Raw genomic sequence first — 72,089 nt, 5'->3', positions numbered from 1 at the left:
CTTTGTTGCATCATATCATTTGCCTGAGGGGTCCTGCTATCACCAAATACCAAGTTCATGAAGCTAGGAGCTTCATAACCATATAGTGCCATGAATGGTGACATCCAGATGGACATGTGATAGGAGTTGTAGTAATACTCTCCCAAGTGAAGCCACCTCACCCATGTATTATGTTGCTCCGAGACATAGTTTCTTAGATATCCTTCCAACCACTTATTCACTATCTCAGTCTGCCCATCAGTTTGTGGGTGATAACTGGTGCTTGGAGTGAGCACAGTACCACATAATTTGAAAATCTCCTGCTAGAAAGCACTTAGAAACTTGTTGTCCCTATCTCTCACAATGTTCTTCGGTAACCCATGTAATCTGAACACCTCTCGAAAGAACACTTCAGCAACTTGAGCTATTGTAAAAGAACTGGTGATGGCAAAGAAACGAGCGAACTTTGTGATTCTGTCCACCACCACATAGATGTTGTCCTTCCCTTGAGCTCGTGGCAACCCAGTGATGAAGTCCATGGAAATACTTTCCCATTTGTTACCGAGAATAGGCAAGGGTTGTAACAAACCAGCTAGCAGAGTGTGCTCGACTTTGTTTCTCTGACATGTGTCACACTCCTTAATGTACTTCAAGACATCATTTTTAAGTCCTTTCCAAGAGAAACTCTCTCGGATCTGCCTATATGTTTTGAAGTAACTTTGGTGACCAGCGAGGGGGATATCCTGAAATGTCTTCATTATCTTCTCCTTAAGCTTAGATTCAGCCACAATGAAGACTCTTCCTTTGTATAGTATCAACCCCTCAACCAATTTGTACCTTTCATCATGAAAAGTACCTTCTATAATGCTGGTCACAAACTGATTTTTGGCATAATCAGCTAGCAACAACTCTCTCCAATCAGCAGTAAGCTCGCATAGTGAGCTCAAATGGGGCCTTCTGGATAAGGCATCAACCACAACATTGTTCTTCCCCTTAACATACTCAATATCAAAATCGTAAGTCTGCAGCTTGCTCACCCACTTCTGCTATCTTTCATTCAAATCTTTCTGATGCATGAAGTGTTTAAGACTATTATGATCAGTCTTAACAATGAATTTACTCCCCACAAGATATTGCCTGAACTTCGCAAGGGCATACATTATGGCAAGCATTCCTTGTCATAAATTGAATACAGCCTTTCAGGTCCTCTCAACTTCCTGCTCTCGAAGACTATAGGATGCTTATCCTACACGAGGACTGCACCAACACCTTCTCCAAATGCATCACACTGCAATTCAAAAGGTTTGGTGAAATCAAGCAAAGCCAGAACAGGGCAGGAACTCATGATCCCCTTAAACCGCTCAAGCATTGTTTGTGCCTTTTAGGACCATTCAAAAGCTCCTTTCTTCATAAGATATGTGAGGGGGGTAGCCAACTGAGAATATCCCTTCACAAACCTCCAATAAAACCCTCACAAACCCAAAAATCCCTTCAAATGTGTTATGTTTTCAGGGGGAGGCCAATCAATTATGGCTCTAATCTTTTTAGGGTCTACCTTCTCACCACTTGCTCTAATAATAGGACCAAGGTAGAGCAACTCTTCCATTCCAAATTCACATTTGGACACCTTGGCAAACAAGGATTCAAATTCTAGTATGCTTAGCACCTAGTCCAAGTGTTGTAAATGCTCCTTCCAAGATTTGTTGAATATGAGTATGTCATCAAACAATATCAAAACAAACTTCCTTAGTTGTTCTTGGAAGATTTTGTTCATACACGATTGAAAAGTAGTGGGTGCATTAGTTAAGCCAAAGGGCATGACTAGGAACTCAAAATGCCCAAAGTGGCATCTAAAAGCGGTCTTCTCCACATCTAAAGCTCTCATTCTAATCTGATGATACCCCGACCTGAGGTGAATCTTAGAGAATAACATTGCACCATGTAGCTAATCAATGAGCTTATCAATCCTCGAGATAGGATACCGATTCTTGATAGTTTTCTAATTCAAGGCTCTGTAATCCACGCACATGTGCATGGTCTCATCCTTCTTTCTCACCAAAACAACAGTCGAAGCAAAGGGGCTTTTGCCAGGCCGTATGTAACCCAAGTCAAGCAATTCCTGGATTGATTTCTCAATTTCATCCTTCTGCTTTTTAGGATACCGGTGAGTAGTCATAACTGGCTTAGCTCCTTCTTCAAGCTGAATGATGTGCTCGACACCTCTCTCAGGAGGTCTACTAGGAGGTGGGTTTTCAAACACCTTACTTCTCTTAGTTATCAAGGCTTGAATGTCTTCAGGATAATTCCGATTTTCTTTTTGTGGTTCTGAGGGCAATGACCATGACCTTACTTCTATCTGTGATCATTGCTTGAATGTCTGTGGAATAGCTGCCCTTGTCTACCAATAGATTTGAAGGCATTATCAAACACTCTATTGCCCACTCCACATGATTATGGCGGATCAACCTTTCCATTCTTTTCAAAGATACAACTTTAAGTCCACCATGCGACATTCCTCTCAACGCTACCTTCTTTCCTTCAGACATGAATTTCAGCTCAATGGTTTGCAAGTTCAGTGTGATCTCACCAAGAGATCTCATCCATTGAATTCTGAGGACTGCATCATTAGTCCCACCAATGCTAACCACGAAGAAATTATCTCTGATTTCATGATCTCCCAACTTCAAAGACATGTTGGAAATCATCCGGTTGCAGGGTATAGTGGATCCAACCGCTACCATAACTTTGAAGCCCTCAACTTCCTCTGCCACTAGTCTCCTCTTAGCAACAATCCTTTCATCAATGAAGTTGTGTGTCACTCCTGTATCAATGAGAGCAATGACACGATGCTCTCCAATCACACCCCGAACTCTAAAGGACTCATTTTTGTGAATGCTCGAGAGTTGAGCAACCACTCCTCTATCTTCTAACCCAAATTCAGGCCCTTCAGGAGCCTCTTCATACTCGTTGTCCTCAACTTCAGTTTGTTGTTCTGAAATTTCAGAATCTGATCCATTCGTTGAATAGCACTCCTTCTGATGCAAATTTCCCTTTCCATGGCACTTATGTCCTGGGGCCCAAGGTTATTTGCAAGAATAACAAAGATTCTTCCTCCGGAGCTCTTGACGGAGCTCATCATCCATACACGGAGCAAACCTCTTGGTCTGATTTGTGAACTTCTTCTTATCCTTTTTGAAAGGAAAAGGCTTGGACTGAATTTTATTCCTTGGGGCAGCCAACTCCATGCTTCGAGATTTCTTAATAGCTTCTACCAAGGTGGGCGGATCAAATGCTTTAACCCAACCTTTCAAAGGTTCCTCAAGTCCTTCAGTGAAAAGGACAACTAACTGCTTCTCAGAGATGCTACGTACCATAACTGACAGATTTTGGAATTTAGTTACGTAAGTGTCCAATGAACCTTGTTGCTTGAGTTGTGCAAGTTTTCTAAATTTCACCTCTGGATCCTTGGTGTCAAATCTCTCAATCAACTTGTTGGTGAAATCAGCATAGGTGGTGATCAAGTTATGACCAAGGGTGACCAACCCATGGTACCACCATTCGTGGGCCACTCCATCCAAGTGCAAGGTAGCAAACTTGATGGCATCTTCTTCCATAATAGGCCTCAAGGACAAGTAATTGTCCAACTTCTGCACCCATGCTCTAGTTGTGCTCTTAGCACTTCCATCAAAGTGTGCTAAGGTCACTCTTCCAAGAGCTTGCTGATAATCTCTTAGGGCAGCAAACTTATAGTCATTCCTCCTTCCTCTCTTCATTTTCTGATTCATAAATTGATCCAGAGTTAGGATATCTCAGATCTCACCAGGGAGAGAAGCATACTCCATGTAGTTGTTTCTTATTTCATCAGTTGTAGGTATCTCTGTTTCAGCTTGATGTACTTCTCTTGGCAGAAATACAGGTTGTAAAGGTCTTGGGGTTGAACCTCCGTTGTTGCTCCCATTGTTACTCTCATTTCCATTGCCTATCAGAGCATTAGAAGTGTTGGCTTCCGGTCCATTGTTGGGTTGGTTAGGGGTCCCAACAATATTTTGGTTAAATTTGGCCAGCAGTGGAGACATCATGTCCATCATGGCATTGAATTGTCTCTCAGCCTTCTTATCAGGTGCCTCATTTTGTTCTGTAGTCTTGTTTGTCATTGAATCCACTGAGTTTGAAGAATCTAAATCCTTCCCCATGTTCCTCAGTACTTCTGAAAATGTGTCCTCTTCCGGCACTATCAGAATCTAAAATTGTTACCTCTTCTGTTCTCGGTTGTAGTATCTGACGTCTCTGCCACTCGTGGAGACTTCTGAACCCACTGAAACTCACAGGCAGGTAGGAAAACCAACTCTAATACCATTGTAGTATCCCAGTTATTTTTTTTGTTTTTTAAGCTAATAATAATCATCCACAAACAGATAACCCGTTAAGGTTAGAAAGCATAAACTGAAACTTGCTGAAAAAAGCAACCCTTCCACTTTCCCGATCACCAAGTGCCCAATATGGGAAGGTGAGAGCATATGGTGAAGAGGGGATCATTAGATCTCAAATCTGTTGAAAGAAGAAGTGGAATACAATACTGGGTGGCAAGCCAGCCCCTTTCGCTTATCCAGCAAGAAAACAAGAGACTTGGCGGTGAACTGGCCAAGAGGAACACACAAAGGCACAAATCACTCGACCACGATATTTCAGCGAGAGGACTGAAATTACAAAACAATCTCAACTCAACCGCGTATGCAGCGAGAGGACCATTACAATCATGCATCACTCGACCACTTATGCAGCAAGAGGACTGAATTACAATTTACTTGAAAATAGGCGGCAAGCCAGCCTCTTCCACTTTTTAGCGGGGTGAGAGTTACAAGCCAGAATTTGTTAGTATTACTACTACTTAACCTTACAATAATCAAGATAGTGTGAGAAGAGAGTAATGTTGAACATCCAAATAATAAGCATAAAATTTCTGCTAAAATCAAAATCTGCAGGTTGGAATTGCAAAACTAGCAGCCTATGGATTCACTAAAACGCTCATAACTCTCTCAATACTCACCCAATGCACCCAAAATCAGTTCTAAACTAATTCTATATCAGCTACAATGAAAACAAAACCAAAGGAAGCCATCAAAACACCCATATTTATTTTTGCACGCTTCCCAATGCATTCACTAAACCCCACGCCTAACCTAGGAATTTTGATTTCCATTATTAAATTCCACACACCAAATAAGATGCTAAAAAATTACAAGATGCATTGCCAGTGGTAGGAAGGAAGGATAAGCTAGTACCCAGGATGATGGAATCGCCTGCCCAAGAGGTATGAGCAAAATACACTTTCAGTAGCTTCGCGACCAGCAACCCAAAAACACTCCAATCTCACACGAAACACTCCACAATCTGCAACTCACTCACCAACAGCACTGGAAATACATAGACACAAGTAGGTACTATCTTGCAAGTACGAAATTGAGACTTAGCTGGGAAGCCACACTTCGAAGCTCAAATTTTTCAATCGCCAATTCGGCAGCATAACGATGCAAATTCATAAGATGCCACAAAATGGAGCCCAAGGCTCTTATTTATAACTTCAAAATCCCCAAAACCAAATGCAAATGCTCACAAATTCACCCAAATTCAACTTTTCCATTTGCATTTCCTTTACCCAAGGATGGCACCATACTTATACAAAGAATCATGCCAAGTAAGTCAAGGGCCACGACTTGACTTAGCAAACATGTGTGGTGAATAAAATAATATCTCCATTATAAATCTAGCGTCCCTTTCTAGACATAAAATTCGCCTAGCACTTAGGAGATATTATGTGCCATTTCCAAAGCCAATAAATCAGTAGTAAAAATAATCAAATTAATTAAATATTAAACCTTAGGATAAGGAAATAATATTTAAGTATATCACTTATGACTCCAATACTGATTATTGTCGAAACTAGGATGAAGGTGAGCAAGGAAGACCACCGAACTGCTGCAAGATCAGGACCCTGTCCACTGCCAAAAATAGAAATATGTCATTCTGCCACTTACTAAAAATAGTAAGTCGTGAACTACTGCTCCAAAAAGAAGGATCTTCGCACCCAGTGATAGAGCATGGAGAGCTCAATAGGACAGTATCACCAAAATAGCCAGCCCCTGACTTACTAAAATAGTAAGTTCTCGCCTCATCAAAGATTGAAACCCTATGTCTGCATTCCACATAGCCTACGGGTCTCAGGAATAGGCCACTGGACCACTGAAAGTACATCAATGAGAAGGGGACGTTACAGAAGGCTTATTGTTATATTGTAATTATTTTGTTGTTGAGAATATATTGGTATTGGTGCTTTAGAGGATAGATTTTTTTGAGGAGTTTATCTAGCATAAATCAGTGTTTCTCTTGTATGGTTATATTCATTATTTTATTCTTGTTACTCATTTAGTGTTGTTAGCGTGTAGGAATGTACTAGAATTTGTATTGATCAAACAACTTGTGGCATATCCCGTAGAAGGATTAATGATGGAAATTGGTTCATATTTCCTTTCAAATCTTTTTAGTTGGTATATTATTTATTTGAATGTATTATCTACATCGACAATTAAGAGTTAGAATTCACAATTTCTTTGACCCACCCAAATGATGCATTTATTTTAGTAAGCTCTCTTTTATTTTTTATGCTCACTTATTTTCTTCATGCCATTCTTTTGTAAAATAAAGAATTTATAATCATGTGATAAAATTAGTGTTTGAGTAGTACTAATGAAGTCAATAAAGAGTAGCCCCATATGGTGCTCAAAAGTAACATTATGGATATATTACTAACATCCCATTTAACATCCCATTGAAAAAAAAATTAGGTGTCTCTCATTATTCAACATCACCTTAAATAGTCAAGACAATGAGGGGAGTGTGGACCATTTTCAAATTTATTGGGACTCAATACTACTATTGTCTCACACAATACCACTAAGGCCATCCATGATAAAGTCTTGATATTGTCCAATACATCTTTGTAGGAGTTATAAATGCTTGCAACCATATTGAACCTACTACCTTCGATGATGGCATATGCACATTGTTAATGAAATAGTGTTTTAAAAGACTCCCCATGTACATGACTCCTCTACTTTAACACCCATCCTCACTACCCTAAAAGATACACCATCCTAAACATTCGTCCTTTACTTGCATTGCATCCAAAATAAACATAATTCGTCCTTTACTTGCATTGCATCCAAAATAAATAATTATATTTATAGACATTTTCTTATCAAAATAGAGGCATTTAGATTGGCCATCTCATGACTTGGTCCCTCACGCTTATTTTATTTTTTTACTTCAATATGATTTACATCATAGAATTTCTTAATATCTAAGTTGTCTTTTAATTCTTTCACATGAATAAGTGAGACCCACCTATGTAGACAACTTTGATTGAGGATATATATCAAAAGCCACACTAATTACAAAAAATGCCATAACCCCTCATATCTTCCAAAGAAGCACCACATACCATTCGTTAACTCCCTCGATGTTAAAGGGGTGATTTATGTTGAGATACCTGCAACCAAGCTATTACCTCCTCTCATCACACTCAAGCAGCTTGTCATAGAAAAGAAGCTAATAATCACCAGAAATTGTGTAACGAGGAGATCAATCGCATATTTTGTTCTGGATGGGTAGAAAGAAAGTATGAATGTATGTGCATGCACAGTTATCGGACAAGATAAAACATAATTCATCCGATGAATTGAGTGAAAAAACTGCGTTAAAGCAGAAAGTGTGTTTTCATCACTGCATATGGTAAGGAGCTCATCAGTTGCTTTTTTTTCATATTTTCATTCATCATTACGAACTATAGACTTCTGTATCTGTTTTTATTTTGTAAATACGGATACATGACTTATATAAAACTAATATAATTGTTTTTGGTAGACATGGAGGTTTTTTTTCGGAAGCATAAGTAAGGTACATTAATTACTTGATAGAGTAGTTAAATGAGAATGTCATGATTATAGGTTATTCATAATGTGGTTTTATAGAAAAGGTTTTAGAAGAAAATGTAGATGGTAAAGTAAGGTTTTAGAAGCATAAGTAAGGTACATGAATTATTTGATAGATTAGTTAAATGAGATAATATCATATGACTATACATTATTCATAATGTGGATTTATTGAAAAGGTTTTAGAAGCTTTTAAGCAAATGCAAAATTTAAGGTTTTAGAAGCATAGATAAGTACATGAACTAATTGAGAGAATACTTAAATGAGATATCATCTCATGAAATACGATGATTATAGGTTATTCATAATTTGGTTTTAATGAAAAGGTTTTAGAAGCATTTAAGCAAATGGAGATGGCTATGTAAGGTTTTATTGAAAAGGGTTTAGAAGCTTTTAAGCATCCTCCTTATACGAACTAAAATGAAAATTCTAAAACAATGTTTGGACAACACAAAATAAAGGATACAGTTGTCCAAGAAGCTATTGTATGCAACATGTGCAGCATACACAAAGCACATAAATTCATCAAGGAGACATGCAGCAATATATTTTGTAATGATAGAAAAACTACATAATTGAAAACCCCATAACAACAATCAGTAATCTACTTTCAATGGGTGTTGTTGAGATTTTTTAGGAATATTCTGAAATTGGTGGTCACATAAATTTATCTTGAAACCCCAAAGACCTTACCCTAATAGTTGTTCTCCTTGTTTCCTTTCTATCACATAGTAAGCATTACAATGTACATGTATTCTATAGTGATAACATATGAAACCTCACGAATGGTGAAACATAGAAGCTACATATGTTTCTACCTAAAATAACATCCATATTTGTAGAACAAATGTATTCAATGAACCATGAATTCCAAAATGGAAGAGAGAAAGTATCGTAGGAGGTTGTGTTCAGACTAGCAATTTGCCTTCTGAAAGCCTACCATGCCATGCAATGAGGGTAAAAGCTACGCCTCTTCCCTACTTGAAGGAGATGCAAATCAAAGTTTTGAAAACAAAAGGAATTTATCCTAAAAACATACTAAATACCTAACATTTTCAATATCAACAAACATATGCCAAAATATTACGTGACCATTTTTTTAGCTAGGAGGATAGATTTTTGTTAATAATTAATCCTTGGCACTCTGATTTCAACCCTTCTACTAAAATGTTTAACAAGATTTTGATTTGGGTTCGGCTCCCTAATCTCCCCCTCCATTTATAGAATGACTCTCTTTTAGAGGAAGTGGGTGAAGCCCTTAGAGATTTTTTGATGGTGAATGATGATTCCTATGATATTTTTCACTCCACCTTTGCCTGCATATTGGTTGATTTGGATGTTTCAAAAGGGTTGTCTGCTGAAATTTTACTTATATCTTCTAAGAGTTCTTGGGTCCAATCTTTGGACTATGAAGGGATTCCCTTCAGATCTAGAAGATGTTTTAAAATTGGTCACGCGGTTGCGCATTGTGGTTTTGAGAAAAAGGCTATGACGACCACTTGGTGGAAAGGAGCTTCTCCTTAGCATTATATGATTGAGAAGAAATCTGAACAACCTAAGAGTTTTTCTAAGGTGGTTGCTTTGGAATCTCAAGATCTTGGGGCATCCTCTCTGGATGTCACAAATGGTGGGGTTGTTGCTGCTACAACCCCTAATGTGAGAGTGAATGGGTCTCGGGATGCTAATTCTGGTGATAATGCTCCGGCAATTAATTCTAGTGGCCTTTCTGATAAGGCCATGCCTTCAGGGAGGAAAACAGATGATTTTCCTGCGACTGTGGTTGCTAGCTTTCATTCACAAGAAAATGGGGCGTTGGTTTGGCATGACATGGCAGTGCATGTGGAAGAGGGTTAGATATTTGTTAAGGGCAAGAAAGTAAAGTTCTCTAAGCCTTCTTTTGACATGACTCTCTGCTCCCACAAGAGTAGCTCTAAATGAAAATCTCGATGGTTCTTGTTTGGAGGCTGGTCTTAGGCTGGCTGCAAGTTGTTCTTTTTGTAGCCTTGTTTTAAGGTGGTTGGTTGCAAGTTGTTCTTTTTGCAATCTTTTTTCCTTGATTGTTTGTGCTTTCATGTTCCTTATGTTTGGACAACTTTCTGTTTGCGGGTTCCATATTCTTTCAAAATCTAATTGTATAGGGGTTTAGATCCCCTCAAAACCTTTTTTTTGCTTTAATAAAAAACAAACATATACCAAAATATAAGATATAAGAGTTTCAAGTCAAACATGTATTAGTATTATATGCATAAACTAGCAATAGTCTCAACTTATTTTAAAAACTACTATTTACCAAATTCCCAAGTGTTCGACATTAACGCAATTTTGATGTAACCTCCAAAGAAAATTCTAAAGAAAGCGAAGCTTCACCATTCTTGTGTGAAGCTCCTCTTGCATCAAAGAACGACGTTTAATAAAAGCTTCCATCTCAATGACTTGTTCTAGCCACTTGTTATCAAGTTCTTTCATTTCTAAGTTAGGCAATGGTGGCAAAGCCCTTGATTTGGAATAAGAAACTCTTTGCATCATCTCATCGATAGAGAATTGAGAATTGTCAAATACACTATTGTTGGAAGAACCTTGTTCTACTTCCCTTCCTCAAGTTGCCACTTTTTGTTTTGTTGGGAGCAGATTTGTGTGTGTCTTCGAAGTTACAGAGTTAGATATGAATAATTTTATCTAACAATAGGCATCCTCTTGACAGCGAATAGATGTAGGAGCTCATCATGCTTCTCACCTTGAAGATCGAGGTGATATCATAGCTTTTCACATGCACCACTTAGCATTTTTATTGCTTAAACATTTTACACAAAGACATGATTAATGATATATTTTTTATGAGTTTGTCCATGGTTATGAAAATTCAATAGGAGAAAGGTCTTTATTAAAAACCTCAACAAAAATCATGCTGATGTAGTATCATATTTGGTGATGTAGTCTTGAAACCTTAGTTATGAGAAAGGAACTTGTCAAGTAAACTGCTATAAAAAAATTGGGAATGATTTAACATTTTCACATAAGATTTTGGGTAGTGTGAAATTAAGGTGCTCAACTATTGAATCATCTCCCCTACAGTAAGAATTTTCCTTTACATAAGAATTGTTATTCTTGGATCCAATCAAAAATAGTGTTATTGTTAATCTTCAATCATTCTCAAGTTACAAGAATTCAATATACATGTTTATCAACCAACAAGCTGCTTTAAATGAAATAAAACAATTGTCTTGGATAAATGAAACTTGTGAGCGGTAATAAACAGCAACGTCCAAAACTAGTTGCTCAATTATGTTTCTGAAGTGCTTTGAATTCAACAATCTGAAAATATGTTCTTTTGAAATTGCATAATATCCTTTCATATTTCATATATCTTAACGCAACCATAGTGGCTATGGCAACTTAGTTAAATTATGAAAATAACCCGTTTGCCCTTTTTGTGTTTTTTATTAATAAAGCGGCAAGAGCAAGATTGCTAACCCTTAATACTGTGAAATTTTGCCAAGATCTAGAGGCAATGGAAAGCACAAATAAGAGAGAACAAAATATATGATAGGAATAAACTGTATTCTATCAAGAAAATATTGATCAACTGGATCATCAATCAATTGTTACATACAATGATATGAGCCTTCTTATATAGGCAAGGCTATATGAATATGTGAGCACACAAACATGACATGTGGCTCAATAAGAAACAAGGGTGGGTAGGAAATAGGTGTGGTAGGTAGGAAAAACAAAATATTCCACATGAGGTGAATCACCCACCGAAGGTGCAATTATCACTCCACAATAAGTGGATATGATAAAGTAGTAACAAGATCAACACCATAGAAAGTGGAAATTCTCCTACACACACTATCCCAATGAGGCACAAACACCCAAGTGTCTCATACCTAAACTACTATGAAATTCATTTCCTAAGTAAACATAAGTAAGGTGTAATAATATCCAAGATGAATAATTATTTACACAACACCCCCCCTTAAGTGCAACTTAGGAGAATGCACTTAAGTCTACAATGCGACTAAGCAATGCAAGATGGGTCCCAACTACGAGGCCATGTTAGGTACCCATGTACAAATGCAAATGCATGCAAACCAATGCAATGAAATCTCTCACAAAGCGGGGAAAGAGAGAAAAACCCAATGGGAAAAAACCCTCCCCCAAAAGAGAGATGAAAGCTATACAAAAGAACTCTCATAGAAGTATGTGAGGAACAAAACCCCATGTGAGGAAAAAGGCCTCCCATATGAGAGAAGAAGAGAAGCTAGGAAGCCCCCCCTCAATGTAGAATCTGCACCAATGATAGAAGCTCGATGATATATGAAGAAACTGTTCCACGAACGTCGAACAACATTCCTCACCTTAGGAAGAAACAAAACCAAAGGTGTATCCATGAAATCTCCCCAATCATGAAGGGAAGATGTATGAAAAAAAACTCATGATGAATGAAGTCTCTGAAAACTGCTCAAGTGTCCCCATGTCGATGCTGAAAGATACCCCTTCCAAAGGTGGTGAACTGCTCCACACTGTTGAAAAAAACACTCCAAGATCTAGTGGGGATGGATGTAGAACATGTCCCAAAGACTCACATGTCTCCTCTAAACATAAAGAGACCTCCTCCAACTGTTGTACATAAGTATCCACAATCATGTCAACCTCGAAAGAATGATCATGTAGAGAATGAACAAAAGGGTCAGAGTGTTCCCTCACAACAATCAAAGAAGGATCATCTTCATCAAAGAGAAGATGAATATCATCAATGATGTCTCCCAAATCTGCAATGTAGGATTCCACAAGCAAATCTGCAATGTCTGTCAAGTAATCATCCCATGAAACTGAAGTTGGAAGACATGGAATATCCTGTTGCACTGAATCAAAAGAAGGAAAATTGTCGCACTATCTGCATCATCGTGTGCAATAGGTGATGTGATATCAATAGGAGGAGATGAAACACAAGGCTCAAGAACGGGGTCACATATGAGAATCCCCAAGTTCAAGTACCCAAAGTTCTCAAAATCTGAATCATCACAAGAAGTGTGATCATGTGTAGAATCATCATATGTGAAATTATCATCATCAACAAAATCTGAAAACGAATATAACCGAGATGCATGATCAACCACCCCAATCACAATGATAGCTCTAGTCTCGAAGTCTCTAATGAAAACTGACTCAGACATGAACTCCACAATTCTCTTAGTTGCGCCATGTGTGATTTGATAGATGTAAAAGAGATTGTTTGTCAAATGGGGTACACACAACACATCATTGAAGGAGTTATCCCCAATGGCAATTGATCTTTTATCAATCACATCCATGTATGTATGATTGCCCATCAAAATCTGCGGCATGGTGCAAGGCTCAAATGTAGAGAACATAGATTGCGAAGATGCCATATGATGAGAAGCCCCTAAATCTAGAAGTCATCTCCCTGAATCATAACTTGTAGTAGCACAAAGAGATTTTCCTTTTCTTGTCCCAAAAAGAGTGAGTCTTCCCACTTGTTGAAGCCATGAATGCTTGCCCTTTCCCTTTTGAATGTGAAGAAGTGGAAGCTGATGGATCATCCTTCTTGTAGGCATTAGGCAAATCAATGTTATGCTTTTTGAGGATATGTGTGAGCTCATCAATCTTCTTAGAATGGCAACGACGCTCCTCATGACCAAACTTTTTACAATATGCACAAGTAGGTCTCTCCCTCTTTGGTGAATTGTCCCTCTTGGAAGAAGATGAATCTCCTTGTTGTGGAGAAGGTGATGCTTTGTTCTTAGGCTTTGATTGTCATTTCTTGTTGTTTCAGTTGTCCTTTCCTTGATTTCTTTTGTTCTTTTGATTTGCCACTAATGCTTGACACTTAGAAGCCTTAAGAATGTCCATGCTTATCAATTTAATTTGTTCCATCATCAACATTTCAACGAAAGCATCAAATGTAGGCATCGTGTAGCTTGAACCCATTGTCATCCTATGGGTTTGGAAACTAAAAACAAATGTTGCATATTCTTGTAGAAGTTTGCCCATCAAATTGAAGATCGAGTATCTTTCTTATCAATGTCACAACCCTTGAGTTGTGCCCTCAACTCTTTTGTCTTAGTGACATAATTTTGTATGTTATCAAAGCTCTTGGGATATAACATAGTGAGATCACTATCAATCTGATATCCCTTGATCTCATCAACTTGACCATACAAGTCTTGAAACTTTTGTCAAGCATCCTTGATTAGAGTACATTTCTCAATATGAAACATGAGATCCTTTGATACATGCTTTCTTAAGGTATCAATTAATCATTTCTCAATATGAAAAATGAAATCCTTTGATACATACTTTCTTAAGGTATCAATTGTCATGACATTTTTAGTGAGCCATTCCAAGTGACCAACAGGAGCAACAATAGTTCCATCAATATAATAAGTTAGTCATTTTTCCATAAATTTACTCCATGCATAAATTTTTCAAGTAGCATACTTATGAAGAGTTAAGAGAGGAAACTTAGGAGAATCCATAGCAACAAAATAAAAAGAACACGAGCACAAAAGCACCAATGAAATCTCAGTTAAATTTGATATACATGTTTACCAACCGGCACTAGCACTGCTCAAATAAATGAAACCTGTGAGCAGCAATAGACAATAACCAAAACCGTATGCTCAATCATATAATCTCTAAATTGCTTTCAATTAAAAAATCCAAAACAATGTTCTTGTTGCAGATGGCATAATACACTTTCATAAAGATTAATGCAACCATGGGCACTAAATTATTTGATACCATGGCAACTTGGTTAAGTTGTGAGCATAACCCATTTACCTTTGTTGTTATTTATCTAGATATACGTTGGCATGTCTATATTAAATCTTAATAAGACCATGTACACGTTTGGTTTTAGACTCCTTTCTTGCGATCCTTTTGCCTATCAATTAAAATAACTAACTGAAGAAGACTAAAGAATGTTACTTTGTATGCTCAAGGGATTAACGTCAATTCGAAATTTAATAAATCTCTAATGTCTTCTCTTATCATTCAAACATATAATATGCATGCTGTTTTAAATTGTGGCACTAAATTAAAATAGATTCTACAATATTGCCAATTAAGACGATGGCTGCACAAACTTGTCTTGAAACAAAATTAGATCTTTTTCTTTTAGAAACAACTGCGTCCACTTTTCCCAGATTTTATATAATAAACGACTTAAAATTTTAATATTTTTCTTATATTAAAAAATCAGAGCACTGAATATTTTTGGTGTATTGAATAGAAATACTATACATCGTTATAAAAAAATAAAAAAGAAGTGTGCACAACGCTCCTAATATATCCACAAGCAACCATATGTAAATAAGGGCCAATCATAAACACATAGTTAAACTACATGAATATTAACTTAAACATGTTCCCATAATACCTCACAAACTCGTAACAAAAATGTTTTTTCCTCACTATCTCCATTTGGCGAAAAGTTAAAAATAAATAAATAGAAAATCAAATTCAAATAAGCCATAAATTATTCATAGATAAAGACTTATCAGAATTAAATGCTAATTGCTTCTCCGACACTACTCTCATAAAAGAGATCAAACAAAGCATTAAGCTATCTAAATTGGATAAAAATACAAGGCAGCTTGGTCAGCTGGTTCTCTTTGAACATTGCCTCATTCAATGCCGGTGCACACCCTCACTTCAAAGCTACCAAAAATTTTAGTAGCTAGCAACTAAATATTGGTATTTTCCATGTCATACATCAAACAAGAAATTTGTATGTGACCACTTCAGCACTGCAATGTATGACATTTTTTCCAAATGCTGCTACATTATGCCTCAATTCAGCTAACCTTTTCGAGAAGATTTGAAAATGACAACCTCTTGCTTCATCCAGGCACAAAATCTCACGATCCTGCAATTAATAATGATCAAATGTGTAGGATGTTTTAAAAACAAAAGAAGGCATACCAAACATAAGGTTAATAATTGAGTCCACATAATGGCAGAATACACTACCTGCAGCCTTAGGTTTCCACATAAAATCCTGCATTCTTGGCACACCTGACTGCTACAGAAAAAAATAAACAAATGTAAGTAGGTATTAATTTAGCAAAAAAAAGCAGTTGAGCAATAATGAGATAAGTACCCAAAGCAAGAATTAATTTGGCAGAAACAAGCAGTTGAGCAATAACGAGATAAGTACCCAACGCAAGGCACAACTACATAATCACGCTATACTATTCAACAAACTATATATTATATAATCTACCGCAAGAAAATCATAAAACAATACAAACCTGTTGCACTTGATGGCGGGATGCATCAAGATTAGCATTGACTCCTTGTAGACCATAGCCAATGTTCTGCATATAACAAATAGGTTCATGTTAGTCATTAAAATAAAACTACTAACATAAATCTCTATATTGAAAATTGCAATCAATTAAAATTATATATTTAAAAAAATCGCATTTGATTGTTTAATTTCTCACATATATTTAATCAAGGTCGGTCCCATACAGAATACAAACTAAGACAAAACCTTGATTTGCTTGCCGAAAGTTTGATGTTTCTCTTTGCAAGTCTTAAATAGAAGTATTTCAAAATTTGTTTTGATTGCCACAACGTCAAATTCAAAAGCAATAACAAAGGAAGCCCAAGCTCAAGTAGTATGCAACTGTCCAGAATAAAAAACAGTGGCTAGAAAAACTTCATGGATAGAATAAATGTGTAGTGGAAAAGCTTGTTGGCTGGAGAAGCACATAGTATTTGTCTACATTTAAGTTTTTTTCCTTAAATGCATTTAAATCACTGGTAGGAAACAGTAAATTTATAAAGGAAGAATTCTAAACTAGAGGTACAGAACAGTCACTGATAAAGAGACCTCCAAAAAGTTTTTATTTTTTGCAGGACAAAGCCTTGGGTGCACAAACCCCAGCTGAGCCTCTTGTGGACAAAAATAACAAAATCGGAAAATCCGGAAATTCGGAAGCTTCTTCACATCCTAGCAAAGAGCTCAAAAGAAATGAACAAACTCTTGACCAGAGTCAAAACATGCAGCTTTGTGAAGCTCCCTGAAAAGGAGAATATAGCCCCTTTCTACTCTTCACAAGGTGCTGCTTATCTTTGGATTTATCAATGCCAGTAAAAGGTCCAGTCTCTCGTTGTGAGGAATCTGCCTTTCCAAAAGATCCTAGAGGATTCAAATTTCAATCAACACAAAGGATTCACAATTGCAAGATCAAGGGCAAATGCTTGCCATATGAAAGAAACGGGGATAATTCTGTTATCAGAAATGTAGCCCATCCAATACCCATATTCTAACTATATGAAGGATGATTCAGATAATTGTTCTGTTTTACCATGTGCTCTAATATTCCTCACCGTATTAAAAATTTTAAAATCAATTCCAAATGCACACAAAAGCCTGAAAACCATACAGATAAAATCTGAAGTTGTTTCTTTTGCATAAATGATAACTTGATTTCGTAGATGACTTTCACTATTTTACATAATCTCAAAAGCAGATAGAAACAAAAAAAAACATTACCTGAACTGGTCGTTGTGCAAGCATTGAAGATCCAGAATACTGTAAAAGAAATGTATTTCTGTGAGAATCCATATCATAAAAAATACACACCCACGACTTATTCACAAACTAGGGAACTAACCGGTGTTGTCAATGTCGGTTGCTGAAGTTGTGCTTGTTGCTGCTGCTGCTGCTGCTGCTGCTGAGTCTGGTGTTGCAGCTGCTGTACTTGATTGATTGATTGAGGTTGCACCTGAGGTTGAGCTTGCACCTGGGTCTGTGATTGTTGAGGCACTGGCTGTGGCTGCTGCTGTTGCTGTTGTTTCTCAAATACTGCATATTCCTCAGGTTTCTCCCACTGGCATCCATGGTGTAGTCAGCTTATAAGTAAAACTTTTCTGAAAGCAATCAAAATATATAAATTGTTTAAAACAAATTACAATTTGTCTTACCTTGCTCTCTCCAGTTACACTGTTGTAATAATACTTGTAACCCTCTGGAGAAGTATGTTCTGTCCAGTTACAAGTTGCAGGAGCAGAATTTGGAGCACTCACAGTAGCCACGGCAGAGGTAGCCATTAGTGCTGATGATGCTAGCGGAGCACTGACAATTGCAGTAGTAACTGCCGTCTGAGATTGATTAGGAAGCACCCATGAAGGCTGCTGTGAAGATAAATGGTGTTTTAGCAATCAAAGTCACTATGTTCATATTGCTACACATCCACATTTTTTAATAACATGAATGTTAAGGCAAAAATCTATATACTACTCAACAAAACCTAATATAAGATGCTACCGTTAACAAACACAATACAACGCTAACCTCTTGTTGCACAGAATGAGCTGAAGCCACCTGATAATAGGTCTGCATTAAAAGAGAATGAAACACAATTGTCCAGTTACTATAACAGTTGACTAAATCACTTCACATAAAACGAACAGCTTATACATGTTTACTTAATACATATAAAAATAAGTTTCCTCAAGTCATAATCCTTCGGTTAGGCTTCTGCTCATACCTGTTGCTTTTGTGCTTGTATAGGTTGCTGTTGTTGCTGGGATTGTGCCACAGGTTGCATTATATGCATCTGATGCTGTTGTTGTAAATAAGGATATTGCTGAGAAGGAAAACCAGACTGAGTAGAATGGCCTTGCTGTTGCAAGGATATAGGCAGATTCTGTTGCTGGGACTGTGGCTGTGGTTGTTGCTGTTGCTGTGGCTGTGTCTGAGTCTGCAGCTGTGGCTGTGTCTGCATCTGTTGTTGCTGTGCCTGTAGTTGAAGCTGTGGCTGTGACTGTTGATGTGCCTGTAGTTGAAGCTGTGGTTGTGTCTGTGGCATCTGCTGCTGCTGAAGAGCAGCTATTGGCAAATGTTGTTGCTGTTGTAAACTAGAAGGAAGCTGCTGCAGTGCAGGAGCTATATGTGGCTGCACCTGAGGCTGGGAGACAGGTAGCTGAGAATATAATGGCAATGACTGTTGTGACGATGGCAACTGACCAAGAGAAGGATGTTGCACATTTGGCTGAGATGATTGAGAATGTTGTCCAAACTGTTGCAGAGACTGCGGTGATTGTTGCACTTGAGAGTAAGACTGTGGAGGTGGTTGTTGTTGGTGCTGCATAGAATGTGGCAACTGCTGCTGTAATTGAGGGGCTTTCTGCAGTGGTGTTGGTTGTTGCCCATAAGCCTGAATTTGCTGCTGAGCAAGAGGTTGATTGAAACTCTGAGAAAAATAATCATAATTTTTTAGATACGCAGGCTCTGAGAATGCAATTAGCATGTTTGTGCACATTCATGTCAAACAATAGACTTCATAGAAGTAGTAATCATTGAATGTAATCTTAGAGATTTGTTAAGTCTGGAACACACATACCTGATGCTGAGAGGGTGGAGTTCCAATTCCAGAAACCATTGCAGAACCATTAATAGGGCCACCAGGGCCAGCAATTGTTCCACCCTGCGAGTTTTCATGAGGGCATAATAGCTATTCAATACAAAAACAAAATCTTGGTTCCTCACTGATTTGAGCAGAATAATGCCACTTCATGCTAGTGACACAGACAAGAACCCAAATAAGGAACACAAAGGTTTACCATTGCTGAAGCAGCCCCAGCCGCACTTCCCCTAGGAGTCAGTGGGCTTCCATAGGAACGGGTTCCAACATGTGATGATGTTCCCATATTAGGTGTAACCATAGGCCGCCAATTTGTAGGAGGACCGCGCCCTCCCATGTGCCCTCCTGAACCAGAACTAGGCCTAAAATATACAGCAAGGTAAATATCATACAAAAGAGACACAAATTAGATATTTGAACATGTATTAAAATTACATGCTCAAAAATAGATAACACCTACCTGACCCCCAGCTGTCCCTGTGGTCGAGAACTAAATCCAGGGCCTCCATAAGCAGGTCTGCAAATATCAGAGAAGAAAAAAATTGAAAGATAATTCATTTAAAACTTTGAAGCCCAATCTTCGACATGCAAAAGAAACTTAAAAAATATGGCAAGGCAAAACCTCATATCAGCTGTTTTGGGTCTTTTAGGATCAGCAAAACGTACAGTCAAAGGCTGATCACAACCCTGCAATCATGCAAAAAGCTCATTTGACGGACATGGAATATGAAAACCTCGACTGTATTGAAATACTGCTCAAATATTGATGATTGTACCAGTAGCATCACACTAACAATGTGTTTGAGACTCATTTGGACTCTCAATAATACACACCTTCATGGTAAATTTCCCACTCAATCCATTCATGGCTTCCGTAGCCATTTCCCTAGAAGGATATTTAACAAAAGCACATCCTGAAAGCATGACATTGAGAGTGGATATGTCATGGAAGCATAGTAAATGGATAGCAATATAGCAAAAGCTCAAATATAATACTATTAATGTCAAAATATAAACCTCTGCTCTGCTTTTGTTCATCTCTCATAATATAGACATCATCAACACGCCCATATGGAGCAAAAATCTGTCATGCATAAGGGCAATCTTCAGAACTTGTTCTATTGCTTAGTGATGATATTATCAAATACAGTCCATTTCTAATAGACCTGACAGGTAGCATTTGGAGATCATATGAAAAAAAGAGATTCTAACGTTTAACTAAGAACATGTATCCCATTCAGTATCTACAGGCAATATGCTGACTTCAAGAATACAAAAGAATGTATTAGGATCTCTATATTCATCTTGATAGAGCAACACACCATTCATAGTCCACCGAAAGCAATCAATCGGACTGAATACAAAATACTACTGTATTATCCAAGCCATGCCTAAACATTTACAAACTAAACAATTAAGCAAAACATTTTATAGTTCAGGACCACTTGCAACTTTAGGAAGTGCAAGGGATGTGCTGATAGGAAACTCAAGGGAGTGTTAAGAAGATTAAGAGGCATTGAAGGTATGTATCGAAGTATAGGATATACAGATTGATATAAAAAGGAATGAGATCTCTCCCCATCTCCTTATTCCCCCAGTCTCTTCATTCATGCACAGGAACAAAATTCCCCAAGAAACCAAGGTCACATGCCTTATTGATTGGGAGTGTCTTATGCAAATAGGGACCACTCGTGAGTGAGCTCCCTATCAAGAATTGCATTTCTTCTAATGAAAATTATATATTCTAAAAGTACAAACAGAACATTGCAGATTGAGGTGAGAATGGAATCAAAGACTTGCTTGCAGCAATAAATATCATAGGTTAACAAAAGGGACTTTTATTCAAAGTTCGAATCAGTTTAAAAGGTAATAACTAAGTTACCGATTCGGGTACAGGTACAGATACAGGTCAATAAAAAAACACCAAATAACAGTATCAGATCAGATCGTGCTGTTTCGTAATTCTTTGGTCAGATCCATAGCAGATCCGGGTGCCAGGCCGGAACCGGGACGAACCCAACTCGAACCAGAATCCGGCTTGTACCCATACCCGATTCTGCTCTTCCCTGCACGAACCCAGTAACTCATGGTAATAATAGTATATCTATCATGATTCATATTTATAATGAATTGATTTTGGATGAATCAGATATGACAATATAAAATCTAATTTGACAGCTTATCTCATTTTCTAGAACCATAAACCATGGTAGCAAAATTCTTTTGGGGAAAAAGAAGCAAACCAAAAGTAAAATATTTTTTGGAAAATCAGGACTTAAACAGGAAAAAAATATTAGGAGGCACACAAATTTGTTGTTTTTTAAAAGTTAAAGGCATTTAGATAGCATAAAGACAGACAGCAAATCAAATTGAGAGTTTAGCCCATCAAGCGCAAATATTGGAAAATGGCATTTCTTGCCAGCTATCACTTAACTCACATTCAGCAGTATAATGACTTTAGCTTGCCAACTTTGTCTGTGGCAGTCCTTGTATATTAAATAAGTTGCCCAATGTATGATAGAAGATAATCCTTGATTGTGGCTTTGATTGTGAAGATGCAGAGATTTGCAACAAGGGATATCTGTTTGTAGATTTTGTGATCATGATTCATCATTGGTTTATTTCTTGATTAGACTTATAAGTTGGATGGGAGTTTGGGGAGAACACCCAAACGGGGAGGGGCACTGCCCCTCACATCTTCCCTATTGCAATATAGGGTGGGATCGGGAGGTGGGGCCCCGCCACCAAAGCCCAAATTAACACTTTCAAACCAATAGACCTTCATGATGCACACCAATTTCATATTTTTTTGTAAATCCTAGATGGGCGCATGTCATAAACCAAACAAGCATTGAAAGGTTGTAAGTTTTTTGTTTTAAAAGTAACTAAAATGTCCCTAGGGATATCTGGTCATCCCCTAGCCATTCCCTGCAATTTTTTTGGCATCCTAATGATCTTTCCTATATTTTGACAGAAAAGGGGACATTTCCGACCCATCCCTGAAACATCCTCTATAGGGGACAGTGTCATTTGGGCAAGGGACACATCCCCAGGGAGCACTAAATAAAACATTAGAATCTTGATATCTGAACTTCAATCTCAAAAATTCTTTGAGCAATATTTAAACTTAAATTTTAACTATTAAATTTTAAAATTTTAATTTTGCCCAATATATAAGTTAATGGTTGTCATCATCATCCACCACTAAGACTCCTGTATGTATTAATACATGAAAGTAATTAGACAACATTATGTTCGACAAATGTGTGCCTCTGCATACCCTATGGCATGTCATTTTCCTGTAACTCTACCCATGAAATTTCTTGAAACCCTAGGCAAGCTATGGCAATGTCATTTTCCTGATAAAATTTCATGAATGTGCCTCTGCATACCCTATGGCATGTCATTTTCCTGTAACTCTACCCATGAAATTTCTTGAAACCCTAGGCAAGCTATGGCAATGTCATTTTCCTGATAAAATTTCATGAATCCCTACCCATGTTGCACTAGCAATTGGAATCCTTGCCCATCGTGGGCTTAAAAGTGTATAAATTGCATGAGTAAATCATGCAGGTAAAACAAACAATGTTTCCTCAGTATTTTCTACATTTTAGTGCATTTACACACCAAAAACTCGTTAAAAATCACAGGTCAATCATTTTGCTAAAAATCACAATTTATTGCAGGGGGGAATCTGCAAACCTACAAATTTCTGATTTCTGTGATTGATCACGATTTTTACTCCTATGCTATAAACTTTCAGTATTAGTTGTTAGGTTTTTTTTTCGGAAGCATATATACACAAATCACAAGAATGCTATTTTAAAGAGAGATTTACAATAGTGAACAATTAACGAAAGCAAAAACAAATCAATGATTATCAATATTCAGGTGGTCGTGTTTGAGATGACTACGGCCTGCAACATCTAGTACTTGGTATATTTAAAAGGGTAGAGAATGAACAACCAATGGAGCAATCGAGTGTGAGGGATAAGTGAAGGGCTTAGCAACCAAGGTTATAGCATTAAGTCAGTTATAACAATTCTTGAGTAGTCTTTGGAGTTGATAAGATTGAGATATAGAAGGGAATCCTCTATATAGCGCTTCAAATCAATGAATTAACATCTTTCAGCTTCTTGTTAAAGCAAACCCCATTGGTCAATCTTTTGCCTATGTTAGTAGAAAACAGGCCCTACCCTAGTGGTGTTAGAATAATGTAAAATATAGCAGTAAAATTAAAAAATAGAACCTTTAATTTAGTTAAACACCAAACACACCCTTATTCACACATCTTTTTGAAACCGTGTGTTATCCACTCTCTTAACATTATGCTACAAAATATTTGCACTAAAATTGATTGGATCAAACAAGTGTGTACTGGGGCTGAAAAGATCCAAGTGTTCATCACCAGCCACCATATATCACAAGGCATATTTAAAACATTCTCAAAATTAAAGTTGTTAAGCTAAATAACATTTATTTTAATAAATATGTTTCACTTCAATAATTTTTCTGAACTACAAAAGTTTATGTTTTCTTCTTTAAAAATATTTTTTCTTAACTTTTTAATTTTTTTAATTTTGATTTCAAAAAGGTAGCTGAGACCTGTTTTGCCTCCAACACAATTGTCTTAGAAGACTTATGAAGGTTTGGGAGGCACTTTCTAACATGCTCATCAGCCAAAATTGGTCCATATGGAGGCAATCCAGCACTACAAGAGCAGCAAATATTGCGCAGATGATCTTAGATGGCATTGCATGGAACCATATTGAATATCTACTCAGTTTCACCAAACCCATTTCAGTATAATATATTATATTGACATGGATAGGCCTTGATTGGGAGAGATTCATGATGGCATCAACTCAATAATTAAAAACATAACCATCATAATTGAAAAAGAGCCTAAAGAAACTTTATTCAATCAGCTACACAAAATTATCAGAGGGATGGAACAGAACAATCATCCCCCTACATCTTCTTGCTTTTGCATTGAGTCCAATATATTATAGTGTTGAGATCCTTTTATGCCAACAAGGATTATCCTATATAGAGATTTTGACGTCGGCCAAATTGGCAAAGGTGCAAGATAGCACTTCATAGACTCTTCATTGATCCTAACTTGTGGGATGTAGTTAGGATTGAGTAAATGAATTTTGTACACTCCAATGACTTTAGTATTGATATTCGTCACAAGTTGAAGGTCGATGCTCACAATTGGTGGTACTTCCATTGTCAATCATTCACACACCTCTTGTGATCAAAATTTCATCACAAGTTTTATAAAAGAATTCTTTCATATTTTAATTTTCATTTATAATTTAAATTTTTAAATGCTTATAACTCTTTAACTCTATAATTTTGTCTTAATGGTTTCTAATTCATCAACATCTAAAAGGAATTGGAGCAAATACTCCTCCATTCGCTCTATAAAGAGCAATCAACTACACCCAAGAAAGGCAAAGGACTTAATGTATGTGCATTCCAACTTATGTCTCCTTTCACACAAAAAGTGGTTACAAGGAAGTGGGATATCAAGCCAAAGCATACCAACGTGGATGCTTTCACTTCCCACTTTATTGCACTTGATGTTGAAGACAAGCCAGCTACCAAGCATGAGAATGCTAGCGCAAGTGTCAAGCACCATTTGTGGTTCTTCTAATATATTAGTACTTACAGCATCTAATGTGATGCTTTATTTGTGATAGCTGATTGTTGACACTTGACATAATTTTTTTAAAATTCAATATATATCATGGCATTTGAGTTTGACTAATTGACATTATAGTGTTTTAATTTTTATGGTGGTTTTGTTATTATATAATATTATGTGGTATTATGAAGTTAATTACTACTGCAAACAAATATATGTTTCTTTTTTTGTATGTTGTTGTATGGACAAATCCAACCCAAAAACAATTTGTGACCAAACTCACAAAACTGAACCCAAACCAGTACCAAGACCAATAACTTATCCCATCAATGTATTGTTATGTGAGATGTCAGTACAATCTTGTTGTAGCTATAATTATCCCCACAATGTTCGCGATGCCAATGCCAAAATACCAAATTCAAGGTTTTACAATTATCTTGTAATGAATTGACTTGTATTGATTGTTTTCCTACTTCTCTTACTCATTACAAGAATTAGCAATCTTGCCCAAATCCAGGAACTACAATTTTGGGCCTTTCCCTCTGTCTTACATGAACCTTAATAGACTACATCACTTTTAACCTCTTAGCATAGTCTGATGTCAACCCATGAATTTCAGTCTTGCCTCATTTCTCTTCATCTCTCTTACATGGTATATACTAAATCACATCCAACATCTTAACTCAGACTTGCACCAATACATGAAGTGTAGACTTGAGCTTTTTTATACACCTTTCCTACTTATTAGTGTGGAGCTTCATGCAATATTTCTGTTGCCATTACAGAAAGTTCCAGAGACAAAAGCAATGAGTGGCAATGCCAGGAATGTCCTCTACAATACCATAAAGACTAAAACACTAATGTACTAGTATTGGGAAGTCATGGAAATAGACGTATTAAGAGAGATATTATTGCAACAGCTTTCTGGATTTACTGTTCATCCTACATAATCGCCGTCCTTTACTGTGTCAATTGTTTATCAGCTCTATAAGAAATTTGAGATTTCATAAGTATCGTGAATTTGATTAATGCCTTGAATCTTTTTACTTTATGGTAATGTGAATGAAAATTGTGTTCACTGTGCAGAATACCCTGTTATTGGAGCAAAGAACCAGCAAAGCAGAGCTCAGTGATAATTCCTTTCTGAATTTACCTTAAATTATTAAGTCATGCTCCAGCTTATGCTGATGAAATTGGGGGTTTGTAAGTTCTCCCATAGCTCCACACATTTTGTTTTCTCCAGCTTCTGCATTTGTACAATTTGTTACCTAAACTAGACTAAATAGGTTCATTATGACATGAGAACTTGATTTTTCAGTTTTCAATGTTCATCTCTATCTTGAAAATCATCCTATCGTTAGAAGAGAGCTTCCCTTAATTTTAGATTTTTTAAGAATTCAAAAGCAATATTCTCTACAAAAACACCTTTTTTTGAGGAATTTAAATGCAATATTCTCTACCAAAACACATATTACACCTGAAATTCAAAATTCAATCAAATGGATAATAAACACCATTCCTCTCGAACTTAAAAGCTAGCAAAAAGTGATTCCTTCTTCAAAAACAGTTGATCAACTAGCATACCATTCTGTAGTAGAAGGAACAGTATAAAGGTGCAACTACCGGATCCCGCAATAAATAACAATAAGTCTAACAATACCACAAACAATTACCAGAGAAACAATGAAGAAGTAAGTTCATACAGATTGAAAACCATAACCAATGAAAAATAAGATATTCATTATAGTAAACATCATGGCATAAGTACTCCAAGCTCGTCCAAGAATGCAAAGCCATGCTAGAAAAGTTCTCAGCCATAAAACCATGACCTCCGTTCTGACGACAAAGCAGTGGAAGTCAGTGTGCAGTCAAAACCCATATATTACAGCACAAGAGAGGAGCAAATGAAGATGTGAAGCTCTCAAAAAGAAGGGGCAAAGCACACCAAAGCACAGGTAGAGCACTTAGCTCTGCAGGCAAGAAGAGGAAGGCAATGGAAGAGAGTTTCAGGCTGTGATCAGGGGTTTTCCTAGATGACCATGACCAGCAAACACTAACAGTGGTTTTCAGAGACAACGAGTATGAGGAAGAGAAACTTCTGCTGCGCAATAATTGAATTTAAAGTTTGTTTATCAAAAGTCAGGTAGGTGAGAGAGGCAGCAGGATTTATGCCAGTGGATTTCCCCAATTAATATTCGGTTGACAGCCATATATGTACAACTATACTATCAAAGTCACTTGCAAAAAGCAACTCACAAATCCTGGGACCTGAAAATTGTTCTCAGGCATGTAACAGTTCCCAGGCCCAAAATCCCACATAAGAAGCCTATCAGCCAATAATGGGACTTCACAATATTTTGAAAGCAAAGATTTTATGCAAAAATAGTAATACCACTAGAAAACATTATGACTATCTTACTATGAGTTACATGGCTGAGTGATAAAGATATATCTTGATCTTCACTAACTACTGGAAAAGGTGCAAACCTGCTTGGCAGGTAACTGACAAATAATGACCATCATGGATGACTAATGTAGAAAAATGATAAATCAAAAATCTCTGGTACTCATATCTAAAGATAAAGACCAGGCCTGTTCACTTAAATAGTCTAACCCTTAAAATTACTTATCATCGCCTTAAATGGTTTGTGAGAACAGATCCCTTGACCTCTATCAAAAGATCTCTTAGTACTCCACTATTCATGATATCATCCTTTTGAGCAATTTATGTAGAGCCTCCGTTGATATGAATTATATTGTTGCAACCTATGGGAGGAACCTTTTCCAATTGGGTGAATCTCAAAGCCTCCACATTCTCAAAAGCTTCCTCACTTCCTTGACTCTAGTAAATTCAGTTGTTTTCCCGATGGCAATGGTGCAAATGTCATGGACTATGTTTTCACTAGCAAAGCCCCTCATCCCCCTCCCTTCTTGTGTTTGAGTTCTACTCTGTTCCACTCACCACAACTAAATACATGTATGAGTTCTTGCATCAAACCATTCAAGATGTTACCCTTGACTTTTGCCCCCACACCATACTTTATCCTAGGGCCCCCCTTCCCACCACAAATCCTGCCCCATGAACTGATGGTATGATAATGAAAGTAAATCCCTTCAATAGAAACTTTGCTTTTCCAAAGATCCTCCATCCACTCACCCTCCACAGCGAGTAGCATTATCTTCTCTGGCATAAGAAATGCGAGTTTCTTGCATCTAGATGGCTTGCACTCCTTGCTGATCTCCACCACTCATCGACAACCTTTTGGCACACTCTTCTACCAAGAAAAAACACAATTTCCAACATCACACCCAAGCACGAGTCCTCCTATGCTAGTTCCCTATTTGATGTTCCAAACCAAATTCATGTCATTGCTCCAACTTTTTCTTCACTGTACTCCTTTGTCTTCACATTTTCCATCAAGTGAGCTATTTTGAAGTTGTGCACCAACAAAGCAACTGATTGTGAAGATCTCCAAGGTGAATTAATCAAATATGGTGTGGATTTCCCTACCTTTCCTCATACCATGGTATTTAATGAGGTGGAGTGTTCAACTTTTTATCAATCATGGTCTAAGCACATCATAAGCCCTATTCATAAGTTCAAGGATCTCTCTATCCCTCACAACTACATGACCATTATGATTGGGCACACATTTGCCAAACTTTATGCCACAATGTTGGGCATGCAACTATCAAAGTACTTCGGGCATGTTGGCTTCAAGAGGGACTACCAGACTATTTACCACATATTTAGACTTCACGCTATTATTGGGAGGCTTGTCAATGGTCTTATGAAGTCTTTTGTTGTTTTGTTGACTTTAGACAGGCCTTTCAGTAAATTCAAAGGCACCTGGTTTTCCAAAAGCTAAGAGATATCTGCATCCTAGATTCTTTGCTTACCACCATCCCAAAGCTTTATGAGACAATTATTGGATGGTTTTAACTTCTGTGCTTCTCACAATTTCTATTTGTCAAGAATATCATTGGAATCAAGCAAGAATGCCCTCTCTCATCACCCCTAATCAGCATTTACATTGATGAGTTAGAGGAGTTTTCTTAGTAACATACCCATTTAGACAACAATTTTATTTTTTTTGAGATGCTTATAGCTATTCTCCCTTTTTGTTGACAAAGTTCTCTCACACACTACCAAGGGCTTAAAGAAACAACTTGATGCCCTTGCTTGTTTCTATGAATGTCATATTCAAAGATGGGAGATGAAATGAAATGAGATTCCTCATTTGTAAAGTTTGGGGTTATCATTTTGGAAAAGCCTATAGCTTTTATAAATTCCAAGGTTCTGTTTTAGACCACACTTGTGATGCCTTGCACAATATAATCTTCAGCAATAGTAAGCATTGAAAACTCTCATTCGGTCAAGCATCTACCCAACGTCCTTCAAATATGTTGTGGTCATTTCACATTATTCTTGTCATCACATATTACAACCTTCGTTGGATTCCTCAACATAATACATAGCAAGGTTTTTGGTGATAACTTTTTTATATAGTCCTATAATTGGGTGCTTCAAATTTAAAGTCAGTTTTTAATAATCATAAGGGTGTGTTAAAATAGTGACAAAGAAATTTTCGTTTTATAGATTATTTCTACCCATTTTATTATTTTGGGAGGGCGGACATTTTTTCACTCATTGATATCTCAAGCATAAGTGGTCCTTTCTTTTTGTAAACAAATTTAGTAAAACCTACAACAATTGTAACATTTGGTATTCGAGGTACCTCAAGTTCACTTTTACAAGTCAAGTTATCGCAATTTAACTACTGTACCCAATGCCTAATACAGCTGCAACAACAACATCAATGGCTTCATCCCTATAAATCATTGAGGTGAAATAACGACACTGTCAATTTTATTTTATTCTATTACACATTTATCACTATCATAAAATGTAAATCTTGATAGGAAGAAAAATTTCTTACCAAGAAGGTGTCATTGATAGGACAAATCCTTTTCAAATGTTGCATGTGTGCCACATTCCCCTCTACTCTCACATGCTTTAACATCACTTGCACATATTGATGAGTGTATCGAAACGACAAATTTCTTCCATGTACCAATGGAATATCAAAAGGGTGAGCATTTCAAGAGGTTTGGTGCAATAAATAAAAAAGGCAACCTCTTGGAGTTGATGGAACTAATCCATTTCCTCTTGAAAGAAAATGTCATAAGGTGTTGTGAATTGTATTGTTTCCAATCATTCTCCATGAAACCTGACTCAAAAGTGTGCAATATTTGTGATCATGTCCACAATATACACCAATGGCATGTTACTTTTGCAAATTAAATCAACCACAAACAAGAAGCAAAGATAATATCTGAATGTTGGCATCAATACAAGCCCATGTTCATGCAATTTCGCAACCAATACAGCAAGTTGCAGCAAGAGATCAATAGGTTACAAAATCTACTACAAGATTAGACACATGATGCCTCACCAAAGAAAGATGTCAACAATGATATTCCTTCTTCAAGTAGTTCAACAAAGGTTGGTAAAGAAAAGTTCTTTCAAGAAAAGTGAGAATCCCTCTCTTGTGGTACAAAAAAGTGTTGTATTGAAAAAATTGCTAATGTTCCTTCAAGTAGTGGTGAGCTCCCTCATGTGCCACAAGACAATGTTGGGAGACAAAAAACCCAACAAACATCGTGCAAACCCTATTGAGCTTGTCTACACTTGATGCAAATGTTGTTATCAATCCAATTAAGCTAAGCATTGCAAATACAAATACTGATAGTTGTACTATTGAGTACCAACCTACTGATAAAATTGTAGAGTTGCACTCGATTCCCACATAGGATAATTATGCTCTCGATCCCTTTGGTGTTGACAAGAGCAATGACTTTTTGTGCCTATGATTTCCCATTGGAATATTGATAATTAGCACATTGAAATTGTCAGATATGCAACTCAATACAAATTGTGAATATTGCATCTTGTTGATCGTACTTTTGCACTTAAGTTTTAAGTTGAAAACCTGAAAGGGCAACTTTCAAACTTTTCCCCTTAAGTTGAAGGGTGCTTAACGGAGACAGTAATGTCCCCTTGTTGAAATAGGATTTATTAATAAATAATAATATAAATTTAAATATCTAGCTACTGTAGTGTGGTTTGGAGAGAGTAAGTGTGTGGCGAAGGAGCTCTATAGAAGGGTTTTCAAAAATGTTTTCCTGGGTGATCTTGACTAAGTGCTTCATAATGTGGATGTCAACTTGACCATCCCATACCCTAAGCATTACTTCCACATTATATTTTTTGGGAATTGGTTCCTAGATTCCCAGTGATTATCAAGGGAGATATGCCATCGCATATCAGAAGACCATTGTCCAAAAGACTCGTGGGCTTCACTCTGGAGGGATTATTGGCTGATGTCATTGGACATGTTGTGGATGAAGATGCGGATTGGTTTGTGAAGTTCAAGAAGGATGAAGATATTGATGGAATAGGCAGTGATGATTCTACCGATGCTGAACCCCAAACTTGGAGCTAGACACCTTGATTGTTGGAATTGGTTCCTGGATTCCCAGTGATTATCAAGGGAGATATGCCATCGCATATCAGAAGACCATTGTCCAAAAGACTCAAGGGCTTCACTCTGGAGGGATTATTGGCCGATGTCATTGGAAATGTTGTGGATGAAGATGTGGATTGGTTTGTGAAGTTCAAGAAGGATGAAAATATTGATGGAATAGGCAATGATGATTCGATGCTGAACCAGACTTGGAGCTAGACACCTTGATTGTTGGAACGGCTTCAACAAAAGGAGCTCCTCAAGCTCACACCTCGGCTGCACATGAGGCAAGTCCCTCTAATGCCCCTACTCCCTAAGTCTAAATTTCCTTTGGTCAAATGTTTAAATATGTCTTGTTATGTTCTGCTCTTCCTATTTCGAATATTTTGATCTATCTTGGCTTCTATGGCCGAAATTTTGTTTTATTAGGAGGGGAGATATATTTTGAGTCTTTCTCTGGTTCGGCTAACCCCTAGTTTTGGATAGATACAAGGCATGGCCATATGCTATGTAATTTTTGTTAAATATTAATATAAACTTTCAGCCTCGGCCTTTTATCAAGCAAAAAATAATAATAAATTAAAATATAAAAGAATAAAAATAAAATTTAATACAATCAAAATTTAGTTAAGTTTGAGGAATGGTCGAAAGGCATGAAATGAAAAGTTGTGACTCCCTCAAACATGAGATAAAAAAGGGAGAGAAGAGAACTTCATTTGGGGAAAAACGAGACAAAGGAAGAAAGGAGCAAAGGAATTACGTAAGCATTAATGGGAAGAAGATAAAGAAGTGACTCTTTCAAAGGAGCAGCAATGATGAAAGGTTGTGACCCTTTCGAAAGGTGGTAATTGTGAAAGGTTAAGACCACCATGAAGAGGTGTGACTCTCCCTCACATTGGAGGATATAAAGGGGAGAAGATTTCATTTGAGGAGGTAAAAAGGGGAGATCAATTTGAGGAATAATTTATAATATTCTCAAGGGCAACAATGAAAAGTGGTGACTCAATTCTTGTGAAAGGTGGTCACCCTTCCACCAATAAAGTATAAAGAAGAATTCATTCCAAGCATTGAAGGAGACTTATCAATCGATGGACGAAATCAATACAATTAACATCACTTCTCTTAAGAGAGCAAAGGACCTTCAGCAATCAAATACAGATCAAACCATTCAGCAATAGATCCAAGAGAGCAGTGTTCGACTTTCAAAGAGGGAAACAGCATCAAACAGAATCTGTCCAAATTACAATGGCAAACTGAAAATACATAACCTGCAATAATTCTACAAGTATAGTGGGAAAGATTTAGAGTCCTCCCAAAAGGGGACATTACAGAGACTTGTGATGAAAACCCACGAGGGCGTCATTGAGTTATGCATCTTTGTAGAAGTTTATGTTCCTTTTTGGGGTGTCCTTTGTAGTAGCTCTCCACTCTCATCTTATGAGGGGAACATCAAAATTTTGATTTCAATTTTTTCCAACATGGTGCTTGGAGACTTCTCAAATTATCCAATGAGGATTCGCCATTGCTGCATATTGGAATAGCATCTCAACGAGCACCTTAACACCTGAGATTGCACACTTCATTTAATTTCTCTACGACTATGCATGGACCGAGATCATCACATACCTTCGTTTTCAGCAAAAAATTTCTGCTACCGGAGCAGTTTTTTATGTGTCAATATTGCGGATATCAAGTGGTTCAAGTTTTCAGCTTGATTGAAAGTCAGGTCATAAAGTGCATTGCTTCTGCACACTTTTGAGTTACTAATGGGCAAAATCAGCCTAGGTTATCCACTTTTCAAGACACACAGTATAGATGGCACACTTTTGGATTACTCATGGGCACCATCAGCCTGTGTTTTCCAATTTTCAATAACCAAAATGAAAAATAAAGAAGTCGAACAGTGTTCTACAAGTTTCATCAGTCTGAAGTAATATTGAGTTTTTAATAACACAAAAAATGGTGGTGAAAATTTTCACAGCAAGTGGGTGCATAATTCTCTCAAAATGGGATATAACATCATGGAAAGTTAACTCAACTTAAGAAAACAAACTCAGGTCTAAATACCAAGTCCATATCTTGGTTCTTGAAAAACTACAGAAGGGAATCACTTAGGCAAAACCTTTTGCAAAACAATGGTTCTTCATATCAAGAAAAAGAGGCACCATACACGAGTTGCCCAAAGCACAGCACAAAGAATGGTTCTACCAATACCCTTCTAATTAAGAGAGATGTAACAATAATGTACATAATGCTAGGAGTAGTAGAATAAAATTTCATATTTCCAAGCTACACTAGAAGTTGAACAATCATTTTCCTAGCTATCTACATTCCTATCATTTCACCTGTCAATAGTTCCTACATTTCAACCCTATAGTTTTATATGATTCAGATGTTTCGAAATCCAACTTGCAGGCCACTGGCTAGGCCCATATTGAGAGGGTCCAAAGTTCATGCTAAAGCGCATGATCTATTTCACGCAAATAGATTCTCAGTACATTGTTCAACCTTAATTTGCTACCTAACCACAACGCATTGAGACCACTTTAAGCTTGCTTCTACATCCACGTACTCAAATTCATGGGGTCCTTAACTTTTGATCATGAGAACTATCCTTACTTAGCACTGCATTTTAGAGAGGTTCACTTCACGTGTCTCCACCAAACATCACCACTATTGGTGCTTGGAGCATATTTTACTTCTTTTTTCTTTTGGCAGCTCTATTGATAGGCTGCCTCCTTGGATGCACACCCTCGACTACTTCCCAGAAAGGAAATTGTCACTAGAGCTGCCAAAGAAGACATCTACAAACAATATGTTTAGACCGCCTAGGTCTCCCACTTGAGCCACACAACCCAAGATAACTTTTTATGCTAAGCATTTCTTATAAATAGTTGAGGGTATTATTTGTCGCCCTCCCTATCTACAGTGCCACTGGTCCCATGGCTTCAAATTTCCCCTTGACCAAATGAGAGTGTGCTTGCACTAATAACAAGTTGAAACTAATCATTACATGCCATGTCCCCTTTTTGGAAATAGTGTCACAAAGAAGACCTCTAGCCTCTTTCCATTTCCTATAAGCTAAAATGAAAAGCAAGGAAAATAAATTTAAATAGTATTTTAAGTTGGGCCCAATAATTTTTAATTTTAGGGGCAACTAAAATGATATTATTAAAGTAGAAAGTGCTTTTGAACAATATTAAAAAATAATAATTAAAAAAATCGATATTTTTAAATACTACTTGAGGGAAATTTAATCAAGGGCCCGAATTGGAAAAGTATATAAAGAGAGCCCCTAGCCTCATTTGGCTAGAAGATTTCATTTTTGGTATTTCATTGTGATCTTTGCTTTCGAGTTTTGGAATCCACAGATAAAAACCCTTGGCTGTTTTCAGCAATGTAGGAGGACGAAAATCCTATTGCCTCTTATTTCTAGGTTTGAGGACAAAAACCCTCAAGTACACCAAGGACATTCTCACCGAGGGGTTGCATTGAAACAAAATTAAGAAAGCTAATGTGAAGCTTGCAACGTACTGATACGGAGCTTCAAAGGACCCAACTCAAACTTAACAATACAAGACTATTTGATGATCAAGTTGACACAAATGGTGTCATAATACTCAAACAATAGAAACACGACCCTTTGAGACTTTACAAATTGCCTCAATGCATTGACAAAGAAAAATCATTGCAAAACTACCACCTTGCTGCCATATTGATAGACCCTTACACAGTCACCCATAACTTTTGCAACTGAACAAATTTATTTGATCGCTCCGGTGAAATTCTTCGTAACTTGGTTATACAAAACATATCCAAAACTCAGCAAAATCCAACGGTGGAAATGTGAGATATGGCCCCCGTACTAGGACTGTATTTTCTGCAACAGTCTGCCCCTAAAATTTCAGACCTTTACTCCCACAATGCACATGCCATCTTGTGCATGGCCTCCTGAAACCAAATATTATGAAAATATACAATATAATACACCATCATACCCATTTGTGGGGTTAGATCAATCTGGAAATAAAATATAAAACATTTTCATGCTCACTATTAACCCTAGGGCAGGGATATGACTGTTTTCACAAGAAGTTAGACATCTTCACCAAAACAAAACCAAATCACTTCAAACCAAAGCCAAAATAAACTTAGTTCATTATAGAAACATCTCCAACCATGAAGGAATGAAAACTAATTCATAAAAGCACTCAAAACAATGGAAAATTAGACTGTACTACGTGGAAACCTGGAAAATACACATGAAAATTAGATTTTTATTGCTTCAAAACTCCAAACCCGAACAAAACACCTTTACCAACAACCCCAAAATGATTCAATTACATCCATTTATAACCCTCAAGGCCTTCTAAGCCGAAATCCAACCTAAAACCAACTTATAACTAACTTATGACAACTTTTTGCATTCTTGACAACTTTTTGACAACAAAAAGTTGCTCCAAAGTTGTCAGGTTTGACAACTATGTATGTCAACTTGTCAAACCTATATCTGAACCTTCTAAAACATTAAAACGGTCATTAGATGACCTTATAAACATATTTTATCCACCTAAACACACTTCTACCCCAAAAACCCAATTTTAGCCTTTTCTAGGCCTAATTGCTCAAAATAGCAATTTTACACTTTTTGACCATTACATTGCATTTCACTACATTTTATGGCTCACATGGCCATGTTACATCATTTAAAGACCTTATAGGTCTTGTTTGTCTTCATTTTTCATCAAATCCTCCATAGGGCCTATCAGTGACCCTGCTCCACCTTGTCTTCATGGGTGCTCCACCAGGTACCCTCTTGTGATTGCCCTAAATCTTGCCCAAGCACCTGTCAAAGTCTACTGACTTTGCCTTGATTAATTACGAAATCAGATGTTCTGTTTGGATTGATTGGCATGCTGGTCTCTTTCGATGCTTGATCTGGAATGATTAGCTGATCTGTTTTATCTCTTATGAATGATCTGCTCTTTATGAGCAGTGATGCTAATTGAATTGTTTCCCTTCTATGATTATCAGTCTGCTGCTTACTGATTGCAGATCTGTATGTCTGATATGATCTCTTGCTTTTCATTCCATTGATCATTCAATATAGAAATCTTCATTGATGATTTAATTGCTCTATGGCTGAGAATTTAACCCCACTTGCTGGTTGATAATTCTGTTGATCTGCTTATTCTATAACCCAACATAATTTATTATAAATGATCCAATTCCCCATGGCTAATTGATGCCCGTAACTTAATAACAGTACTGATACGGTCTGATCGTTGATCATATCACTAGAGGCTTTTGATTCCTTTCCTTTATATCACTCAATGTGGGGGAGAGGTCACACCTCTTCATCATGTATGCTCTTTGGCAAGAGACACACCCTTTCACACTTAGCACCCTTTTAAAGAGTGCAACTCTTTATTATTTCTGCCCTTTGAAAGGGACACAACCTTTCACAATCAGTTCTGCACTCCTCATTTAAATCAGATCTGCACTTCTCATTCCCCAAATTATCCCCCTCGAATGAGGTTCTCTTCTCCCTTTTATATCTCATGTTTGAGGGAGTCACAACTTTTCATTTCATGCCTTTGACCATTCATTAACTTAATTAAAATTTAATAATATTTAATTATATTCTTTTATATTTTAATTTTCATTTTATTATTATCATTTATCATTAAATGGTATTTCAAAGTGGGGACATTACAAAGCTCCAGCAATTTGGCAATTTGATGCACAAGCAAATAATAAATTATCTTCAGGGAATCGTAATCTCTGCATTTTCAGACTCCATTTCAATTCTATGTTGCTGAATTCATGGAGCGCCTGTGTTTGGGACAAGTTTGCACCATTTTTAAGGATTTTCCAAGGGTGGCCATAAAAATCCGATCATTATAGGCTGAGCGAGGAGCATGTTCAGAGATCACTTTGGGGCAGCATCACAACCTTACCACACCACATTATGACTATCACAGCAATCCTACTGCCATTTATTGAGGGTTTCAAGGATGAATAGGTGCTGATCACAGGCAGATTGCATCATTCGAGGGTTACAGGTCTAGCCAACATCATATAATTTGACTTGAGGCATATCTATTGATCATCTGTGGGGCAGTGAAAAGGTCTAAGGTACCACAAGATCTGCTCACAGTTTACCAGCATTCACCATCCAGTCATCAATCTAACATTAAAGATCCGATGTATGGTATTCACTTAGATGATATCTATTCCATGTAATTCTAGATTTTACCTTTCCAGATCAGTATATTTATATTTGTGAACATTCTAGTGCTGTGGATGAATAAATAAGTTAAGTTTCCTATATTGTTAGTTCCATTTTGATTGCTTCTGTGCAAAATTATCATAAGTAGCTCTAGCTGTCTAGATTTATACTATTTCAGTTTGCACAATTTCAAAAAGAAAAAAAAAAACACAAAAATCTGAAAATACAAAAAAATTATATTAGAGGCATCACATCACATCCTCTGTCAAGTCTTTGCTCCCGCGTGAAGGTGGAGACCGAAGAACACTTCATTTTAAGACACCCCATTTACTATGAGATCCAAGAAAGATAGCACTGCCTCCACAAGAACTCCAGCAACACTCTATCTACTTTCTTCAAATATTCAGACCAACAATGCTTGGCTCTTTTCCTTTGCAAAGTCATCACCCTCCAACTCAAATCACTGTAGGGGGAAGTCTAGAGACTCTGGAGCCCCCATGCTGATCATCTCTTTTTTCCATCCTACCCAAGCAATAGGCAACACAAAAGAGTCAAAAGACCCTTTAGACAATGATACTTCACATATTAGAGCTAATAGATCATGTAGGGAACGCTTCTCTCAAAGTCTCAATACATCATGGTTAGGTAATTGAGTCATATTCTTGCATAGAGGCCACACTAGAAATCTGGCTTGTGAAATGGATGTACAAAAATGTGTCCAATTAAATTATGCAGCATAGTTAGCAAATCTTACTGAAATATGTCATGAAATTTGTTTTTCCATCTCATACAAATTTCAATGTCTAAGCTGAATGGTTGTATCATACAACATGTTTGCAGTATTGTCTCATTGCAAAAAAATGCTTCAGAGTTGTATCTTTTTGAAAACGTGAATCTTTTTATTGGTCCATTAAAGTATTAAAATACTCAATGTTGTATTAAACAATGGAGATGAAGTCTCCTTAAATAGAAAAGTACAAACGATGTTTCTAAAAGAAACAATCGTGAACATATAAACTACCTAAGCAAACTAGACAACTAGATGACCATTAAAGAAACAATACATTATTCTAACACCCTCCCTTAATGGTCATCGTTCTACCAAAGGCGAGAAAAACAGAGAAGGCTGTCCACTTCTTCTCAGAACGCTCTACGACAAGAGCCTACCATTGACCCTCCCAGAATCTGCAAAACTTCTGGATATCTCCACAAATCGTCCAACCTGATGTTGGGTAACAAAGGTATTACTCTCTGTAGCCAGAGACACCGAGATGAAGATGAAACTGAAACCACGATTTTGAGGAAAAATCGGCAAACCCTCAACAAACTTTTGCAGATGACCACGACATCCCAAAACAGACTGCAAGAAGCCAAGACTTTTGAGGAAAAAATCACCAAACTGAGAAACTGAAGATTACAAAGCATCGTTTCTTCGGAAAAAATGGTAAAAACCCTAAGACAGGAACACCTATACCCATGATTTTTTAGGACAAAATCATGCAAAACCCAGAATCCCACGCGAATATCGCAAATTACAGATGAACAAACACAAAAAAAATCGATCAAAACCCGAAATGGAAAAACGGTAAAACCCAACAAAAAATTTTAGGATAAAAATGACAAACCCATGAATAATTTTTGTGGAGAAAATTATTAAAACCCAGCAAATAATTTTTTTAAGGGACAAAATTATAAACCCACCAAATAATTTTTTAAGGATAAAAATTATTAAAACCCATCAAAAAAAAAATTAAGGAGAAATTTATTAAAACCCCGAAATAATTTTTATGGGAAAAATTACAAAACCCTAAAACATGCGGAGCACGCAAAGAAAACACTTGTCGCACAGAAAATGTCATCCCTAAATGCAAAGGTCACAATAAAACTCTGCAAAAATGTGACAAAAAACACAGATACGTGCCGAAACACAAATGGCCAGAAATATCATCGTGTCCGAAAAATCGTGCCACCCAAGATTCGCGTAGGAAAATCATGAACAAAAAAATGCATAGATAAAAGTTGCGGATCGTGGGCCACTGTGAAAACCGCCATAAAAAAGCCTTTTTGCACGCAAGGAGACAGATTGCGAAAAAGAAAACAAAAGACGTTAGCATAGAAGAAACCCACGGAAACCTAGAAAAAACAAACATGAGAAAATCGCGTTTCCTCGGTTACAAAAAAAAATCGGGATTGCGCCCCAGGAACAAACCTGCAGCCATGACCCACGAAACCAGCAAACAGCAGCGAGCTTCAAACAAACTATTGCACCACAAAAACCTGAAGGGTTTGCCACCAAGAGCAAAGGAGCAAAAAAAACACGGAAACCCTAGATCGCGGCCAATTAATTAACTTTGAACCAAATTCTGCAGATCTGACAACCCTCCTCAAAGAAGGCCCTCCCAAAATCCTGAGCCCTCACCATGGCCAATTAATTAACTTTGAACCAAATTCTGCAGATCAGACAACAACCCTCGAAGAAGGCCCTCCTAAAATCCTGAGCCCTCACATGAGGGAGACGGGCTCAAACCCGCTCTGATACCATATTAAAATATTCGATGTTGTATTAAACAATGGAGATGTTGAAGTCTCCTTAAATAGAAAAGTACAAATGATGTTTCTAACAGAAACAATCATGAACTGAAACCAGAAATAGGAACTACCTAAGCAAACTAGACAACTAGATGACCATTAAAGAAACAATACATTATTCTAACATAAAGGAAGTTTCAAACCACAAGGAAAATAGAGCAAAAAGAGGATGTGCTAGATAAATGTCATGCCTCTTATGGATAGTTTGCAAATAATATTTAAATGAAGATGGGATAGTTTGCAAATAATATTTAAACGAGGGTGGGACAGTTTGCAAATAATATTTAAATGATGGTAGAATAAAAATAGAAATAAAAAATAGAAAGCTATATGTTTACAAATGGGAAAGGTTTTAAGCACTAGGGGTCCCTCCTATTGTTGCCTCAACAGCATTCCCTAGTTATTTTTGAACTAGAGATACCCTTCGGCATGGAAATTCTGTTAAAAATGTGAAGGAATGTGAAATAGAAAGTCATATGTTTACAAATAGAAAAGGTTTTAAGCACTAGTACTTCCTCCTATTGTTGCCTCAACAACATGCCCTAGTTATTTCTGAACTAGGGACACCCTTCAGGATGGAAATTCTATTTTAACTAGTCCCCGGATGATGTTTCTGTTGTTTGACTTATCCACAAGTGTATCTTATTTGATATTTCAGTTTGCAGTCTTCCCCTAAAGCATTACCTAACCTCTGGTAGTTTTCAGATTTACCTCCAGTGTCATTTCTTTGGTTTTATCATCAACCTTTCACGCTTCGCAGGATTATTTTCTGCTTGTGCCTATAATCTCATTTATTTATTTTGGTTTAAATGTTAGGTTGCATTTGAGCTTTGCCTTAGTTTTTTTCAACATCCCTTTCCTTAAACTCAAAAGCATTAATCAAGATTAGTTTGTTAAGTACATCATGTCCAACACTCCAGAGTATTTGAAATAAACTATTCAAATTCAAGATATCTATGTCTCTAGATCTTAAACTCCATTTTCTTTTCCTCTTGTGTTTGGATTCTCAAGGTACTTGTTTTAGTCTTCCTTACAGAAGTCTGACAAGTTCAAGAGCTCTGGATTCCCCAAAGAGCTCAAATTTCTTTGGACACTTTCTCTTTGAACCATTTCCATGAAAGCATTTTTAGTTTGTCAAGTTTTTTTCATGTTTTATCTGTGTGAACTCTGAATCCAAAATCAACCTAATAAACTTCGGTTTGTTTCTCTCCACATCCAACTCAAAAACCTTCAACCCCGACAAGTCTAGAACGATTAACATTTCCCACGATTACTAGCATTTCCAAAAACTAGTATGAAACAAGTTATCTATGAACGATTATTTATACTACTATATACGAAACAACTCAGAAACTTCAAGAGAAAGGAGAAGCATCCAAATAAAGAAATAAAATTGACCTTACATAGTCAGAACAAAGTTACAGGATTTGAGGTAGAACTACAAATACAACGGATGGTCACCATCATGTCAATAATCTCCAATTATGATTAATTATTAAACTTTCTAAGATTGTAACCAGTTGAAAAGAACACAAGCACTATGAAAAACGAGAAGATAATGTTACTTTCACTCTAAGGATGTGGTCATGTATTTTGAAAACATGCATTTTGGGAAAAGAAACATATTGTTTTATGTCTATGCAAAAAAGAAGAAGATTATTGACATTACAGATGATAAAAATATCAAACAACCGTCACCAAACATAAGACAGAAAAATAAAATCATAATTAGGACAAAATGTCTGTTCAGGAAATAAGGCAGCTTTAAATTTTTGTTGTCATTTCCATGCTTGTGCTTAGTGTTTATAGTGTAGTAGTTTCAACAACATAAGATTCACTTATCCTTCTACTTCTTCAGTGTAACTAGCTATGCTCTTTCGCCCCATTGACATACTTTTGTCACTTGTCAATTATATTAATCATTCTTTGTGAATGCAAATATGCATTTTTAAGCAATTTATAATAATCAGTCTAAATGATTCTTTGTTTCGCTACAAAATATTATCCCTATATGTTAACAGATAATATCAATTTTCAATCCTTGATTTTACGCTTGAAGTCTACAGTTAGGCACCTAGCTACTACCTCAAAATTAAGGAGTGATTTTTACCTGGAAAGACCAAAATTACTTTGATGCATCAGATGTCTAGATGTCTCTACTCTTATAGTCAGCATATCAAATCCTGAATATATAACTCAAGCCTCTGATACACAACTCTATTTTCAAACGAAAGCAAAACCTACTTCATTATAAAAAGGATAAAACACTTTGCAAGTAAATCAAGAATTCTTAAACAATGAGATTAACCCTCAGTTCTTAACCAGGCAATAGATTCACCCAATAAAGGAAAAGATTTTCACTAACTTTAACTTTAGTAAATTATTTCCAAAATCATTGCAAAGCAACCTCCTAGAAATCCAAGCTTGATCATTGTACAAATAAGCACTTAAATTACCAGAGGACATAATTGCATACATATAACCCCAGGACTTTTCAGTGCCTACTAAACTCAAGCCACAATAGCCATGTTTGGAAAGAAATGAGTCATCTAAAGGTTAGATAGAGTTTTGGTCAATGAGATTTTAATTTGGAATTTTTGCTACTGTGACCAAAACTTTCCTCACAAGTTGGTTTGAACTTTTCAATGCATTAGGATAGAAAATCACCTCTTCAATTTCCTTTTCTGAGGCCTGTTTATTTAGCGAACCAACAAATAATTTGTACTCCACTGTACCTACCAAAAATACGGTCATTAAAAACCAACAAGAGTAATGCAGAGATTCGTGACATGATATTCACAAACATCAAGGTAAAAGTTATTCTTAAGGATAAGCAATTAGAGAACAAGCTGGCATGCAACACATCCATGATATAATGACTATAATTATTTCAGACCTTCAGTGTAAACCTATCAACAAAATTAAGTCAGCCTTTCAGCCAAAATATTGCAATTGTACAAAGGACAAAAGAAAATTACCAAGACGTTCACGCTCTCCATCAGCATATCTAACTTGTATTGGACCTAAGCCCTGATTAAAAATAAAACCATAAAGAACTTTTAGCCAGCAATACAGAGAAAAAGATTTGATGTAACCCACGAAAGTCTATCTAATACTTCTAAACATCAAATTTTCAAATACCCCAGGTAACGTGCGCTGATTATGTAAAGCTCTTATGGCTCTGTCTGCTTCCTCAACAGTTGCATACTTAATAAAACAACATCCTGTGGCAGTGTCAAAAATGTGATAAAATGCACAATAAGCATACAGATTTTACTCAATTTGGGAATACATGAACTAAAGTTTCGAACTAATATATCAAAAAATCACCAAAAGCTATAACCATATGTTCAGAAAAAAGGAATAATTAAGAACTAATATATCTGGAATAATTAAGAAATTAAATTTTAAAACATTCAAATTGATAAAAATATATTCATAGTCATGCATACAAAATGGCAATCATGACACACTACCACAAGTCACTCTGTTGTTCAATTGAACTCATGTACCCAGATAAGTTACCAAAACCACAGTGCAAGCACACTCGGGAGTAGAAGAATAAAACAGTTCCATTTAATAATACTAACATTACATAAGTACTGCATTTTAAAAAAATACATTAAATTCCTTGTATCTTACTCTAAGTGCTTAATGTTGCAAAAGGCATCTATAATAACAAGACCATTTATAGTAGTCAGCCTCTGTAACTACCATAAAAGTCATTCCACATACATATGCTGCAGAATACATAAAAGAAATTCTAAGATACCGATGTAGCCACATATCATAAATTGATGAGTGCTCTACAGGGCCAAATAACTCTCGAAAGGATAAGATCCAAATATAGAACTGCAATTCTAGCAGATCCAACTTCATAAACTGTAACATTATAATAATATAGCATACATAATCCCCCCAAATTCACTAGATACACTCAAATCACTACCTATTCATTCCATATAACACAAAAGAAGAGTCACATGTTATAGTCATTCAAAGAAAGCAGTCATGCAGTTACAGAGAGGCATTAGAAGTGCCCAAGTTACATTCCCTCTTATGCCAGCTCAAATATAGAATCATGTCAAAATGTCAAACCATACATCAATATGGACAGTAAAGTCTAAATGAATCAACATACTAAATTGAAGCTTATTAGCTTCTATATTATTCTCAATACATCTCCCAAACCTTTTGACACACGAAAAGTTCGAAGACAAAAATTCTCATCCCCAAAAACAATTAGCAAATATGGACCAAAACTATTTAAACTTCTTCTTTACTTGAAAGTGTTCCCGATACCACATTCAAAGACATCTCAAGGTAGCCAAATTAACACACTTTGGTTACTTAAAATTTAATTAATGAATCCATTATGTAGTGAAGAGTACAACAAGTATCATTGCCAGGAAACAAAAACAAAACCAATCTAGTTATATCTCCAACAAAATAAGAGGATGAAAAAATAGAATGCAATCACTGGTGTTGACAAAAGTTACGTTCACATGGATAAATGTGGTACTTATATTCCCATCTGCATTCTCACATTGCATCACATTAAACATTACAAAGAAGAAGAAATCTGTAATGCCTTTATCATACGAATAAATCAATCCACATCATTCCATTGCAAAATGTGAAATGGCACATCAACTACCCAGAATGAAACATCAAAGCATAATAGTAACATATATAATCAAACACACCATCAAATGGAATGAAGCTCGAATGGTAAGCTATCTGGGATTTCATAATGGAGTGCCCATATTCAAATCCCCAAAAGAAATGTTACACACTCATAAATGTATAAATTCAATTGTGTATGTATCTGAAAGTGTGCGTGCATGCAAAGAACAATGTTACTGTTTACAAGTCATAACATTTCAGTTTGACTCCAGTTCCATAATACATCAGCTTACTCTAATTTGCAAATAACAAATAGGATGAAAATGCAAACAATTCAATGCATATGTAAAGTGTCAAAGTATGAAGGGAACGGCCCACCACTATTGTATTTCCTAAACCATTGAATGCTCGTAAAAGGAACAAGTAGTTTCTTTTATTCTCATATACTGCATAGTTGTGCATTATCATCAGAACAAATACTGTATGGTTGTGCATTATCATTAGAACAAACTGTGTACATATACTGTACGGTTGTGCATTATCGTTGGAACAAACTGTGCACATATGTTTGTCCACTATTTAGGAGATTAAATAGGAAATCCACCAGCATGTTTCACTTGCAACATTCCATCAATAGTTTAACAGACCATATCTAATAAGATTCAAACATTCTATATGACCATAAGTTCCATTTGATCATAAGATCATATCAATCAAGTTTGAAGTTATGGAATGGATAAGAAGTTCATCAAACTCCCCAAGATTCGGTTTCACTACCAGTTTTTAGCATCCATCACCATCAACAAATAGAATAAGGTTGTATTACTACTAGTATTAAGCATCCACACACATCAAAAAATAGAAAAAGGTTGTATCGCTACTAGTTTAAGCATATCCGTGCACATCAACAAAAAGAATAGGAGCAACCACATTTATTTGTTCCTGAGAACATAAAGATATAGAAACCCACCACATTCTTGAGAACATGAACATCAATGAATTATATTATTCAAAACATGTATACAAATTAAGAGATGACTGAATCATCAATTGTTTGATTTCATCCTTTTTAACTACTAATAGACTGCACTGCCCTAAAAAGGACAAAAACAATTACAGTACAAGCAATGGATACATATGGCTGTAGTCAACACTTACAGCACAAAACAAAGGAAGCGGACTATAGCTAATACATATCACTCTCACTAAAAATGGTGAAGTTGCTGAAGCTGCAAATGGTACCCGCACCTAGGTGCTTCCGTGGCTGTCCTAGACTTGTAAAGTATGCCTGCATTATCTGTGCTTCCATTGAAAAATATCTTCCATGCAGCCTTGCCCAAGCCATGCACATCCAACTCCTCATTTGTGCACACAAACCCAAATATTGGGCTGATTATGTAAACTTCAGCATAATAAATAGACACGACCAGAAATAGTGACAGATGAGAAATGACTCCTAACATAATTTCCATACTCGAGCCTCACCGATACATGTTGATCACATTTTTTGAATTTTCCAGTCCACCATCATCAGAGTAAACTTCAAGACTTAAATTCTAGAAGATATATTACAAAGACCAACAGTGTTTACTAATCTACTAATACCATACCAATATCAGATTATAAAATTACATATATTTAGTGTCTCTTCAATCTCTTCATAAAAACATTTGAAATCACTGTTCATTAAAGTCTTAATAAATATGAATACTTAATTAAATGTACTAAATTAACATGCATCTCATGTAACTTTTTCTTACAGTACTTGCAAACCTACCTAATAAAAATCCATTGGTTAACCAGATTAACACGTAGATTTTCATACCACACTGTGGAAACTATCTTGCACAGAGGTTTGATAACTATTGTTCCAGGGGGTAACAAAGCAATAACAGTCAACCACTTAATGCCTAACCTGCTTACTTCCATAAAGAGAACTCAAAATATGCTTAGTACTTTCTGCAAGTATCTCCACTTAAGTCAAAATTGTACAAACATTGCCTTGTATCAACAAAAAGCACAATACCATACATATCCATAAAGAATTTATCCATCATTACACCAATGGAAGCAAAATAAAACAAGTATAAAGATTATATCACATTTAGTTATAACAAATTTACATTGCTTGTCCTTACAAACAACCTTACATAGATAACTATCCATATTAACAACTTAAAACTCAAGTATATCAAGAAAAATCATTCGAAAAGAAAGTAAATTGATTATAATTTCCAACAACAACATTGCATTTGATTCTGTGATCATTCATATATCAGTATCAATGATTATTACTCACTGAGTTAGACAAACCACATCAAAGGTTGTGCAACCTTAACCCAAATAAGACTTTCCTATGGCACAAAAAATGAGGCTAACACAACAAATCTGTCTCTGAATTGTCATATGAAATAAGAAAACAAAAACACTTGTTTATATTCTTTAATATTCCATTATTAGATGTCGGCTCACTTTATACAGAGGTAAAATTTGTAGTTTCACTGCTTTCTAAACATGCCTCTATTATTATTTACATTTCCAAATGTTGTCCCACTAAACAAAATAACATGAAGTAAAACTGCCAACATCAAGTATAAATAAATGTCACCTGCAACTACCTCACAAGTCACTAAATAGCAAATAGAAAACCTGCCATCTTGGCAAAAGCTGATTAATAAAATTTCCTCTCTGATTGATATAACAATCATAAACTCAATCATGGACTCTAACATGCTTAGTGTCACTTTATGCAAAATTCTCACCAAGATGAACTTCTCAAATATGCCATTTCATACTACATATATTCCCAACTTTAAATGCATAGCATTTGTCATAAGCAAAATCCAGAGTTACAACAAATGTTGCTTTAAATTTCACTGCACTTCATGGCAGAGCTCAAAAATAATATTGGATATGTATATAGAATCATAGATTAAGCACAATTAAAACAATGTTGGAAAATATTATTCGGGTCCATGTAAGTATCATGAAGAGAACATATGTGAATTAACACCATTCTGTTTGCCAAATTTATCAAGGCAAAATCAGAGAGTATTATTTTATTTTGCACATTCAACAATGGTTTTTAGATATACTTAATACAGCTCTTATATATTAAAAAGTTTTAAACTATTGCTGCATCTAGCCATTTCATTAGTCCTCTATGCTGAAAATAGAATAACTTTTTTGATGGCCATTATAAGAAAACTAGGCAGATCAAGTGGTCTTTGATAGACCATGCATACATCTTTTTGGCAAACATCATTAAGAGATTGTTGCTTTCAGATCATACAACCAATTTTTAATCCCAGCTTTAGCAGATTCAAGATATACAATTTTCTGGTAATTATAATCCTCTATGATACCATCAGTCTCCAAATTTTGCTCAAATCAAGTCATTTCCAAAACAACACAGTTTGAAAATAAACCAAGTTTCCTACAGAATGAAAAGTACCAGGTGCCATTACAAACTAGCAATGAATAAAATGAATGTGAAGGGGATTTTTACATCATGTTATCATTCTATCCTTCAGTATAAATTACTATATGTGTCTAATAAATTAATACCAATAACTTGTCCCTGTTATATTATGCATTAATAGGTTACATCTCAAAAGCATTCATTAATTGTGAAATACACAATAGCAACTTCATACAATTTTGAAACAATCATTATTGAATTGTTGAAAACCAATCATTATGAGATTGTTGAAAACCAATCATTATGAAATTGTTGAAAAGCTCATGTCATAGAACTGATCAAACATAAGAAACCTCCTTGTAAATTTTCATGCTCGCCTAGCAATAATCAAATAATCTACTCTTAATTCTTATATGTTTGTAATATAGGTTCAAAAATCACAAGTGAATAAGCATGAAAGGAACTTCAAAACAATCACAACAACCAGGCTTTATAATGAATTATTAAAAAACTCTACAATAGGTTTTATTAATATTTACAAGCACCAAAAAGCAAAAAAATAAATAAATTAAATCCATAAATATGGACCAGAAGGCACATCATGTGAGTTGAGAGATGCATAATAGCTATCCCATAGTGAATATATCACGCCTACATAAAAATTAAACAAACAAACACACATGAAATTGAGAGTGCGAAAACTACACTTCAGAAATTGCAATTTAAACATTCATGACTCGATGCTTCTTTATTTATATATTTGGGTTTCACTTCTGATTAAAACATTAAAAGCGATCTTGCCATACAAAAAAAGGAACTTCAAAACAATGGCAACAACCAGGTTTTAAGCGATCTTGCCATACAAAAAAAGGAACTTCAAGACAATGGCAACAACCAGGTTTTATAATGAATTATTAAAAAACTCCACAATAGGTTTTATTAATATATACAAGCACATAAAGGAAAAAATAGAAATAAATTAAATCCATTAAAAAGGACCAGAAGGCACATCATGTGAATTGAGAGATGCATAATAGCTATCCCATAGTGATTATATCATGCCTACATAAGGATAAACAAACAAAAACACATGAAACTGTGAGTGCAAAAACTGCACTTCAGAAATTGCAATTTAAACATTCATGACTCATTCCTTCTTTATTTATATATTTGGGTTTCACTTTTAGTTAATAAAAAATTAAAAGTGATCTTGCCATACAAATAAAAGATACAAAAAGTAAAATCATCTTATTATCAATGGGACCTTCATTCCCTTTTCATTATGATAAAATTTCATCCTTTCCATCAGAATTCCATTTCAACTTTTGTCTACCCTATCCAAGTGAGGTGAAATGCGAGGTAGAGCTGAGCAAAAGCCCTGGGTAGCTTTGGTGGAATAGGCTCAGACTTGGTATCAGACCCATACTTCGCACATCCAGCACAGCCCCTTCAGGCCATGCTTTGTTAAATATCAATCATTAGAGATTATAAAGAATGATATCCATCAAACATCATGCAATCATAAAGATACGGGAGAAGAATTTCACACAATTAATTCTACTTTATAACTCAAATTTATGATATACAGTTACTTCATAAAGGTAGCATACATAAAGTACATGATAATGGAAACCAGATGAACTATGATACATGATTTCCCAAATTCTACATTGCTAGAATAAGCGTACAACAATAATCATCATACTTTCAATTCATTTCAGTAGATACAGAGCAAACTAATTCCATACTTCAATAGAACACAAGCATGATGTAGACCAGAAAATGAAATATTAGAAGTTGAAAATGCCTTCCATGCAGATTACAAGAACATATCCAAGAAATTACAATTTTGAAATATTAAGTTCTGCTAAAAACTGAACCGTGACAATATAAGAGCATCATGACCAACATACTGAGCACCAAATCTCTGACACAAGGATGCTGAAAGATACCCTGCTCAGCAGAGATGGTTGGCATGTCTTCCTCAACATCAGCTTGGATAAATCTTATCCCAAAAATGTTTATAAACTAAACCACGTAGTTTATGGGAGACTAGATCTCTAAAGCTGATAGATGCTCTCAAGTTAAAATTTAGTCACGGTGCAGGAAATGTCAATACATTGATTTAAAACTACATAGCATTTGCTGAACAATGATTGGCAGAGAAAGACTAGATTATTAAAAGCATGAATCCCCAACATAAAAAAAACACAGAAGAATTACAACCCAAACAATAAGATGCCCAGAAAAACATTTTAAAAGCCTGAACTGAAAAGGTTTGAGTAAAAGTAGTTTCAGTTTTCTATGAAAATTAGCCACTCAATTTTTGTAATTTGTATATTTTCCGGTACTCACAGTTTCAGACAACATAAATGTTAATGAACCATAAGGGAGGGGAGGGAAAAATCTAAGTCTCTTTAGTAGAATGACTGAAAATATACTTGGTATGTATGTAGCCTTCTAATCTCTAAAAAACTCTGTGCAGACAGATGAGTCTCATAGAATCAGATCAATTTTCTATCTTTTTTATCCCCTTTACTTTCAATTTTAATTCAAACTGAAATTTGCACTGCAAAGATGGTCTGCTTCTTCAATTTGATAAAATAATTTAATTTTTGCTAATAGTATAAACCCTAATACATTCTCAGAAGGCAACAATATGAATAATAATCTTAATTATGTTCTAATGGCAAAACACTGTGGACCAGAAAATTTTCTAAAAGAGCATTGTATGCTTTATCATTAAATTTGATTTTGGCTTCCTTTAATACCAATTCTTGTTTTATAATCCAAAATATTTATTTCTAGCATGTAAGAAAGATTTTTCAAATTTCCACAGAAACCAGATTCTCCTGCAAAGATTCTTGTCTGGGAAGATTTTTGCTCAACAAATTCTTTTATTATATTCAAGCTTAATATTTCCTAACAAGATAATGGATATCATGCACCAAATCCTTAACATGCACAACTTCAAAATATCAATCATAACATAGAATGCAGTTGTCTTCCAAAAGATAAGGTTATATTGATGTATTTTAAACGGTCAACGGACTTCAAACACTCTTGTTTTGCTAATCTCCCCAATATTGTTGTATAGTAATCCATTACATCTTAAGTTAACATAACACAAGGACTATTTTCTATAAACTAAGGTTATGGCATATCGTGCATTATAAAAATCTAAACATTCCAGATTGCTTGTGTGGCTTTTCATAAGAACTTGGTCTCTTCATCTATCATTTTGATGTTCTCCACCTTCAATGAACATTTGATCCAGCATACCCAAGCAAACAAATATTTTGAACTTCAACATCAGTCTCAAACAATTGTGTAGAGGTTATCTTTCCAATTTGTGTCTTAGGTTGAGATCCTTATTTAAAAATGATTCTAATCAATGATTTGTTGATTCTTTTGACTCATCCACTAGAGATTCAATAAAAGGTTCCAGTTGCCAACAAAAGATCCAATAGTTGTGGCAAACAATTTCAAGTTTCCTTTATGCACAGCATACAAGTAGGTGGAGCTGCAAATTCATACTCGATTTACCTGCCAACTCCTCTCAATATGTAACTGAAATTAAAACTCTTCAGAATTGCTGCTATTAATACTTACTATTTAGTGACAAGAAATGAGAAAATCTGATTTATAATGACTCTTATCATGCTAACTTTTCAAGCATAATATTTCAAATCAGTGTTTGTGCCTGCTCACCAACTCTATAGTGGGTAGAAAGGCATTCTTTAGTTTCTCCAAAGCCAAATTCAGCTTGCCCACCATGCATACAGTCCCTCAATTGCAACTACAACTACTCACTACAATGAACTATGAAACTTCCAAACCTTATTTATTGTTCTAAATGATCACCAAATTAAAATACCAAACATTCTCAACAACTAGAAACCAGTGTGATGTCCACTTAATCATGTCAGCACTGGCAGTTAATCTCCATATTGCCTCCCACAAACCTTCTTCTATATGGCTCTTCTCACTGTTACAGGTCACCATCATATTATTAAGGAGTCAAAAGGGCAATTAGAAATTTAGCAAACTACATGTTCAGGCTATCTGTTCAGGCTATTGTTAGCAACAAATGCCACACAACTGGGTGCATGGCAATATTTAAAATTCATTGATATTGCAGTACTCACACCAATGTCATACCCAGCTCACTAGGTAACACTGGTGTGAGGCAGACGCATTTATCCAAGTAAACCAAATGATTTTAATGCCAGGAAAATGCATTAACCAGCTGAGCATTATTGTCAACACGACAAAGAGATTTTCAGATACAGATGTTACTAGACTCATCTAGCACTCACGCAAATGCAAGGAAACTATTTCCCAGTTTTTACATTCACACACATTAATATAACTTCTCAGAAAAATTCCAAGGACTGGCTAAGACGCAGACCACAAAAATGCCGCTGAAACAAGCTGCAGAAGAGTGGCACATGCCACATAGTTGGGGGAGCATACTGAATATACAATAAAAGAAAGCAATGAATCGCTTGCTGTCCATTATAACATTAACAGTTAAAAACAGGACACTCAATTAAAGTTTTCTCTAGATAGCCATAATTTTACATACATACATATATATGTGTGTGTGTGAATAAATAGTAAATACATATACATCACAAAGAGATATCCAGATACAGCACTTACAAAAATGAATGTTGCTGGACTCATCTAGCATTCACACAAATGCAAGGAAAACATCTCCCAGTTTTAACATTCAGAACACAAGAATATAACCTCTCAGAAAAAATTTCAAGGATTGGCTGAGACACAAACCACAAAAATGTCTCTGAAACAAGCTGCAGAAGAGTGGCACAGGCCACATAGTTGGGGGAGCATAATGAATATTCAATAAAGGAAAGAAATGAATTGATTGCCGTCCATTATAATTAACAGTTATGAACAGTACACTCAATGAAAGCTTTCTCTAGATATCCATAGTTTTACATACATACATATATATGCATGAATAAATATTAAATACATACGAATGCCATGTCCATTGGTCAAAATTATATATAAAAAGGCTTTTATGGGAATTCTCATTTATATGCCCTTCTCCATTAGTCTCCAACAATAGAAACCCAATATTAATTATTCTATATATAAGAAATTGCATTTTATCTAAACAAAAGAACTTCTACAGTTCTACTACAAATATATAAACACATTTCAGACTTATATTTAAATCAAACAAAATCAAGTCAGAGTGTCCTCTATCTCTTAGAAATCTCCGATAACTTTTTGGTATCTCCAAAAGCTTTGATGCCAAAACACTTACTCAAAGCAAAAATAGCAACCACAGAAATTTGTGGAGTCCAAGGGTAACTCCAATTCAAAAATTTAATGTGTCTGAGAACCAGGTCCATAAAAGAACAGGAACTAATCCTATATGGCCACAGAAATGTCCATTCCTTTAATGTTGAAACAAAGAAAACAAAAAATTAAGATGAGAAGTACCCAAATGAGGATAAAAGGAAAAGGATAAAAATACAAACTTCTAAGAGACTGCCAACTACAAATTAGAAAATTACCAACTTCAAGTGATTTAATAGAATCTGAAATTCAAACAGATGTGGCATAAAGTGTATGGACTTCACATATTGATTCAATAAATAAGAAGGTCGACAGCTACACCGAAATTAAATGAAATTATCAACTAGCCATGCATGAAGGGCATTGATAAGTAAGGTGAGTTGCTTCTACCAACTAATAAAACATAGAAAGAAATTTATCAACCCAAGAGATTAAAAAAAGTTGGATACAAAATGCTCTAGCACACTAAGGGACAAGGGCCCTTCTTGTGTCCCAATGGCTGTGAAGTTTCTTGAAAGAACCTTCAGTTCCCAGAAAAACAAGAAAACATGTAATTATAATAAAAAATCCATACGTCTTTTTCATAAAATCAAAATGTAGATTTCCATAAACTACATTATAAGCATATAGGTTTCTACCATTGCTCGTCTTAATTACAAGCAAGATACATAGATGTTGATTTCTCAAATCTAAGATATTGATTTCCAAAATTACAAAGCTCTTTGTTGGTATACCAACTAGGCTGCAATAATGTATACTTGTAACGAAGGACGGATGCAATTTCAGGGACAGCACATTATTTCTTGAACAATGAATATTGGAAATGGTGGGTATATGGGTGTTAGTAAAAACTAAAACAACTAAACAAAGCTGAAATCTTAATAAGTAAATATAATGTGCTGAATTTGCAATGACAATCCTCCCCCCTTCAAATTTTTAGGATTTCTTTGCAATTTTTTTACTTTGCCTTTTTTATTTATGCACCAAATGGTGTGTGTTGTCTGGTCCTAATATTGGGAACACAACCACATGGACATTGGTAATGACTCGAGATGCTTCACTGAATCACGTGAAAGGATTGACACTCTATCCCTAATGAGTCCATGTAATCATCTCCAAACAAATTCTAGCATGCTCATCATCATCAAGTAACTATTGCATTTGGGAAATGAATCTAACCATGCATGATGTCATGCAAAGAAAAAGAGTAAATATCATAGAACAAGAACAGGATATATTTCTCGACAAAAAAAAAGTGCACCTTGTTGCTGGCCAGTTCTCTTATCCTTGATCAAAGCAACTTCGAGCACATTTCCATGTTCAGCAAATAGGGGATGTATCTGCAAAGAAAAGATCAAAATTATTTCATTTAGTTTACTATAATTTCAATAAAAAACTTCATCTCCCATATTTCAGCAAATAGAGTCTTTGACAAAAAAATCAGAATTGATGCTTACCATAATCAAATTGTATAACAGTATTGCATTATCAAAGACAAAAACTATAGAGCCAAGACACAACAACAGAAATAGTACTCCAGAAATTTTACTTTCCATCTCTTCTGATTCATCATATCTTTCTAGCATTTGGAACAGTCAAACAAGACAAGAGACACCCAAGACAAGTCTAACAAGCATTCTTTCCCAAATTTAGTTAACACATACTTTACAATGTAAGTGAACTTTAGTGACAAACATACATCTTCTTCTGTTACTGTCCTGGGCACAGACCCCACGAAAAGTTTTGCAAAATTCCCGGAATCTCCTGAATCTGCAAGATCCAACATAGATGTAAGAATTGTTTACACATGACTGCACCAGAAATAACTAGAAGTCTTAGTACAACATTAAGCAACAAAAAATTCACTAGTGTGTGACCATGTTCACAAATGGAAAAAGGCAAACTAAGCAATACGCGAGGGACTAAAACCCGGTGATAAAATATGTAATATGGGACAAGAAGGTCGAAATGCAAACTTATAGCATGGGTAGGTAAAGTCAAATTGCTGAAACATGTTGCTTATTGAATTCTCTAATACTGGATGATAATCCCAAATCCTTTGCAATATATACTGATTTCACATTCAGTACCAATAACACAAATAGAATGTATCATCTATGAAATCAAGCTATGTATAGGTGCATGTAATTAATAGAAGAGCACATAAAATCCAGAATATTAGAAAATTTGGAAATATAAATAGAATACATTAATTTAGCAATTACATAGAGAAAAGATATGTGAATAGACAGTGGTGAATGGAACCAATGACAAGATCACATGAACAGAAGGAGCGGCATCAGAAGAAAATGACCAATTGCGGAAGTGGCAAGGGTACCATGCTATACCAAGATGATGCATGGAGTAAAGGCACCACTGCTCACTCAGTTAAGATAGCCCCATGTGGCCCCACATGTTGCTTCTTTCAATGTCCCAACCCCCATGTCATGACAGCAGCAACACCATTAAAGTTGACAAGGGACACCTTGGGTACTCAAATCTATATGGAACGCACAAACTTGCTCAATCATTTCCATGGTTGCAACAATTCTTGGAGGGGCATAAGTTGACTGAAAAACCTAAATTCCCTCCATTGATGTTGCATAGAGGCTTGCATGAAATTTATGGTTTGGATTTGGCGAATGCCAAGCCAATTGGCACTTCAACCCCAGATCCTGCAAATACCTTTCCTGGGTCATACACTTCCACCTCTTTTTCTTTTAGGTTGGGTAACAAATCAAAGGTATTAGCTTCAGAAGCTCTCAATTTTCATGTCCCATGTGAATGTGTTAAGGCAATGTCAGACAGCATTGGCAGCAGGTCCCTTGTTTTTAGATGTGGGGAAGCATCCCTCTTTTGAGTATTTTAAGTGGATTGTTTTAATCAGAAGCTACAATAAGAAGATGCCAGAGTAATTTTGACAGAAAATAAGACGAAAATGTTAAATCACAAACAATCAATTAAAATTGTATTTAAGAATCACTTTTAAAACCAGAGGAAAAATACATTAGTAAGAAACTAGTTGTACTAACTTCAATAACAGTGTAATTACAAATTTACGATAAAAGAGAAAAATCAGATCGAAAACTACCACGTGAATTTGAATTCAATTTAAAAATTAATACAACATTCTAAAACCATGGGAAAAAGCTATATTACAAGGTTTGAGTTCGTGTTGGTGTTCAGCAACAATAAAATTCAGATGTTCTTCAGCAAAGGGAAAAATTCGAAAAAAAATTCATGATTAAGTTCACCTTATATAAATTTAATTTTTTTTAAATATTGGTAATGTAGCATAATTATCAAAATAGTTTAACATTGCTAAATAACTAAGTTCGGGTAAATTGATACGCCATTTTTTATTCTCCAGAGATAGTAAAGGTTTGTGTGTGTGTGTATACTAAGTTGCTGGTTCTGCTACAATGTTGAGTAAAGAGTTTTGGCATGCCAGTACGAAGAAGAAAAATCTTGGGTTTTTTGGTACAGCTGTATTATATGTGTGCTTGTGCATCTGTGAAAAATTAAAAAATACACAAAATTGCAAATATATTTGATATATCATCTAATATTATATTTTATAATTAAATTGACATTTGAATCTACTATAATATGATACTTCATCATTGATCGATTGATGATATTATGATAGTCATAAAGAAAATTGTTTGAGATGTCAGTTTTGGTCCCCACTCCTAGATCACGTCATTAAAATCAAGTTTCTTATGTGACAAAGATACCAATAATAAGTAGTCGAGGTTAGGGAGTGGAGACCACCATTTTCACAATATTATCACTTAATGGGGAAATTAGATAGTTTGTAATCGTCCTCCTTAAAAATGGCATGGGAAGAATGAGTTTGTGTGAAATAGAGTTGTGTTTGTTAGATTATGAAAATGGGAACCAATTCACAAGAACCCAGTAACTTAAGTGCATGTGTGTGTATAATTTATTTTATATAATATAAAAATGTAGTTTTGTAAATTTATAGTATTATATTTATTTTTATTATTTAAAATTTATTCATATAGTTTCATTATTAAAATAAATTATATATTTATAGAAATGAACATATATGTTATGTACAAAATAATTTTATTTTTTGATCGATTAATGTGACTCTGCAGAGCCACACGCATATATTAATACCAAAATAGAATTTTACATCTTCTGCCCCTAATTCTGGCACAAATCATCTACAATTTTACATTCAGTGGGTCCTACCTACAAAATTGACCCACGATTCCAAAACACTTGGGAGGACCATAACACCTAACCCATCACCCTGGCTACTAAATATTATCCAAACAATAGAAATTTGCAGTCTCATTTCCAAACTTGCAAACAAAACAAAGAGAACTGTCCTTTTGCCCCTGTTGCTCGTCCTCCTTGACATTAACTGCTTCATCAACATCATCCCTTGCATCCATTACCAAGGCAAAGGACCCCCTTGTATCCTCAGCCTCAACTCCTTCTATACACCCTTTCCGAAAATTGATGCCAATGTGAGGCTAGGATCTTTGCTCTACAATGCTCATTCCAACCCCCCCACCACCACGAATGGCACAACAAGGTCATTGTCATTTCCACCCAATCTCGATAGCATTCCACCATCAGGAATCAAGCCACAACCCGGGATAGCCCACTAGGGGTACCCCTTCAAACCTCTGCACCATCACTTTCAAATCAACTTCGCAATAAGCACTCCCACCATAGTCTCTAACTCCCCAACATCCAATAGCATGGCTAAAAACATAGAGGCCAAAATCCAAATTCACTCAAAACTTGTCATTCCCATTCAAATAGTCCCCAGTACCATGCACAAGGCGTGGAGGACCACCCCTATTCTAGTCTTAAAATCTCCATCATATCTTCCTCCCAGGAAATATCTCTATAAAAAGCCATTTGCCTTTTCCGTGAAATCAAGCAAATGGATGAGTCCATTTTCTCTTACTGCTTGTTACATAGTCATGTCTACCACTTACTATGGCTAAATAGCCCAGGTGGCATGATTTACTTACAATAATCATACTCCTCCTTCCTTTCGCTTACTATCTCATAATGGTGGTTGTCCCATCCATTATACTTGATTAGTACTGTGATTTTGGGAAGCGATGCCAAGGTTACATAAATTGTGCCAATCTTCCATTGATGTGACCTCTACTCCCCATGAGATCATCTCAACCGTCATCTTTACAACGTCATCCACTAGCTCACTACCTTCTTGGTACACATGTAAGATGACAAACTCAATGAACAATTTAACCTCCCCTTGAATATGTCGAAACCGATTTCCTAGTCTCTAATTTGGAGTTTGGCCAGTTCAAGTGGCATTAACGACAATTTGTGTGACCCCTTCAAAATGTATTTTATCACAACATTCCAATTTTCTTCTTGCACTCAAACCCAATAGTGCTACCTAAAACTCTTCTTCATTATTTGTAGCTTGACCTCCACTTTCCTACCATCAAAAGGACCTTTCCTTCCCTATTTTTGACAACGCAACCTGCCCCAACCTTACCCAAATTGCATTGGGCTACATCATCAATATTCTAATCAAATCTCCATCATTGACCGATATTAGAAAATCTATAAAAGCAACCTTGATCATTTGTCATTCTAAACCATAGTCTTCAAGCTTTCGTGCAATCACACTACCGTAATAGTGCTATAGACTCCAAGAGCAACATATTGCCATCACATGAAGGTCAATAAGAGCAATGGAGGCCAATAGGATGCATGCTTGAGTGATGTATGATTGTGTAATTTCCATTTGATTTCAAGTTTGTATTCATTAATTCTCCAATCATTTTGAGGTTTTGGAATTAGTTTGAATCGTAGAATCTTTGAGCTTGTCCTATTTGATGATTCATTCCTTTGAAATTTTCACCTCATACATGCCCCATCAAAATCGACCTTCATCCAACCTACTTCTGGTGAAGCCGGACGAATGATCGATGAAAGGTAGGCCCCCCAACTAGTAGGGCCAGCCCTCCCGTCAATAGACCTTAGCCCCCCTGCAGGGAGGTAGCTCGATTGTAGGGGAATTATCTTGTTTAAAGGCCGTTCCTTCCATCCAATAATGAGAATACCCTCCCGGCAATAGAGAATACCCTCCCGGCAATAGGTAACCACTTCACATCCTTCCTGACACCCTTAGACAATTAACCTATCTAGCCCCATAAATAGGTGATATATTATATAATATTAAAAGTAGATAAAACATAATATAAAGAAGTAATATTACAAATATATAAAAGTATTATATAATAAATATTATATATATTAAAATTTATCAATATAGGGCTTGTAAATGGGCCTTACAAGGTTAATCTAGGTCTCAAGGAGAGTAGATTGTTGAATGGAGTGCTCCCAAACAAGGATGAATCAAGGTGAACTTTGATGGGGCATCAAAAAAAAATCTCAGTCCTTCAAAGGCAAGATATGTTGCTAAGAATTGTACAAGAAGCATTATCACTTTTGGTGCTTCAAGATTGAGGGAAGGAACGAATAATGCGGCAGAGGCTCAAGCTACATTGCTAGAAATGGTAATGGCCAAAAAATTGAATGTTTCTAATCTTCACCTAGAGAGTGACTCTCGAGTCATTATCAATGCATTGATCAAAGGGAAAATGGGGGCTTGGCGACTCAATAAATATATTCAAATATTAAGGGATATGCTTGCAACGTTCACCAATTTTCGAATTTCACATATTATAGGGAAGGTAATATGGTTGCTGACAAATTGTCCAAGGTAGCGCTCTCCCTTGATGAAGAATTACATGGTTTGTCGGAGGACTAGCATGAGTTGGATTTCGGTACGTGAGCAGCACTGTACGCTGCCAAAGCCAATCATAATTATTATTGAGAAGGGCATTTATGGTAGCACGTACGATGGTATTTATGGCATGCAGAGGTGAGTTGCTATTTATGTGGTACATGGCATTGGGATGTGTCGTGACGATTTCACACATCACACCATTGCAGATGGGGACCCCTACTTATTACTGCTTTCTAGGTTAGTCGTCATTTATTTGGTCGTCTAGTTGAGTCACTAGCTATTAACCTTGCGCTTGAGGAAGTGCAATGTCTTAGGTTGCCAAGAAGTGATCAGGTCATGTCTCTCTCTTTGCGCTGAGGTGAGGTCAATTTAGCTTTCAATGCCTTCAAGTCATAGGTGATATGTTGAGAGCGATTGTGGAGGTTTAATCACAAGAATTGAGATGTTTGATGAATGCCAATCAAGATGAATGCTGAAACCTTTATCACCGCATTTGAATTTGAGTTCGAGTTCACCAACTATAAAATTCGTATGAAATTCGGCAAGGGCAAAAAATTCAAAAATAAAAATTGACATTAATTCGCCTTATATAAATTATTCTTATTATTCTTTTAATATATGTAATATTTTTTTAACATAAATAAAAATAAATTACTATTAGTTTAAATATATAATACTTTTATTCAATATAAATAAATATAAATCTATTTAATATTGATAAATAAATTAAAATAAATCTTTAATCTATTTAATATTGATAAATAAATTAAAATAAATTTTTAATCTATTTAACATTAATAAGTAAATTAAAATAAATCTTTAATCTATTTAATATTAATAAGTAAATTAAATAAATTTTAAGGAAACCTAAAAAACAAAACAAAATTTAATATGAAATCTTACGGGCTGCATGGGCGAGTTGGTGACAACGGAGAGCTCTAATAGCAGCACTACAGGGGAAACAAAGGAGACAAAGCAAAGGCCCAACTAAGGGTTTTCTGCTCACGCCCACGATACACGCACAAGAACAGATAACTTCAGCACGTGACGGATAGAAAGAGCAAAAAACCCTCAAAGTGGACAAACGTGGCTGTGTCGGGGAGTAGTCGACCTTCAACCTTTGTGAAATGCCTCAAAACCTTGGCGAATATACCTTGAAAATCCTAACCTTTCTACCATCAAATTTTTTACGAAGTTTTACAAATTTTATTAATTTTTTATAGGTTCGCCGAATTTCGGACCTGAAGCCAAAAATTTGGCGAACGCGATGACTAAGGCTTAAACAACATGGAAAAGGCTTTGATGATGATAAGGGACCCTTTGAGTTGGTGAGGTGAGTGCTACTACTCACAAATTTGAGTGAAAATTTGTCACTGTCAGTGACCCCCAAAAAACCCTACCTTGCCTCAGCCTATTGTCAATGCCTCCTCAAGAGTCAGATCAGCACATGGGCATTTCCTGTGACACTCCGAAAGTCCGATCAAGGTGAGGAAGTCCTTTTACTTAGCAAGATGAATACCTCTTGAGGTAAGTGCTTGATGTTTTGAGAGAGAGAGGTGATTGAGCAAACAAAGTTAACATTTTCTGGTTCACTGTCAATGAGGGTGAAAACCCCGATCACTTCCAGTCAATGTACCATCAAAAACATGACCTCCTTGAGTGACTACCAATGCATGTTCAAATTCCCACCCAAGGTTAGAGGAGATTTTTAGGTGGAGTCTATAATTGTTACATCCCACTTGTGCCCTAAATATTTTGATGATGTTTTATGCACTGATACTTGTTGCTTAATATTGTTGAATGGTGATTCGCAATGCACATGATTATGATTTGATTCTAATCAATATGTCATATGAGTTAATTGTTATCAATATAGGAAAATGTTAACGTTATGCCAAGATTTCGGACTAACTACATGATTTTGACGTTATGCTTTGATTGGATGGAACGAGTTGAAGGCATTCCTATGCGCAAAGGAGGCAAAGCAAGGAGGTGCAAAGGTTGACATAAACAGGAAGGGCAAGGCAAAAATGGCATTTGACTATCAGACTACTGAGTCAATTGTCCCTTGTCGCCTGGTGTGAATAATGAGTAATGTAATTGTCTTTGTATAAATCTTAGGTGTCTAGGGTTGTTCATATGTGTTATTCTCATAGGTAGGATAGGGCTCGGTTGTAATTCTGTGAGAATTTTCAATGTTTGCACAGCAAACTTTGAGGTGTTATATTTTTTTGCAGGCAGTATTTATAGTTGGTGTGTAACAAGATTTAGCTGTTAGGTATAGTGATTGAATTGGGCGGCAGTTTTTTGGATGCACAGGTTTGTCTTTTTGATTTATGCAGACTTCACAAAATGTACTTGATCTTTATTACTAACCCAAGAAAAAAAACATTATCAATATAATATTTTATACAATATAGATATGTAATTTTATTTATATATATTTATATTAATAAAATAATAACTAATATATATAAATAAAATATATTTTGTTATAAATAAATAATGCATAATATAAATATATAAAAACATAATACAATAAATAATATTAAGGACATATCAAAAATAATCAATTTGGGGGCCCAAGAGTTTTCAAGGGTGAAGGAGCTATCAATGTTGAAGCAGAAGAGGATGAAGGGAGAGGAAACATTGGAGATGATGGAAAGAGAGAGATCAAGATTGTGCCCATTCCCTTTGACGTGCTCTAACCAACAAATCTATCTCTCCATTTAGGAACTATACAAGAGATTCATCAATCGGGTAGCTTAAATTGAAAGCTACAATCGAAAGAGGGAGGAGGTTGAATGGCCCTCACAAATGCTTCATGAAGACCCACATGAATTACATAGATGAAGGAACCCTAAAAATGTTATTTTAAATATACTTCAAAGCTAGTAGGTTTTTATTTGCATGAATATTTGGTGAATTTCAACAATTTCTTGATAATGTTTTGAAGTCCATTGAATTTTGAACTTCATGGCCAAAATTCAACATACCCTATGACTTGAGAAAAAAGAGTCGACGTAGCCATTGAAAACTTTCAAGGGCAGGCCAAATGTTTGAAAAAGAGAAAAATAACACTCTTCTCCTAAACTTCAAAAGATAAACATCAAAAAAATTCATTCACGTGATAAATAATGATTCTTAGAAACAAGCTTCAAGAAAACTCAAGTAAATGAATAAATAGATACACATTGTAAGGGAAGGAGTTTTGTTGTTGATGAATAATAATTGGGATCCACCAAAGCTAATGAATTAAAAGACATCATATTTAGTCGGAAATAGACCCTTGAGAGAATTCATGGGATGGCCAAAAACATTGATGCAAATGATTTTTAATCCATTTTCTCTTTACGATCTCCTTACCAAACAAGTATGTTTTTACAATATATTAAAGAATGGTGACTTGGCAATCCCTATTAATTGGAATGAGGGCTTCCGGAAAGCTCACAAAGAGGAGCATGGGTATCATCAATCCAAACTATTTTCTACAAAATTTTCTATGTCTATCATTCCAATCAATTATTGTTTTTAGTTATATTAAAAAAATTGAGGCTTCTTGAAACATCATAGTGGCACAAAATGCCAATCTAAATAATTTCCAATAGAAAATCAATTTCCTTTAAATATATTCCAGATATTGGACTTTTCGAATCCATACTAAATGCTAAAGGACCTGCAGGAAATGTCAGACATAATAGCCAAAAATGAATCCATCACATTTTCTATGAAAAATTCTCTCTCATCAATTATAATTTTGAATTAAATAAGAGAGGAAACGCTTCCAATCCATGTTAATTATGAAGGAAAAGGTGGCCCTGATATTGATACGTAGTGTTTTCTATACAATGTTCTTTAAAATTTCTCTTTCCAATCACTTGCATTTATAAAATATATTATTAAACCAAGGATTCCAAAGTTATGTATTAATTGAAAGGAAAGGTTCCTAAATTGTTGCCACGAGTGACCCAAAACATCAAAGAAAACTACTTTCAAGTATTTTGATTCCAACGCTCTCTTTTCAATTAATTTTTTTTAATTTCGCCAACTAAATTTTAATTTAAAAGGGGCCTACAACAAATATTAAAAAAAGTGGTTGAAAACATTGATTCCAACCAATTAAACCATTTTCTACAAAAGCTTTGATTCTGATAAATTACATTTCAAATTATGTTATAAAGTTGAGGCAAATTCTTATTAATTGGAAAGAAATATTCCAGAAAAGTTTCAAAGAGCAGATTCGAACATAGCTATAAGGTATAAACTATTTCCTAGACAATTTGAATTTTCAATCCCCAAATTTTAATCAATTAAATTTCTAATTTGTATTAAAGAATTTATGCTCAAAAATGACAATTTTCTATGCACTCTTCTCTAGAAGCTCTCTTTCTGACCAATTATATGTAAAAATTATATTTAGAAAATTGCAATGCAAATGTAATAATTTCCAGAATAAGTTTCTCCTGGTGCTATATTACCAATCCATTACAATTTTAAATAGTATTAGAGAATTGATGTTTCCACAACCCAATTAACATCACTAAACCTGGAATGGAAAAATTGCAACGCAGAGGATCTGTCTTGCACTTTTAGAGCCACTAAGTTGCCCACAACCAGCAAAAACTGATGCTTACATTTTTTCCATTTTGTAGCTGTTCTTGGATGCTGCAACCCATTGCCACATTAGATCACAGTAAAATCATTTTTTAGGAAGAAAATATTGGTTATGATATGATAATGAAATCAAGATTGAAAAATGACTTCATGACATACCACTTGCAGTCCAGATCATCAATATAAAAGCTATTTTTGAGTCACAAACTGAAGCATTTGATAGCATTTGAATGACAAATCTCTGAATTCGTAATTTGTCATTTTCTTTCAGAGAAACAATTTGTTACCAGTTCAGACTGATTACAGATCCCCATCCAGATCTGGCCCAGGTATGTCTGGCCGCCCAAGGCAGAACCCTCACCAAACAAGGGAGAGCCCACCAAACAAAACATAAAAAGCCCACTTTCATAAAAAAGCAAAAAAGAAGTAAAACCCTTGCTGACCCTGAGAAGTGACTAAGTCACTAACAACACATGAAACAAAAGCAACTAATGGGGAGAGACATGGTGCTTCTCACGGTTCTAAATAAACAGTTGATAACATTGATGCTCTAAATGAAATGCAGTATGATGACTTGTATTGATTTTCCATGTGCAGTTATACTACAATAAACCATTTAGAATTCTCTTTAACATTTTACAACTGACCAGAGTAGCCGGAAACTCCTTTGTCCCTCACTGGGCACTCATATCCCCATATCCGTTCCCATTTCCTAAATGGATATGCATCCGATACAGCCCGGATACACATTGAATACTGTACCCATGCATGCCCAAAAGACCTTGATTTCCAACCATGCTAGATACTATGCAATTTGATTTTTTTAAAATTTGACATAAATCTTCCTAAATTTAATTTTAAAAAACTTCATTCATGCATTTTTTTAAAAAGAAACGGTATAAACAAAACCTACACCAAATGAGAAAGACAAATGAAATGTTTTTCTATTTCAGTAACCCATTTTTTGGGTTATCTTCCAATGCAACTCTACTTTTTTGCATATTGTAAAATGTTAAATCAACTTATCATTATTTATGTAGCAATTATATGTCTATATTGATTTTGAAGTAATGGAAATCTCCTTGAATAACTTAGAAAATTGTGTTAAACATATGTGTATGTGTTTTTTATGAATGACGTATCCAACTGTATCCATATTGGGGATCTTAAAAAATGGCCGTATCCGTATCCGATACCGTATCTGTATTTGTATCTGTATCCGTGTCCATGCAACTTTGCAACTAACATTGAATCATCAATTACCGGCAGTGCTATGTACTTGATTTCGATCATTTCATTCAAACTATGATAACTTTTATATATTTTTTATATTTTACATATATATTGTACAGCTCAATGCAAGGAAAAGCATCGGACTAAACCCAAATCCAAAACCCGCAACTTAGGTAAATTATCAGTTATTATATCATTTTAGCAATGGCTGCAAAATTCAGCATGCAGCAAGAGCTCTAGTATTGAATAAGAGTGGTATTGAAAAAAAGAATGCACTCTTCAAAGTCAAATTGATTGAAATGAGTCTCTATGACAATTATATGGATATGGAAGTACATCCTGAGTTGGCCTACTGGTGGAGAACTTGTGCTCTTGAAAGAGAGGTCACAAGTTCAAAATCCCACAAGGGGTAGGGTATGTACACCTTATCGGCTTCGGCCCATTATCGATCAAAAAAAAAAAAAACTATATGGATATGGAAAAAAAATAAAACAATGGTGACGTGCCTCCAAATTTATCCTACTTGATTTAGATGGCATATGTCTTATTTGCAAAAATGCATTTCTGATTGGCTTCTTATGTGCAGCCTCCGTCCCCTATTTGCCATCACGCTACCATTCTGTCACATTTCCTGTTTCCTTTTTCTTGTTTCTTGTAACTAAGGTTCAAAAGTATTCTTTATGCCTAATCTCCATAATCTCTCTTTCAAATCAGTTATTTCTGTGAAGGAGGCTTCTGCAATCCCATTACATCCACTTCAGCAGTTTTTTACAGAAATTTTCTCCCTGCACTGTTCGTACCTCAAATTATTGTTTACACAATTTCCTCCACGTGCTCTCCATACAATCACAAATTACCGCTTATACAATTCCCTCCAAGTGCAATCCGTATAATTAATTACATGTATATCTAGATCACATACATTTTTTAATATGCACATAACCTTAACAACATATCTACGCAATCTAACCCCGAAGAATCGTGCACATAATGAAATAATGTTTGGCAATTAGTCTTCCTCGATCGATATTTAATTCAAAAAGAGCTTCCAGAAAAGTACAATAGCCCTAAACGTCGATCCACGCTATTTTCTCAGAAAACTTCCAATTAAATTACATTTGTAATGATAACCTTAAAACCCTAGAATACGAATAAGCGGAAAACAAAAAAAACAAGTTTTTAAACGGCTTCTTTCCAGAACTTGCCCCTCCTAACTCAAAACACTGTGAAAGCGAACCCTAAAACTATAATATGAAACGTTTACTGGCCAGAAAAAAAAGTCCAGCCGAAAAAGAAAACAAAGGAAAAAAAAAACCCTCTTACCTTGCGAACCACCACCATGTCGAGGGCTATAATTCGGGCCTCCACCGACTGAAAACCCGCTACTATCCCTCTTCTGCCCTAGAATGGGCGCAGACTGCCCCATGTTGAGCGGCCTCGGTCCCATGGGCCGACCGCCTGCGCTAAGATGCCCACCATAAGACTGCACTGACGCATTATTACTAGCGGCGCCTCCATGCTGGCCGCCTCCCATATGGCCGCCACGTGTTACACCAGGATACCTCGAAGCAGGGAGCGGATCAATATTTGCAGCAGCATTACTATTATTACCCTGCTTGGACATTCCTAGCTGTTGTTTATTACTACTAAACCTATTGATTTGCTGGTCTCCTCGTAACCTCTCCAGCTTTATTGCTCAACTGAAGCACGGAAAAAACCCTAGAAAGCGCTTGCGATAAACAACCGTCAGATGGCTGTCGAACAACAGGTTCCTGGTGGATCTGATAGTTGTTGTGGAACTTTGTTCTTTTATTTATTAAAGCTTTTGGAACAATGACGGAGATCGTACGCTCGTATCCCAGGCCTTTAACGGTTTGCGTTCTTTCAGTGGACTTTCGCGTTGAGGCCTTCGAATCTCTGCTGATCACAAGCACCGAGTGGGAGAAAAGAATTTTTCGTTGGTTCTGTATGTCTTTAAAAGGCTTCACCAAAAAGCTCTCGAAATCTAGGTTGGGAACTTCGTTTTCTTTTCTTTTTTGACTTGGCTACCGGACTTCATATATTTTGTCAATTTATTTTGTATTTTTGGAAAGTACCGCGTTTGCGTGTTGTTTCGTTAAATTTGTCGAACCTTATCCAATTAAGGATTTGGTTTGTGGAAAGGAATATAATTCTATTTCTTGTAATTCTTTTCTTTCTTGCTCCTTTCTAATTATTTTACTTCCTTCTTGTTCCTTTTAAGGTGGGGGTTTATATTAGCATATTTATAGTTTAAATTGTTTTTCTTAAAAAATTAAAATAAAGATTAAATTAAGAAATTTTATAGAAGTTAAATAAAAATCATCTTTTTTTTAAACAATTAGTAAAATAATAATAATTAAAAAAATTAATCATATAAAACAAAGTTATCATTTTGATTGGATAAGGGAGGAAACATAATTTTATCGTTTTGTTTTAGGAAAGGTGTCATTTTTTATCAAATAAGGGAGAAAAAAGCAATCTTATATGTTTTGTTTTTATTTTATTAAAATAAAATAAAATATCTTCATCTATGTTATTTTGACAAGTATAAATTAATTAATTAAATTTATAATTCTTAAGAATATCATTTACAAGGGGTTCATCCCATAGTGTATTGTATATCATTTACAAGGGGTTCATCCCATAGTGTATTGTTTGAGGTGTTGTTATTGTTGTGACCATTAAGGTTCAAACCCTCGCTAGGCCATTTTGACGGTAAATGGGGATGAGGTCCCACATTTCACGTTAAAAATTGAACTATTCCCATGGAGCTCAACTTTTTTTGCACCAATTTGTGGTAGTTTTTAAGTGGACCTCTTAAATAATATTTCTTACAAATAAAATCTAGAGGCAATATTTAAGGCAAATAAATAGGAGAGAAAAAAATGGAAAGAAGTCATGTGTCATTTTCCCATAATTAAAAAATTACATGGGACATCTTCACTGCTTAAAAATAAGCAAAAAAGCATGGGGACGTGGGGTAAGTTGTGGAAAAAATGGGGGCTTGAAATAAGCAATGGCTACATATTAACAAAAATGTCGCGTGGCTCCACAATTTGTTTTCCCTCTTTTTTAAGATTTTATTTCTTCTTCTTTTTTCAAATTTTAATTGCACAAATTATTATTATTACTATATATACAAAGTTAAGATGTTTTGTTTAAAAACAAGTGCCACCTAGTGGCCAGTACTTACCTTTATAGTATTGTAATAGAAATATTTATTATAATTCTTAATTATAGTTATTTTAAAATCATATTTTTTAAATTATATTTTTGTAGTATTAACTATAACTATTACTTCAATAAAATGATATTAATAATTATAATATAAAATAGATATTATAGTAAAACTATACATTTTTTGTAAAAATATAATCCTAATTTAATTATATAGATTTTATAATTATAATTATAATAATAAAACTAATCTTAAACTTAATTATTAATTATTTCTTTAAGATTATATTTTTTTAAATATATTTATGTAATATTGATTATAATTGATCTCAATAAAATAACTATTAATAATTAAAAATTTCTATAATATAAATAATAAAGTGAAAATAAGTATTTTTAATGACTAAATGAAAAATATTTAAGCGAATGTATGGAGATTTCTTGTAGACATTTGAGATGGCAAATAATGATTTATTGTGGTGTTTTTCAACCTCTAGTGATAGTCTTTATGGTCCACAGTTGTGATTCAGTGAAGTATAATTGTTCTAGTGAATAGTTTGTCAATCAGGTCTTTGGTCCAGATTATGGCAGATGTGTGTCAGATGATCATGCGATTGTAGTATGATACTTATGAATATATATTCTCATCATATTTCAAATTTCATATGCTCATGTGTTTTATAGTAGAAGATATTCAAGTCTAAGTTCTAGTTGATTGAGTGACAGAGTGACAGTGTGAAGGAATGTTTTGCATTCCTTCACCCTCAGTTTGTTAGAGTGACGTGGTTCATTGTTTTGGGTTCATTGATGTTTTGTGTAGCTATTTTGGTCATCTTTGAATATGTTTGGTGGCCCTCATTGAAGATTGAATCAATTGTGTTGGTGCATGTTAATAGAGTTATTATTTAGGGCCGACCTATGGTATTTTAGTTTGTGTGGTAGTGTGTGGTTGCATAATAGTTATTTTGGAAGTGTCTAGAAGGTGTGTTGACATGGTGTGATCCCTCACATGTTTCATTTGTCTTCTACATTGTCTTGGAGATTGGTTTTTGGTCTGACCTTTTTGCATGTACATATTGTGGTTGTGGATGGTATATAAAGGATGGAATGATTAAGCAGATAAAAGAATGAGTTGTATATATTGTGTAAAGCAAATGTGAAGTAGTACAAAGGTTCCTATATATAGAAAAGTAGTGATGAAGAAAGTTTGAGATTTGTTTTGAACAATGAACTGTGATCAACATTTCAATGAATGTGGTTCTCTATAGTTCAACCTTTTTGAATTTTTTGTATCAAAACTCATGTATCTTACCCTGAATAAGTAATCTTCAGTTTTCTCAAGTCCTTATTCTATCTTGACCTAAGGTTGTGCACCTTAGTTTTGCAAGTCCACTCAAGGGCAATGAGCTCCTTAGCCTCTAGTCTAAACATTTTAATCAATTTATTATATTGTGAGTGTGATTTTTGCCATAGTTTTTCTTAGTTTAGGTTTTCCACATAAAAATTGATATCAAATAAGCTATTAAATAGTACTATAACAAGTGCCACTTAGTGGCGAGTACTTGTCGTCATAGTATTTATTAAAAATGTTTTTTTTTATTTTTTAATTATTATAATTTTGAATTGTAACAAAAAAATATTTTTTTATTTTTTTATTATTATAATTTTGAATCATTGTTATTTATAAAATATTAGTATAATTATATTTATGTAGTATTAACTATAACTCTTACTTTAATAACATAATATAATACAAATTTTATAGTGAAAATATACATTTTTCTTGTAAGAATAATCCTAATTTAATTTTAAAAATATTGTAATAATAATAAAATTAAACTCAAATTAATAATATATTATAATAATAATAAAATTAAACTCAAATTTAATTATTAATTTGTAGTGTAATATCATATTATTTTAATTATATTTATGTAATATTAATTATAATTGGTCTTAATAAAATAACTATTATTAATTATAAAAGTAAAATATGCATGTTTTGAATGACAATGAAAAATATTTAAATTTATGATTAAAAGTTATTAAATCTTTTTGTATATATTAAAATGATTAAAAAATTGGCCTGTTATTGGGCTTGCTTGGGCTAATCCGAAATCTGAGAAGGTGAAGGTGGTGGAATGGTCCAAGACAAGGGAAGGATGGTATAAAATTAACTTTGATGGGGTCTCAAAAGGTAGCTCAAGACCATCAAGAGTTGGATTTGTGGCACGAGACTGGGAGGGCAATATTGTAGCAATTGGAGCTTCAAAACTTAAAGAGGGAATGAATAATGAAGTTGAGGCTCAAGCAACTATTGAAGTGTTAAAAATTGGGGGAAATTGTGCTTCTCAAAAATACAGCTTGAAGGAGATTACTTGATTATTATTAATGCAATTTAAAAGGGTGAAATACATGCCTAGAATATGAATAAATATATAGTTGTTGTCAAGCATTTATTATAAAATTTTGAAGAATTTGAAGTTGGGAATGTGATGAGATCAAGGAATGACAT

General features: G+C 35.3%; 1 protein-coding gene across 4 annotated transcripts; it reads right to left on the bottom strand.

The window, feature by feature from the left end:
* Nucleotides 1-15,318: 15,318 nt before the first annotated feature.
* On the bottom strand, nt 15,319-68,406 carry LOC131052679 (flowering time control protein FCA). Of its 4 annotated transcripts, none has more exons than XM_057987255.2 (20): nt 67,700-68,406; nt 55,451-55,521; nt 55,013-55,091; nt 43,512-43,594; nt 43,349-43,400; nt 43,038-43,105; nt 20,387-20,453; nt 20,204-20,283; nt 19,992-20,056; nt 19,830-19,886; nt 19,569-19,731; nt 19,349-19,432; nt 18,494-19,198; nt 18,298-18,339; nt 17,928-18,137; nt 17,618-17,833; nt 17,497-17,535; nt 16,244-16,309; nt 15,963-16,014; nt 15,319-15,858 (listed from the first exon to the last, which is right to left on the bottom strand). In XM_057987255.2, exons 1-20 carry the CDS (start codon nt 67,998-68,000, stop codon nt 15,851-15,853), a joined length of 2,508 nt encoding a protein of 835 aa, XP_057843238.2. In that variant the 5' UTR covers nt 68,001-68,406; the 3' UTR covers nt 15,319-15,850. The 4 variants fall into 4 exon arrangements, with proteins under 4 accessions (XP_057843238.2, XP_057843239.2, XP_057843240.2 ...); XM_057987256.2 differs by having other exon boundaries at nt 15,963-16,011; XM_057987257.2 differs by having other exon boundaries at nt 17,928-18,134.
* Nucleotides 68,407-72,089: the final 3,683 nt, after the last annotated feature.

This window comes from Cryptomeria japonica, chromosome 5, assembly GCF_030272615.1.
Source record: "Cryptomeria japonica chromosome 5, Sugi_1.0, whole genome shotgun sequence".
NCBI lineage: Eukaryota > Viridiplantae > Streptophyta > Pinopsida > Cupressales > Cupressaceae > Cryptomeria > Cryptomeria japonica.
The sequence above is the reverse complement of the archived record's forward strand: the minus strand, read 5'-3'. Positions and strand labels throughout refer to the sequence as shown.

What these genes read in the sequence shown, in the direction of transcription:
- LOC131052679 (XM_057987255.2), bottom strand. Translation starts at nt 68,000, where the DNA reads ATGTCCAAGCAGGGTAATAATAGTAATGCTGCTGCAAATATTGATCCG. An exon ending in GTGGGAAATTTACCATGAAG is followed by an intron (nt 20,057 to 20,203) that starts GTGTGTATTATT and finishes GCATGATTGCAG; the next exon opens with GGTTGTGATCAGCCTTTGAC. An exon ending in CTCCACCCTCTCAGCATCAG is followed by an intron (nt 19,199 to 19,348) that starts GTATGTGTGTTC and finishes TATTTTTCTCAG; the next exon opens with AGTTTCAATCAACCTCTTGC.